We start from the raw sequence: 72,089 nt of genomic DNA, 5'->3' as shown, positions 1-72,089 counted from the left end.
TAGGGTTTAATTTGTGTGTCAACATAATTTTCACATCACCCTACACTAGTTATATGTGCGAAGATTGATGTAAACATTGATAGGAGCATATTTATGCCACTTAGTTAGCTTGTTCTTGTGCATTTACGTTGTTAGTTCGTAGTTATTTTAGTATTTTAAGCTATTTTCGTGTGTTTGTAGGTCCAATGGTTTAAAGTGGCAAAGAAGTGTATTTTGGAGCCTTTTGGAGCAGTTTTGGGCATCAAATGGATTGCACATGCTTGGAGCTAAGAAGATGGACGAAATTGAAGATCAAATGAGCTTAGGATTGAATGAAGATGTGAAGAATTGGATTCAAGACAAATGAAGAATGAAGAGTTCAAAATTGGAAGCCAAGGTTTCTAAAGTTGGAAGTTTCTATTCTTGGAGGTTTCCATTTGTGAAGGTTTCCATCTTTGGCTCTACACTTTCCTAATCCTAAGTCACATATGTTCCAACCACAAAAGGGGTTCCTAAATCATTTAGGACACTTAATTATATGATTTTAGGAGACCTAGACCTATCCCTAATCCTTGCCGCACATGGGATCCTCTCCTTTCCTATTTTCTGATTTTAATTCACATTCCCCTTTTGTTTCTTCCATCCTTGCTGCACCCTACCTCATCTCCTTACCTATTTTCTGACCCAAAATTACATTCCCCTTTGTTCTAAAGCCTTGCCACACAAGGGGAGAGGTTCTTACCTATTTTGTGACCCAAAACACATTCCTAAAATCTGCCCTAAAATCTTTGCCGAATTTCCCTTCTTTTTCTCTTTAATTCCTGCACTTACCTTCCCTTTTTCCTTCAAATTTCTGACCTCTATTCACTTTCCTTTTCTCTGCCACAATTATTTACCTCTTTTCCTTCAAATCTGCCATATATTTTCCTCTCCTAAATTCATTAATTTCTGTTAGGTTTTCTTGGGGATTTGGAAAGCTAAATCCTTCCCTAAAACTACTTCAAATTCGTAGCCCTTCCTGGCCCTATAAATAAAGACCCTTGCAGCAGCTTTTGGGAATTCCACCCTTCACCATAACTAACTTATATCCATCCACCACCACATATCACCACAAAAACCATCACCCATCCTTTGTGCCGCAGAAAAGAAGAAGGAAGGAGACCCTTGGACGTGCTTGCCATTCAAGACATTGGATTGTTGGAGCGTTTCTAGGTGTTTTCATTCTTTGTTTTCAATATCTAAATTTATGTATCTTTGTTTTGCGAGTATGAGGAACTAAACCCCTCTTGGCTAGGGGGAATTTCGAAACCATGATTATATTTGCAATATGAATTGATTACCTTCAGTTGTGATTTCATAAGTTGTGAATTCAATTTGTTTAACTGCTTGATTGATAACTTATTCGTGTATGTTGATTAAGGAGGCCTACTTAGTTTGCATGCATGAATATGATGCTAGAGTATAAGGGAGTTTCACCTAATAGTTACAAACTTATATTCACAAGTAGTGGAGGTCGCTTATAAACGATCGCGTTAAATGAATTCTTGGCACTAGTTTCATGCTCATCATAGTAACGAATGCCTCGTCAATACTTATAGTTTTCATGATGCTTAATGATCTTTGATTGTATCTTTATTGTGCTTTTCACGTAAAGGACTTTTGAAGAATGCTTTGAATTGTTGTATGCGCTTTCCCATCCAATTCATTAACTTAAGGAGAACTTGAAGGTTAATTTAAGCGGACCTAATTAACCTGGAGTGTTGAGTTTCATGATTTATCGAAAGAACAACTGAAAATTGGTTTATGTGCAAGTGTGTCACATGTGGGGAAGGACCTTCTAGCTAATCCATCATCCATCCATTCATCTTAATTTCGTCCAAAATCTGTTTAGTTTTAAGTTTCTGTTTTGTTTTGCTTATTTTCGTCCAAAAACCCAATCCCTTTACTTTGAAGTGTTAGATTAGTTAAAATCTGTTTTAGTTTGTGTTTTTAAGTGTCTTGAGTCAAGTTAAAACCAATTTTCGTCCAAATTTACTCTAGGTGGCAGATTTGAGTCAATTTCATTGTTTTGTGCTGTTTTGAGTCTTTTAAGTTTGATTTGAGTCTTGTGAGTCTTGTTAAGTGTTTTTAAGTTTATTTTTGTGTTTCTAAGTTAGTTTAGAGGTTTTAGCAAGCCCTCCTAATCCCCGGTCCAGAACGATCCCTACTTGCATCTTTACTACAATTTGACAACAAGAGGGTTTAATTTGTGTGCTTATCAATTTACGCATCAAACATGAAAACGAACACTCACATATATGTGTTACAAAGAAAGCAATTTCTGGAGTTATTAAGCATGTTTAGATATGATCTCATGAATGGAATGCTACTACTTAGATGCGGAACCAGTGACACCATATGCTCATACCAAATTCAAACTCCACAAATTGAAACACATAACACTCAAGATAGAAGTCAAGGGTTGTAAAGGGGCTTGGGGTAATGGTTAACAAAGGAAAGATAGGGATAACAAACGTTCTTAAAGCAATAGCAAGCAAAGTAATGAAATCGAAATTTAGAATTCACTTTAGAATGTAGAAATCAACTTTTAACACAAATGGAAGATTTAAGCAACACTTGGGGCCGAATTCAATGTTTTGGACCCTTTCTTCAACAAACAACACTTTAGAACTCTTTTTCATACATTTTCACAATTTTTTTTTTCTTTTTTTCGACCCGTGCCTTAATAAGGACTTTGGCACACACACACACACAAGAATTACTTCCCCCACACTTGTTTTCTGCAATACATTAATCAAAAGGAATTCATTTTGAGTCATACTTTACTATGCTTCAAGAACAAGGGTATGGATGGTCCTAATCTAGGCTAGGTGAGGATAGTGTGGGTTAACAAAGAACGTAGGCTAAACAAGGCTCAACGGGGTTAAGCTTAAACATATAATGAATGGGATAGGCTTTTTGGCTCTTGGATCACTAAACAACTTCATCTTGAATATGTGTTATGCAAATCAATAACATGCTTTGAATGAAATAGGCATGAGTTCTATCATTTGGAACTAAATGATGAAACGCCTTCTAAGTAGCAACCAAGCAAAGAATAATGAGATCATGCAACGACTTTAGAAAACAATGATGCACAGTTTATTAACTCTCCAAATAAACGTTTAGGCTCAAGTCTCACAAGGTTGTAGCGAACATTTGAGTTCCTTCTTTCAAGCATGTTACAAAACTGATTTTTCCTTTATGATTGCATGTGAATTCATAAATTATAACCACAACCAAGCATACATCAAAGAGTAAATCAAATTTTCATCCATGTTTATAACTCTCTTTAACAGTCATGTAATTAAAAACCAAATCCTCATCATTGTGTTGGAAGGTACCCTAAGACACAAATAAACACACAAAAACAACTCTTTTTGGGTTTATTTTTTTTTTTTCAAAACAATTTTTCAAATTTTTATGAGATTTTCGGATTTTTATGTCAAAACACACTAAAACACTCCAAAACAGCTTAAAAACACTTAAAAACAGTAAGTAACAACACTAGAAGTAATGGGTGATGAACTCCTATGAATTTTATGCAAAACAACTTGGTTACCCGCCCATACTTAAATCAAACATTGTCCTCAATGTTTTAAGCATAAACTCACACAAAAACAAGCAAACAAACAATTAACAAATAAACATGACAAATATGGCAAAGTAAAAACCAGACAGAGTAGAGTTTAAGAACGCAAATATGGTTTTGGAGATAGATGATCTTGTTGACTTTCCACAGCTTTGATCTCGAACTGGTTTGGAATTCTGAGCGAGAGTTGCACAGTCTGCATTCTTCTCTGCTTGTTTCTTCTGCATGGCAGGTAGTCACGAGGTAGAGGTGGTGGTCTGTTTCTTTCTTCAATCTTTCCAAGTGCCCACCTCTTGCTTTCTTTCTCCTTGTCCCTAGTTGAGGATGAATCAGCACGTTGTCTTCACATGCTTCGAGGTATCATTTTCACTTCCCTTATCTGTTCCCCAGGCAGATGTGGTAGACGAAGATGAAGCATAAGATGATGAAGATGAGTACTCGAGAGCAAGGCTAGGTAAGCAATTAGGAAAGGGTTCCAGGTAGTTGGTTCCAGATCGGAAGATTGATACCAAGTGCTGGCTGATTGCTCTCGATGTGAAAATTATGTTGACACACAAATTAAACCCTCTTGTTGATAATTGTAGTATGGATAAGTAGGGATCGTTCTAGGCCGAGGATTAGGAGGGATTGCTAAATCACTTCAAAACTGATTCAAATACGTAAAAACAAGTTTAAAACACTAAACTAGACTCAAAGAATGCAAAACTATACTTTAAAACACTAAAACAAACCAAAAGACTCAAAACAGCAAATAAACACTCAAAACTGTCTTAAAAACACTTTCTGGGCAGTTTTGAACACTAAGGAAGAAATTGGACGAAAATTGGTTTTAACTTGACTCAAGACACTTAAAAACACAAACTAAATTGATTTCTAACTAATATGACTCAACAAAGTAAAGGGGGATTGATTTTGGACGAATTTAAAAACAAAACAAAACTTTGTAAACTAGAACAGATTTTAAAACGAATTTGGTTTAAATGAATGGATGGTAAGCTAGCTAAGGGGTTCATCTCCACACATGTTATACTTGCATTCAAAACGATTTCCAATTGCTTTTCAATAACCCATGAATTCTCAACGCCCCAAGTTAATTAGGTCCGCTTAAATTAACCTTCAGATTTTCCTAACGTTATTGAATTGGATGATTGCATGATAGGAGCATATTTATGCGCCTTAGTTAGCTAGTTCTTATGCATTTCCATGGTGTTTTCTTAGTTAAAGTAGCATTTTAAGCTAGTTTTATGTGTTTTCAGGTTTTAAGGCCAAAGGATGCAAGAAGATGCATTTTGGAGCTTTTTGGAGCAAAATTGGGCTTGGAATGATTATCACATAAGTGGAGCCAAGGTTTGGACGAATTTGAAGACTTGAAGATGATGATTCCTACTTGAACAAGGTTTCCTAGTTGAAGTAGGAAAGTGCTTACATGAAGAAGGATTCCTAATCGACGAAGGATTCCTAATCGACGAAGGATTCCTAATCAACGAAGAATTCCTAATTGAAGATGGATTCCTAATCACATGAGGATTCCTAGAAGAACAAGGATTCCTCCTCCAACAAGGATTCCTACTTGAAGTAGGAAAGTTAAGCCAAGGTTTCCTACTTTGGTTTGATTTTTCCTAATTGTCCCTAAAAGTTCCAGCAATTATGAAGACTTTCTAAGCATTCTAGGACACAAAACAAAAGCCTAGAACCCTTTTGAACCCTTGCCGCACCCCCCTTTGCATTTCCTCTTCCTTATTTCCTGTTTTTATGCTTTAAAACACCTTCCTTTTGTGTTTTAAACCCTAGCCGAATTTCCCTTGCCCTTTCCTTTAATTTTCTGATTTATTTCCTAATTCTAGAATCCTTAGACTTAATTTCTGATTTCCTAATCAACCTAGGGTTTGAATTTCTGTTTCCCTTTAAATAAACCTCTTGTTGCAGCCACAAAACATTCCACACACACCCATTCAGTCCCATTCACGCCAGAAACATCACCACTCTCTCTGCCGCACCTATCCTTCACCATTCACCATATTTTCTGACTAAAAACCACCCTAGCCGTCCCATACACCTATCCCAGCCATAAACCCATCATTCTACACCATTCATAACCCCCAAAACTCACCCATTCGTGTGCAGCAGCAAGGAGAAAGAAGGAAGGACTCTTGGATGCTTAAGCTTCATCGTTGGTGCATTCTAGGTGTAATTCGTTTTATGATTTCAATGTTTAATTTCTTTTCCTTTCGTTTTGCTACGAACATGAGTGGCTAAACCCCTATTGGTTAGGGGTAATTTCGAAGCCATGACTATGTATGCAAGTTGATTTGATAAATTCCAGTTATGAGTTCTTGAATCGTGAATGCAATTGGCTTAACTGTGCGAGTAATAACTTATTTGTGTTTATTAATTAGGGGTCGACACTTAATTGGCTTGCATGAATATGTTGCTAGAATATAAGGTTGTTTCACATAATCGTCACACACTTATATTCATATGTAGTGAAGGTCGCTAGTCACGATCGCGTTAAGTCCAATTCCTAGCATGAGTGACATGATGTCATAGTTGCAAGTGCTTTGTCAATGCTTATAGTTTTCATTGAACGTAATGATCTTTGATTGTGTCTTTATTATGATGTCATGTAGGGAACTTTTGAGGAATGCTTTGGGTTGTCGAATGATGTCATCCAATCCAATAACACAAGGAAAACTTGAGAATTAACTAGTGATGTCACGGTTAATTTGGGGCATTGTCATTCATAATTCAACGAAGGAATAACTGGAAATTGAGTCGTTTGCATACTTGTCATGTGTGGAGAAAGAGCCCCTAACTAGTCCATCATCCATTTAAAACCCCAAAAACGTTTTCAAAATCTGTTTTACTTTGCAATCTGTTTTATCAAATTTATTTTCGTCCAAATCAAATCCTCATTTACTTTGAAGTCTTAATTTAGTTAGAAAGTGTTTTGGTTTATGTTTTTAAGTATTTTGAGTCAAGTTTTCACCCAATTTCGTCCAAATTAGTGTAGGTGCTCAAAACTGCCCAGAAAGTGGTTTTTAGGCAGTTTTGAGTCTTCCAGTTGCTGTTTTGAGTTTTTGTTTTGTTTTAGTGTTTTAAACTTTAGTTTTTCATTCTTTGAGTCCAAATTAGTGTTTTAAACTTTGTTTTTAAGTTTTTAAATCAGTTTTCAAGTGTTTAGCAATCCCTCCTAATCCCCGGTCTAGAACGATCCCTACTTACATACTTTGCTACAATTGTCAAAAGAGGGTTTAATTTGTGTGCTTAATATATTTCGCATCATTGCATACGACAACCCAAAGCATTCCCCACAAGTCCCCTACATGATTGCATAATAGAGATACAAGAAAGAATCATTAAGTTCTATGAAAACCATTGATAGGAGCATATTTATGCGCCTTAGTTAGCTAGTTCTTATGCATTTTCGTTATGTTTTCTTCGTTAAAGTAGTCTTTTGAGCTACTTTCATGTGTTTTCAGGCTTAAAGGGCATATGACATAAAAGGATGCAATTTGGAGCCTTTTGGAGCAAAATGGAGCTTAGATTGGAAAGTACATGCTTGGAGCACAAGGAATGGACGAGTTTGAAGGTCAAAGGAGCTTAAGAAATGAAGAAATGAAAGTGAAGAACAAAGAATTCAGAATTAGAAACCAAAGTTTCTAAAGTTGGAAGTTTCTATTCTTGGAGGTTTCCATTTGTGAGAGTTTCTATTCTTGGCTTTGGGCCTCTAGATGACCCATCCTTACCTTCTTGGACAATGCCGCACCAAAGGCCCAATCCCTTTCAGATTTGGACCCTTTGCCGCACCTAAACCCTAGCCCACTAAACCAGCCGAACCCTAGGCCTTTTCCCATACAAAATCTGATTGTTTTAACCTATTTTCTGTTGGATTTGGGTTTCTAGAAACCCTAATCTGATTGCTAGGGTTTTTAAGTGCCTATATATACTCCTTTAAAGCTTTTGGCCGAAACTACCACCTCCCATATCATCCATTCACTCCAGAAATTTACCCTAAGCCCTTTGCCGCAACCACCAACATCATTCTCCCTAGTTCTAAGTTCTTGCCGCAGCCTTCCACCCCCAAACTCCCATATTTCAGACTTCTACAACCCTAGCCGCACCTTTCCACCACCATCACCACCTCGTGCAGCCACCATTGAAGGAGAAAGAAGTAGTGCCGTGCAGTCCAAAGGAGGGAGAAACCTTGCACATGCAATCTGCCATTAGTGGAGTGTTTGGAGTTCTTTCTTCTCTTGTTTCTATTTTCATGTTTAATTTAACTTGCTTTTCAATTATGTTAAACATGTGGAACTAATTTCTTTTTAGTTAGAGGCGAATTTGAAGCCATGGACATATGTTGGTTATGATTTGATTTACTCCAGTTATGAATTCAAGAACTTTAGATGTGGTTTACTTTTCTGTTTTGATTAAGAACTTGTTTATGTATGTGGGTTGAGGGTCGACACTTAATTTGCATGCCTAAACTTGATGCTAGGATATAAGGGAATTTCACCTAATCGTTATGAACTTATATTCATGAGTAGTAAAGATCGCTAGTCACGATTGTGTTTAAGTAAACCCTAGGTTGGATTAACATGCGTATTCCATAGTTATGAATGCCTAGTCGATGTTTATGATTTCCGTTGAACTTAATGATCTTTGTTGAATGTCTCTATCATGCGTATTCCATAGTTAGGGGCTTTGATGAGGAATAATTTGGTTGTAATGCGTATCCCATTCAATCTAATGAATCTAGGGAAATCTGAAAGTTAATTTAAGCGAACCTAATTAACTTGAAGCATTGTCATTCATTGTTTGTTGAAGTCATAACTGGGAATCAAATTATATGCATATGTTCATGTGTGGATAAGGAACCCTCTAACTAGTTTCTCATCATTCTATTTCATCACAATCTGTTTTGCTTTAAGTTTGTTTTCAAAGTTTAAGTTTTAAAGTTTTAAGTTCGTCAAAATCAATCCCCCATTTATTTTAAAGTGTTAGATTAGTTAGAAATCAATTTAGTTTGTGTTTTTAAGTGTCTTGAGTCAAGTTTTAGTCCAATTTCGTCCAAATTAGTGTAGGTACTCAAAACTGCCCAGAAAGTGGTTTTAAGGCAGTTTTGAGTCTTTTAGTTGCTGTTTTGAGTTTTTGGTTGATTTAAGTGTTTTAAACTCTAGTTTTGCATTAATTGAGTCTAGTTTAGTGTTCTACATTATGTTTTTATGTTCTTGAGTCAGTTTCACATTGATTAGCATCCCTAGTTAATCCCCGGTTTAGAACGATCCCTATTTGCTCATATACTACAATTGTCATCCATAGGGTTTAATTTGTGTGTCAAGTCAATTTTCACATCAAATTTTGGCGCCGTTGCCGGGGATTAGCAAAATTGCTAATCCCTTGTGTTTTTGCCGTGTGTTTTAGTATAATTTACTTAGTTTTCTGATTTTGTTTTGTTTTCTTGGTTTAGGTACTAGTGCATGACGCGGAGTTCTCAAACTGTGCATGCAAATATCTTGGACTTTAACGACGATTTTGAACGTGATTTGAGAAGACAGAGGAGGCATCCCGAACCTAATGAACCTAGTTCAAGTTCAGAGGCCGAATCTGAGATTGAAGAAGTGGAAGAAGAAGTTATGGCAGCAGACAATCGGACCATTAAAGAGCTTTCGGCCTCGGAGTTGACCAATGCCGCACCATTATGCATTCAATACCCCGCGGCTGCCCAAGGCAAGACCGATGAATTCGAGTTGAAGTCAAGCTTGTTGCACCACATTCCAAAATACCATGGGCTTTTCATGGAAGATCCCAACAAGCATCTCAAGGAGTTCGAGGTTGTTTGTTCGAGCATGACACCCATAAATGTTGACGGGAACATTCTGATGATGAAGGCTTTTCCATTCTCACTTGTGGAAAAGGCGAAGGATTGGCTTTACAAGTTAGCACCCGGAACGGTTACATCTTGGGATAGTATGAAAAGAGCTTTCTTGGAGAAGTTTTTCCCAACTTCAAGAGTCATTCTCTTGAGGAAACGGATTAGTGGCATCCAACAAAATCAAGGTGAATCGTTTCCTTCTTATTATGAACGTTTTAAATCACTTGTTGCTTCTTGTCCACAACATCAAATGAAGGAGGAGCTGCTCATTCAATACTTCTACGAAGGACTCCTTCCCATGGAACGCCAAATGCTTGATGCCTCGGCGGGAGGTGCGTTGGTGGATAAAACTCCGGGGGCTGCAAAAGTTCTCATTGCCAACAGAGCACATAATGCACAACAATACGAAGGTGTTGGACAAAGAGACCCCCCACGGCCACAAGTGAATGAGGTAAGTTCTATGCCCGAAATTCAATCCCAATTAGCTAACCTTACCTCTATTGTTTCTCAGTTGGCCGAGGGAATAAAGATTCATGGACCAAGTGTGTGTGGCGTGTGCTCTATGCAAGGACATGCCAACGATCAATGCCCTAAATTGATTGAGAATGGGGGTTGGGAATCTGCCAATGCCGTGGGTTTTGGGAACCAAAATCCACCCCGCCATGATCCATACTCTAATTCCTACAATCCGGGGTGGAGAGACCATCCAAATTTCAAATGGCGGGATCCTCAACAACCCCAATAACAAGGAGGATTTAGGCAGCAACCACCGGGCTTTTATACAAAGCCATTCGTCCCCAATCAAAACCAAGTGCAATCTGCCCCACCAACCTCAGGTACGTCTTTGGATAATGATCAAGTTGTTAAGTTACTTACTACTTTAACGCAGGAAGTACAAACTCAAAATAAGGAGAGACAAATCCAAGACAAACGGGTGGATAATTTGGAGAAGCAAATGGGTCAAATTGCCGAGTTTATGGGGCAAATTAGAGAGCAAGGCAGATTGCCTAGTTCAACCGTTGTGAACCCGAAGGGAGGATTTGAAACCGCTAAGGCCATCATGTTGAGAAGTGGTAAACAGGTTGGAGCGGACTCAAATACATCCAAATCAAGTCAAGACGAGGAGGACAAGTTGCTGAAAGAGGAAGCACAGGGAGCAAAGCCCACGGCCAAGGATGACCAAACCTTGCCGCCACCACCTAGTCCTCCTAAACCGTCCTCAACCACCAAGGTAAGTTCCAATTCGACTTTTTCTAGTTCTATTCCACTAAATGTGCCCTTTCCTGGCAGGTTTAGGCAATCAAATAAGGAAGAAGCTGAGAAGGACATTCTAGAGACTTTTCGGAAAGTTCAAGTCAATATCCCGCTCCTTGATGCGATTAAGCAAGTCCCGAGGTATGCTAAGTTTTTAAAAGAACTTTGTACAACAAGGAGAAGGATTTCGAACAAAGAGGTAGTTCAAGTAAGTGAAAATGTCTCTGCTGTGTTACAAAGGAAATTACCCCCTAAATGCAAAGATCCGGGTAGTTTTACAATTCCGTGCGTTATTGGTAATACTAAGTTTGAACACTGCATGTTAGACTTAGGGGCTTCGATTAATGTTATGCCATACTCGATTTATGCATCTATGAACTTAGGTGAGCTTAAAAATGATGGTGTGATAATTCAATTGGCCGATCGTTCTAATGCATACCCAAAGGGTCTTTTGGAAGATGTGTTGGTGTAGGTTGGTAACTTGATTTTTCCAGCGGATTTCTACGTGCTTGACATGGAGGATTTACCCCATTCCACCCCATTGCCGATTCTATTAGGGAGGCCCTTCATGAAAACAGCCCGCACCAAGATAGATGTGTTTAAAGGAACTTTAACGATGGAATTTGATGGGGAAGTCATTGATTTTAATCTTTCTGAAAGTATTAAATTTCCTAAGGACGATCATTCTTGCTTTTCTATTGATATAATTGATGATTTGGCGCATGATTTTCTTGATTGTTTGGAGAGGGATACACTTGAAACGACAATTGCACAAGGAATTGGGCAAACATCTGGTTTTGCCGTGCCTAGAAGTGAGGAGGAGGCCGAGATAGTGGCTGCCCTTGAGTCACTACCTCAACACCATGGTAAGCCTTCTAACCTAATTTCAATTCCAGTTTCCACTAATAAGTTGTTACCCTCAGTGATTCAGGCACCCGTACTTGAGCTTAAACCGTTGCCCGATCATTTAAAGTACATCTTTCTGGGAGACAACGAGACATTGCCCGTCATTGTCTCCTCATCACTCACGGCCCTAGAGGAGGAGAAGTTGATCCGAGTGTTGAAAGAGCACAAGACGGCCATTGGGTGGACTTTGGCCGATATTAGGGGAATTAGCCCGACTACGTGCATGCATCGCATACTTCTAGAGGAGGGGGCTAAACCAACTCGAGAGGCTCAGCGCCGTCTCAACCCTCCAATGATGAAAGTTGTGAAAAAGGAGATTATCAAACTTCTTGATTGTGGAGTGATTTATCCGATCTCTGATAGTCGTTGGGTGTCACCGGTGCAATGTGTTCCAAAGAAGTCCGGAGTGACCGTGGTGAAAAATGCCGAGAATGAGCTTGTGCCAACCCGCATCCAAACAGGTTGGCGAGTGTGCATTGATTATAGGAAGCTCAACGCCACCACAAGGAAGGACCACTTCCCTTTGCCGTTCATTGATCAAATGCTTGAAAGGTTAGCCGGTCATTCTTTTTATTGTTTCCTTGATGGTTATTCTGGATATAATCAGATTGTCATAGCGCCGGATGACCAAGAAAAGACAACTTTCACATGCCCCTTTGGTACCTTTGCTTATCGTCGCATGCCTTTTGGGTTATACAATGCTCCGGCCACATTTCAAAGGTGTATGGTAAGTATCTTTTCAGATTTTGTGGAAAAGATTATTGAGGTATTTATGGATGATTTCAGTGTGTTTGGTGATTCATTTGATGGATGTTTGGAAAATCTCACAATAATTCTGAAACGATGTGTAGAAACTAACCTTGTGCTTAATTGGGAAAAATGTCACTTTATGGTTAGACAAGGCATAGTTCTAGGGCATATTGTTTCAGAAAGAGGAATTGAAGTGGATAAATCGAAAATAGATCTTGTACGCTACTTACCCTCTCCTACTTCGGTTCGAGAGGTTCGTTCGTTTCTTGGTCATGCAGGATTTTATAGGCGATTTATCAAGGACTTCTCCAAGATCTCAAACCCTCTTTGCCGTCTCCTCCAGAAAGATGTGGCATTTGACTTCAACGAGGAGTGTGAGAAGGCGTTCAATCACCTCAAGGACATGCTAACTTCGGCCCCTATCATAGTTCCACCGGATTGGAGCCTTCCTTTTGAGCTTATGTACGATGCTTCCGATTATGCATTAGGAGCTGTTTTGGGGCAAAGGAAGGACAAGAGGCCGCATGTTATCTATTATGCCTCTCGGACTTTAAATGATGCACAATTGAATTATTCTACCACTGAAAAAGAACTTCTTGCTGTTGTATTTGCTTTAGATAAATTCCGTTCTTATTTGCTTGGTACTAAAGTTATTATTTATACTGACCATGCAGCATTGAAGTACTTGTTCACCAAGAAGGAGGCCAAACCATGACTCATTCGTTGGATGCTTCTTCTCCAAGAGTTCGATATCGAAATCCGGGACAAGAAGGGAAGTGAAAACGTGGTGGCTGACCACTTGAGCCGTATGGTGCATGAGGAGGATGCCGTGCCTATCATAGAGACATTCCCAGATGAGCAACTGATGTCCGTCAAGGTAAGTGAACCGTGGTATGCTGATTTGGTGAATTATTTGGTGTCTAAACATGTTCCTAGTGAATTACTTAAACACCAAGGTGATAAATTGAAGAAAGAGGCACGGTTTTATGTGTGGGATGACCCGTACTTATGGAAATATTGCCCTGACCAAGTTATACGTAGGTGTGTGCACGATTCTGAGTTTAATGCTATTCTAACCTTTTGTCACACTTATGCTTGTGGGGGACACTTTGGCACTCAAAGAACAGCACTGAAGGTGTTAGAATGTGGTTTCTATTGGCCTACCATCTTTAGGGATGCTAGAACATTTTGCATGTCTTGTGATAGATGCCAAAGAACGGGCAATATTGGTCCTAAGCAACAAATGCCGCAAACCCCCATTTTTAGTGTTGAAATCTTTGATGTTTGGGGTATTGATTTTATGGGTCCCTTTCCTTCGTCACATGGGTTTCTTTATATATTGCTTGCTGTGGATTATGTGTCGAAATGGGTGGAAGCAAAAGCCACCCGAACTAATGATTCTCGAGTGGTTGCAGATTTTGTGAAAACTAACATTTTTGCAAGGTTTGGAATGCCACGAGTGCTAATCAGTGATGGGGGTTCCCATTTTTGTAATCGAACCATCGAGGCGTTGCTTAAGAAATACAATGTCACGCATAAGGTGGCCACACCTTATCACCCTCAAACGAGCGGGCAAGCCGAGGTTTCGAATAGGGAAATCAAGCAGATTCTTTAGAAGACCGTGGGGCCTACAAGGAAGGATTGGAGTTTGCGCTTAAACGATGCATTGTGGGCATATCGCACTGCCTACAAAACACCCATTGGGATGTCACCTTTTCGGCTCATCTATGGGAAGCCATGCCATCTTCCCGTCGAGTTAGAGCATCGTGCACATTGGGCCGTCAAAACGTTCAATATGGACCTTGATGCCGCAGGTCTACATAGGAAGCTTCAATTGTGTGAGCTTGATGAAATCCGAAATGAAGCATATGAGAATGCCCGGATCTACAAGGAGAAAACGAAGGCATTCCATGACAAGATGATTCGTGCCAAGACGTTCTCTATTGGGCAGAAAGTGTTGTTGTTCAATTCTCGCCTTCGGTTGTTTCCGGGTAAGTTGCGTTCCAAATGGGTTGGTCCTTTTATTGTCACTAATGTTTTCCCTCATGGTGCAGTGCAAATCAAAAGTGCAAGGACGCAACAAGAATTCAAAGTGAATGGGCATCGATTGAAGCCTTATTACGAGATGTTTGAGGAACATGTCGTGGAGGAGGTACCCCTCCATGCCGTGGCACCTAGTCAAGCTTAAACGGAGGTACCGTCCGGCTGGAAGACGTTAAAGCAAGCGCTTCGTGGGAGGCAACCCATGCATTTGACAAAGGAAGACCTAGACAGCATTCCAATTCCAGATTTGCGTTCCTAAACCCTTCTCTTTGTTGCTTATTTAGTTTCTGCCATGTTTAGTTTGTTAGTGTTTGTTTGTTTGTTTATGTGTTTTTGTGTTAGTTTATGCTTTGAAACATTGAGGACAATGTTTGCTTTAAGTGCGGGGGGGTAACCAAAGTGTTTTGATGCAAATTCGTAGGGTTTTCTCACTCATACTTCCCAATGTTGTTTCTTGCTGTTTTTAGGTGTTTTTAGGCTGTTTTGGTGTGTTTTAGTGTGTGTTGATATAAAAATCCGAAAATCCCATAAAAAATTGAAAAAATTGTTTTAAAAAACCCAAAAAGAGTTGTTTTTGTGTGTTTGTTTGTGTCTTAGGGTACCTTCCAACACAATGATGAGGATTCGGTTTTTAATTGCATGACTGTTAAAGAGAGTTATAAACATGGATGAAAGTTTGATTTACTCTTCGTTTATGCTTGGTTGTGGTTATAACTTATGAATTCACATGTAATCATAAAGAAAAAAAATTAGTTTTTGTAACATGCTTGAAGGAAGGAACTCAAACTAACGCTACATCCCTGAGAGACTTGAGCCTAAACTTTATTTGGAGAGTTATTAATCTGTGCATTCTTGTTTTCTAAAGTCGTTGCATGATCTCATTATTCTTTGCTTGGTTGTTACTTAGAATGCGTTTCATCACTTTAGTTCCAAATGCTAGAACTCATGCCAATTTCATTCAAAACATGTTATTGATTTGCATAACACATATTCAGAATGAAGTTGTGTAGTAATTACCACCATAGCCAAAAAGCCTTCTTTCCATACATTTGTTTTGTAGGTTTAACCCCGTTGAGCCTTATTTAGCCTATATTGTTTGTTAACCCACGTTATCCTTACCTAGCCTAGATTAGGACCATCCATACCCTTGTTCTTAAAGCATAGTAAGCATGACTTAAAATGAATTCCTTTTGATCAAGGGTGTGCAGAAAACAAGTGTGGGGGAATTTGAGCCTTGTGTATTGTGTGCCAAAGTCTTAAATGAGGCATGGGTTAGAAAAGAAAAAGAGAAAAAAAAAAAATTCGTAAAAAAAAAAAAAGAAGAAAAAAAAAAGAAAAAAAAGTTGTGAAAAGTGTGAAAAAGAGTTGAAAAAAAAACATGAAAAGGAGCTCTAAGGTGTTGGTTGTTGAAGAAAGGGTCTAAAACATTGAATTTGACCCTAAGTGTTGCATGAATTTCCCCTTTGAGTTTAAAAGTTGATTTTTGCATTCAAAAGTGAATTCTAAGTGTCAATTTCATTGCTTTGCTTACTATTGTTTTAAGAACGTTTGTTTACCCTTCACCTTTCTTTGTTAGCCAATACCCCAAGCCCCATTACAACCCTTAACTTCTATCTTGAGTGTTGTGTATTTCAATTTGTGGAGTTTGGGATTGGTATGAGCATATGGTGTCACTGGTTCTCGCGTCTAAGTAGTAGCATTCCTTTCATGAGATCATATACATGCTTATTAAATTCAGAAAAAGCTTTCCTTGTTATAACATATGTGAGCATTCGTTTTTATATTTACATCAATCTTCTCACATATAACTAGTATAGAGTGTGTAGTCAGAAAATCTGTGTGAAAATTGAGTGCATATCTAGTGAGGAATTGAGCAAATTCTCTAAGGCATGTTACTAATTTCAAAATCATGTTTTAATTGGTTAAATGTGAACTAGTACGTGGTGACTATAATTAAGTATGTGCTTAAGTGTAAAGATGGCTAAAATCTGTGGGAATGATGATTTTTAATTTGTCATGTTCATTGGAAGTCCCTGAGGCGATCGTTGGAAGGTTTAGGTTATGTTTCGTTTGTTTTGTTTCGTTTTGTTTTTCTTTTGTTTCTTTGTTTTGCTCGAGGACTAGCAAAAGCTAAGTGTGGGGGAATTTGATAGGAGCATATTTATGCGCCTTAGTTAGCTAGTTCTTATGCATTTTCGTTATGTTTTCTTCGTTAAAGTAGTCTTTTGAGCTACTTTCATGTGTTTTCAGGCTTAAAGGGCATATGACATAAAAGGATGCAATTTGGAGCCTTTTGGAGCAAAATGGAGCTTAGATTGGAAAGTACATGCTTGGAGCACAAGGAATGAACGAGTTTGAAGGTCAAAGGAGCTTAAGAAATGAAGAAATGAAAGTGAAGAACAAAGAATTCAGAATTAGAAACCAAAGTTTCTAAAGTTGGAAGTTTCTATTCTTGGCTTTGGGCTTCTAGATGACCCATCCTTACCTTCTTGGACAATGCCGCACCAAAGGCCCAATCCCTTTCAGATTTGGACCCTTTGCCGCACCTAAACCCTAGCCCACTAAACCAGCCGAACCCTAGGCCTTTTCCCATACAAAATCTGATTGTTTTAACCTATTTTCTGTTGGATTTGGGTTTCTAGAAACCCTAATCTGATTGCTAGGGTTTTTAAGTGCCTATATATACTCCTTTAAAGCTTTTGGCCGAAACTACCACCTCCCATATCATCCATTCACTCCAGAAATTTACCCTAAGCCCTTTGCCGCAACCACCAACATCATTCTCCCTAGTTCTAAGTTCTTGCCGCAGCCTTCCACCCCCAAACTCCCATATTTCAGACTTCTACAACCCTAGCCGCACCTTTCCACCACCATCACCACCTCGTGCAGCCACCATTGAAGGAGAAAGAAGTAGTGCCGTGCAGTCCAAAGGAGGGAGAAACCTTGCACATGCAATCTGCCATTAGTGGAGTGTTTGGAGTTCTTTCTTCTCTTGTTTCTGTTTTCATGTTTAATTTAACTTGCTTTTCAATTATGTTAAACATGTGGAACTAATTTCTTTTTAGTTAGAGGCGAATTTGAAGCCATGGACATATGTTGGTTATGATTTGATTTACTCCAGTTATGAATTCAAGAACTTTAGATGTGGTTTACTTTTCTGTTTTGATTAAGAACTTGTTTATGTATGTGGGTTGAGGGTCGACACTTAATTTGCATGCCTAAACTTGATGCTAGGATATAAGGGAATTTCACCTAATCGTTATGAACTTATATTCATGAGTAGTAAAGATCGCTAGTCACGATTGTGTTTAAGTAAACCCTAGGTTGGATTAACATGCGTATTCCATAGTTATGAATGCCTAGTCGATGTTTATGATTTCCGTTGAACTTAATGATCTTTGTTGAATGTCTCTATCATGCGTATTCCATAGTTAGGGGCTTTGATGAGGAATAATTTGGTTGTAATGCGTATCCCATTCAATCCAATGAATCTAGGGAAATCTGAAAGTTAATTTAAGCGAACCTAATTAACTTGAAGCATTGTCATTCATTGTTTGTTGAAGTCATAACTGGGAATCAAATTATATGCATATGTTCATGTGTGGATAAGGAACCCTCTAACTAGTTTCTCATCATTCTATTTCATCACAATCTGTTTTGCTTTAAGTTTGTTTTCAAAGTTTAAGTTTTAAAGTTTTAAGTTCGTCAAAATCAATCCCCCATTTATTTTAAAGTGTTAGATTAGTTAGAAATCAATTTAGTTTGTGTTTTTAAGTGTCTTGAGTCAAGTTTTAGTCCAATTTCGTCCAAATTAGTGTAGGTACTCAAAACTGCCCAGAAAGTGGTTTTAAGGCAGTTTTGAGTCTTTTAGTTGCTGTTTTGAGTTTTTGGTTGATTTAAGTGTTTTAAACTCTAGTTTTGCATTAATTGAGTCTAGTTTAGTGTTCTACATTATGTTTTTATGTTCTTGAGTCAGTTTCACATTGATTAGCATCCCTAGTTAATCCCCGGTTTAGAACGATCCCTATTTGCTCATATACTACAATTGTCATCCATAGGGTTTAATTTGTGTGTCAAGTCAATTTTCACATCAACTATAAGCATTGACGAAGCACTTGTTACTATGATTGCATGAAACTTATGCCAAGAATTTACTTAACGCGATTGAGATCATCAACCTTTACTACTTGTGAATATAAGTCCATAACGATTAGGTGAAATTTCCTTATATCCTAGCATTCAACTTATGCATGATAATTAAGCGTGCACTCTCAACCAACACACACAAATCAATGTAATTCACATAGATAAGTAAATTGAATTCACAACTTATGAAACGCAATTAGAAGTAATCAAATCATATCGCAAGCATAAACATGTATTTCGAATCCCCCCCTAGCCAAGGGGGGGTTTAGTTCCTCATACACACAAAACAAAGAGAATTGAATTTAAACATTGAAATCAAAGGAAAAGAAACACCTAGAAATTCTAGCGACGCGAACTTGAATTGCATGAACTTCCAAGCTTCCTCCTCCTCCTCCTTGGTGCGGCAAAGGGTCTAGGGACAGGTTTAGGGCCTTAGGTGTATGGATGAATGGTTATGGAAGGATGTAGTAGTGTTTAGGGGAAGGGGATGGTGCGGCAAGAACTTAAAACTAGGGAGAAGGGTGTTGTGGATGCGGCAGAAAGCAAAGATGACTTTCTGATGTGAATTGTGAATTGTGATGAGTGGTGGTTCGGCCAAAGGGTGAAAAACAAGTATATATAGGCCCCAAAAACCCTAGCAAATCAGATTAGGACTTGTATAATTAAATCCCATCAGGAAAAGGCTTAAAACAATCAGAAATTGAATGGAAAGAGGCCTCCTAGGTGCGGCAGGTAAGGGATAAGGTGATAAGGCTTCTAGAAAGCCTTGCAAGGCAAGGAACTAGGGTATCTAGAAGCTAGGGTGCGGCACCAATGTAGGGATTAGGGATAGGGCTTCTAGAAAGCCCCAAAACTGATAGGAAATGTAGGAACTCACGGCAAGGAAGAGAACTCTCTAGAAACTTCTCATTTGTGTCCTACAACACTTAGGAGTCCTTCTAGAATTAGGAAAACATGTCTCAATCCTCCCTTGACTTGGAATTCTTCTCCTTCTTCATCTTGGAAACCTTTTCCTTCTTGGACTTGGAAAACTTCTTTGTTGCTGAAACTTGATGCCATTTGGATTTAACTTTCCTACTCCAAGTAGGAAACCTTGTTTGAGTAGGAATCCTCATTCTTCTAGGAATCCATCTTTAACTAGGACTCCTCCACTGATTAGGAGTCCTTCTTCAATTTGAACTCCTTCGTAGATTAGGACTCTTTCTATTAGGAATCCTCAAATCTTCAAATCTTCATTCTCGTCCATTCCCTTGGCTCCATTTTGCTCCAAAAGGCACCAAATTGCATCATTTTAATGTAATATGCCCTTAAAACCTGAAAACACGTAAACTAGCTTAAAAGACTACTTTAACTAAGGAAAAACACTATAAATGCACAAGAACAAGCTAAACTAAGGCGCATAAATATGCTCCTATCAAATTCCCCCACACTTAGCTTTTTTGCTAGTCCTCGAGCAAAACAAAACGAAACAAAGTAAACAAACGACGCAAAACGAGTAAAACACAACCTAAACCTTCCAACAATCGCCTCAGGGATTTCCAATGCACATGACATGTTAAAAATCATCATTCCCACATATTTTAGCCCTCTTTACGCTTAAGCACATACTTAATCATAGTCACTACTCATTAGTTCACAAATAACCAATTAAAACGATGTTTTGAATGTAGTAACATGCCTTAGAGAATTTCCTCAATTCCTTACTAGATATGCACTCAATTTTCACACAGATTTTCTGACTACACACCCTATACTAGTTATATGTGAGAAGATTGATGTAAATATGAAAACGAACGCTCACATATATGTATAACAAAGAAAGCACTTTTTGGAGTTAATAAACATGTTTATCAATATGATCTCATGAATGGAATGCTATTACTTAGATGCGAGAACCAGTGACACCATATGCTCATACCAATTTTAAACTCCACAAATTGAAACACACAACACTCAAGATTAAAGTCAAGGGTTGTAACGGGGCTTGGGGTATTGGATAACAAAGAAGGGGAAAGGATAAACAAACGTTCTTAAAACAATAGTAAGCAAAGCAATGAAATTGACACTTAGAATTCACTTTAGCGTGCAGAAAACAACTTTAAACACAAAGGGGAATATGCATGCATACTTAGGATCAAATGCAACTTTTTGGACCCTTTCTTCAACAACCAACACTTAGAGCTCATTTTTATGCTCTTCCAACTCCTTTTCATACTTTTCACAACTTTTTCTTTTTTTCTTTCTATTTTGCACGAATTTTTCTTTTCTCTTTTTTTTTTCTAACCCGTGCCCTTCTATTTCTTTTGGCACACAAAAGTTCCCTCCCCCACACTTATGTTTCTGCAATACCACGATCAAAGGAATTCATCATGAGTCATGCTTAACTACGTTCTAAGAACAAGGGTATGGATAATCCTAATCTAGGCTAGGTAAGGATAATGTGGGTTAACAAACAACATAGGCTAAACAAGGCTCAACGGGGTAAAAACCTACAAAACAAATGAACATGGGAATCACGGCATTTTGGCTATGGTGGTGGTCACTACACAACTTTATCTTGAATATGTGTTATGCAATTCAATAACATGTTTTGAATGACATTGGCATGAGTTCTAGTGTTTGGAACTAAATGATGAAACGCCTTCTAAGTAGTAACCAAGCAAAGAATAATGAGATCATGCAACGACTTTAGAAAACAAGAATGCACAGATTTTAACTCTCCAAATAAACATTTAGGCTCAAGTCTCACAAGGTTGTAGCGTTTGTTTGAGTTCCTTCCTTCAAGCATGTTACACAAACTAATTTTTTTCTTTATGATTACATGTGAATTCATAAGTTATAACCACAACCAAGCATAAACCAAAGAGTAAATCAAACTTTCATCCATGTTTACAACTCTCTTTAACAGTCATGCAATTAAAAACCGAATCCTCATTATTGTGTTGGAAGGTACCCTAAGACACAAACAAACACACAAAACAACTTTAAATGACTCTTTTTGGGGTTTTCAAAACATTTTTTCAAATTTTTATGGGATTTTCGAATTTTTATGTCAAAATACACTAAAACACACCAAAACAGTCTAAAACACCTAAAAACAGCAAGGAACAACATTTGAAATTATGGGTGATAAAACCCTACGAATTTGTATCAAAACACTTTGGTTACCCCCCCCACACTTAAATCAAACATTGTCCTCAATGTTTCAAGCATAAACTAACACAAATAACCAACAAACAAAGAAAACAGCAACTAAACAATCTAACATGGCAGAACCGAAATAACAACAAAGAGAAGGGTTTAGGAACGCAAATCTGGAATTGGAGTGCTCTCTAGGTCCTCCTTTGTCGAATGCATGGGTTGCCTCCCAAGTAGCGCTTGCTTTAACGTCGTACAGCCGGACGAAACGCCTCATCACTCCAGATTAGGGCCCACGGCACCCAAGGAGATGTCCTCCACGGGTTGCTCCACAAAGTTTTCATAATAGGGCTTCAACCGATGCCTGTTCACCTTGAATTCTTGTCCTGTTTTCAAGCTTTGGATTTGGACTGCACCATGAACAAAAACATTAGTAATAACAAACGGTCCAATCCACTTAGAACGTAACTTACCGGGAAACAAACGTAAACGGGAATTGAACAATAGCACTTTCTGCCCAATTGAGAAGGATTTCCCACAGATCATGTGATAGGAGCATATTTATGCGCCTTAGTTTAGCTTGTTCTTGTGCAGTTATAGTGTTTTTCCTGAGTTAAAGTAGTCTTTTAAGCTAGTTTTATGTGTTTTCAGGTTTTAAGGGCAAAGTATGCAAAAGGGTGCATTTTGGAGCCTGTTGGAGCAAATTAGAGCTTGGAATGAAGATCATATGCTTGGAGCCATGAGGATGGACGAAATTGAAGATTTGAAGATGATATTTCCTACTTGAACAAGGTTTCCTAGTTGAAGTAGGAAAGTCCCTAATTGAAGATGGAATCCTAGTTGAATTAGGATTCCTAGTTGAAATAGGTTTCCTAGTGAAATTGGGATTCCTAGAAGATGAAGTTCCCTACTCAAACAAGGTTTCCTACTTGAAGTAGGAAAGTTAAATCCAAATGGCATCAAGTTTCAGCAACAAAGAAGTTTTCCAAGTCCAAGAAGGAAAAGGAATCCAAGATGAAGAAGGATTGACAAAGACAAACTTTCCTAATCCTAATGTACAAAGGTTTCAGCTGCAAAGAGGAGTCCTAAACACTTTAGGACACCTTATCCCTTTACAATCAGCCTTATCCCTTAGTGCCGCACCTATTCCCTTCTAGAAATCTGATTTCCTTGCCTTGCAAGGCTTTCTAGAAGCCTTATCCACCTTATCTCTTACCTACCGCACCTAGGAGGCCTTTTCCTTTGCAAAATCTGATTGTTTAAACCTATTTCCTTGTGGATTTGGGTTATCCAAGTCCATATCTGATTACCCTAGGGTTTTAAGTGCCTATATATACTCATATTAACCCCTAGATCAGATCACCACCTCTGACATTCATAAATCACGCCAGAAATCTGCCCTAGCCTTTGCCGCACCCTTCCACCACCATTCTCCCAAATTTCTGCCTAAAAACAACCCTAGCCGCACCACCCATCAACCCTAAAGCCTTCCATACCATTCCCCATCCATTCTACACCACAAATAACCCCAAAAACCTGTCTAAAGTTCTCTGCCGCAGCAAGGAGGAAGGAGGATTCTTGGATGCACTTGCTGCCACGTTGGAGCATTCTAGGTGTTTTCTTTCCTTTGACTTTAATGTCTAAATTTATGTATCTTTGTTTTGTGCGCATGAGGAACTAAACCCCCCCTTGGCTAGGGGGGGATTCAAAACCATGTTTATGCTTGCTATATGATTTGATTACTTCTAATTGCGTTTCATAAGTTGTGAATTCAATTTGCTTATCTATAAGAATTAAAACTGATTTGTGTATGTTAGTTGAGGGTTGACACTTAATTTGCATGCATGAATTTGATGCTAGAGTATAAGGGAATTTCACCTAATCGTTATGAACTTATATTCACAAGTAGTAAAGGTTGATGATCTCAATCGCGTTAAGTAAATTCTTGGCATAAGTTTCATGCAATCATAGTAACAAGTGCTTCGTCAATGCTTATGATTTTCATAGAACTTAATGATTCTTGCTTGTATCTCTATTATGCAATCATGTAGGGGACTTGTGGGGAATGCTTTGGGTTGTCGTATGCAATCATCCAATTCAATAACATTAGGAAAATATGAAGGTTAATTTAAGCGGACCTAATTAACTTGGGGCGTTGGGAATTCGTGGTTTATTGAAAAGCAATTGGAAATCGTTTTATATGCAAGTGTGACATGTGTGGAGATGAACCCCTTAGCTAGCCTTCCATCCATCCATTTAAACCAAATTCGTTTTAGAGTCTTTTTAATTTACAAAGTTTTGTTTTGTTTTCAAAATTCGTCCAAAATCAATCCCCCTTTAGTTTCAAGTGTCAAATTAGTTAGAAATCCATTTAGTTTGTGTTTTTAGTTGTCTTGAGTCAAGTTAAAATCAATTTTCGTCCAAATTCTTCCCTAGTGTCCAAAACTGCCCAGAAAGTGGTTTTAAGGCAGTTTTGAGTGTTTATTTGCTGTTTTGAGTCTTTTGGTTTGTTTTAGTGTTTTAAAGTTTAGTTTTACATTCTTTGAGTCTAGTTAGTGTTTTAAACTTGTTTTTTTTTACGTTTTTGAGTCAATTCCAAGTGATTTTGCAATCCCTCCTAATCCCCGGCCTAGAACGATCCCTACTTACATACTTGCTACAATTGATAAAAAGAGGGTTTAATTTGCGTGTTGAATTATTTCACATCAAATTTTGGCGCCGTTGCCGGGGATTAGCAACTTTGCTAATCCCTTGGATTGTTATTTTCGTTTTTCTTATTAGATCAGATTCTTATGTTATTTTGTTTCTTGTTTTAGGTACTTGTTTATGACTCGGAGTTCTAATCCGGTTCACGAACATATTTTAGACTTTGACGACGATTTTGAGCGTGAGTTGAGACGAAAGAGGAAGAACCTGGAACCTAGTGAATCAAGTGCAAGTTCCGAGTCCGTTTCTGAATTTGAAGAGGAAGTGGAAGACATGGTAGTGGACAACCGAACGATCAAGGAGCTTTCCGCTTCGGGATTGGATAATGCCGCACCTCTATGTATCCAATACCCTAGGGCGGCTCCGGACAAAACTGCCGAGTTCGAATTGAAGTCAAGCTTGTTACATCACATTCCGAAGTACCATGGGATGTCCATGGAAGATCCGAACAAGCACTTGAAGGAGTTTGAAGTCGTTTGCTCAAGCATGACTCCGGTGAACGTGGATGAGAGCATCTTGAAGATGAAGGCCTTTCCCTTTTCTCTCCTAGAGAAGGCGAAAGATTGGTTGTACGAATTGGCTCCTGGAACTTGATAGGAGCATATTTATGCGCCTTAGTTTAGCTTGTTCTTGTACATTTATAGTGTTTTTGCTTAGTAAAGTAGTCTTTTAAGCTAGTTTTATGTGTTTTCAGGTTCTAAGGGCAAAGTATGCAAAAAGATGCATTTTGGAGCCTTTTGGAGCAAAGTTGAGCTTGGAATGGACATCATATGCTTGGAGCCAAGAGGATGGACGAAATTGAAGATTTGAAGATGATGTTTCCTACTTGAACAAGGTTTCCTAGTCGAAGTAGGAAAGTGCCTAAGTGAAGATGGAATCCTAGTTGAATTAGGATTCCTAGTCAAAATGGGTTTCCTAGTTGAATTAGGATTCCTTGAAGATGAAGATTCCTACTCAAACAAGGTTTCCTACTTGAAGTAGGAAAGTTAAATCCAAATGGCATCAAGTTGCAGCTACAAAGAAGATTTCCAAGTCCAAGAAGGAGAAGGAATCCAGAATGAAGAAGGAATGACAAAGACAAGGTTTCCTAATCCTAATAAGCAAAGTTTCCAAATGCAATGAGGAGTCCTTATCCATTTAGGATACCTTATCCTTGTTCTAGAAACCTTATCCATCCTTGCCGTGAGTTTTCCTTGCATTAGAGGGTTTCTAGAAGCCCTAATCTGCCCTATCCTTTAAGTGCCGCACCTATCCCTTCTAGAAACCTGATTTCCTTGCCTTGCAAGGCCATCTAGAAGCCTTATCCACCTTATCCCTATCCAGCCGCACCTAGGAACCCTTTTCCCTTGCAAAATCTGATTGTTAGACCTATTTCCTTGTGGATTTGGGTTATCCAAGTCCATATCTGATTACCCTAGGGTTTTAAGTGCCTATATATACTCCTATTAACCCCTAAATCAGATCACCACTCACCACAATTCAGAATTCACTCCAGAAATTCGTCCAAACTCTCTCCACATCTTTGCCGCACCATTCCCTTCCCCTAAACACTACTACATACATCCATAACCATGCATCCATACACCTAAGGTCCTAAACTAGTCCCTAGACCCTTTGCCGCACCAAGGAGGAGGAGAAGGAAGCTCGGAAGTTCATGCAATTCAAGTTCGCGTCGCTGGAATTTCTAGGTGTTTCTTTTCCTTTGATTTCAATGTTTAAATTCAATTCTCTTTGTTTTGTGCATATGAGGAACTAAACCCCCCTTGGCTAGGGGGGGATTCGAAATACATGTTTATGCTTGCGTTATGATTTGATTACTTCTAATTGCGTTTCATAAGTTGTGAATTCAAGTTACTTATCTATGTGGATTACATTGATTTGTGTGTGTTGGTTGAGAGTGCACGGTTAATTATCATGCATAAATTGAATGCTAGGATATAAGGAAATTTCACCTAATCGTTATGGAATTATATTCACAAGTAGTAAAGGTTGATGATCTCAATCGCGTTAAGTAAATTCTTGGCATAAGTTTCATGCAATCATAGTAACAAGTGCTTCGTCAATGCTTATGGTTTTCATAGAACTTAATGATTCTTGCTTGTATCTCTATTATGCAATCATGTAGGGGACTTGTGGGGAATGTTTTGGGTTGTCGTATGCAATCATCCAATTCAATAACGTTAGGAAAATCTGAAGGTTAATTTAAGCGAACCTAATTAACTTGGGGCATTGAGAATTCATGGTTTATTGAAAAGCAATTGGAAATCGTTTTGTACGCAAGTATAACATGTGTGGAGATGAACCCCTTAGCTAGCCTTCCATTCACCCATTTAAATCAAATTCGTTTTTACAATCTGTTCTAATTTACAAAGTTTGTTTTGTTTTTAAATTCGTCCAAAACCAATCCCCCTTTGTTTTAAAGTGTCAAATTAGTTAGTAAGTGTTTTACTTTGTGTTTTTAAGTGTTTTGATTCAAGTTAAAACCCAAATTCGTCCAATTTGGTGCTTAGTGTCCAAAACTGCCCAGATTGTGTTTTTAAGGCAGTTTTGAGTGTTTTGGTGCTGTTTTGAGTCTTTTGGTTTGTTTTGGTGTTTTAAAGTTTAGTTTTGCATTCTTTGAGTCTAGTTTAGTGTTTTAAACTTGTTTTTACATATTTGAGTCAGTTTTCAAGTGATTTTGCAATCCCTCCTAATCCCCGGTTTAGAACGATCCCTACTTACATACTTTGCTACAATTGATAAAAAGAGGGTTAATTTGAGTGTCAACATAATTCTCACATCAAATTTTGGCGCCGTTGCCGGGGATTAGCAACTTTGCTAATCCCTTGGATTGTTATTTTCGTTTTTCTTATTAGATCAGATTCTTATGTTATTTTGTTTCTTGTTTTAGGTACTTGTTTATGACTTGGAGTTCTAATCCGGTTCAAGAACATATTTTAGACTTTGACGACGATTTTGAGCGTGAGTTGAGACGAAAGAGGAAGAACCCGGAACCTAGTGAATCAAGTTCAAGTTCCGAGTCCGTTTCTGAAATTGAAGAGGAAGTGGAAGACATGGCAGCGGACAACCGAACGATCAAGGAGCTTTCCGCTTCGGGATTGGATAATGCCGCACCTCTATGTATCCAGTACCCTAGGGCGGCTCAGGACAAAACTGCCGAGTTCGAATTAAAGTCAAGCTTGTTACATCACATTCCGAAGTACCATGGGCTGTCCATGGAAGATCCAAACAAGCACTTGAAGGAGTTTGAAGTCGTTTGCTCAAGCATGACTCCGGTAAACGTGGACGGGAGTATATTGAAGATGAAGGCTTTCCCCTTTTCTCTTATGGAAAAGGCGAAGGATTGGTTATATGAATTAGCTCCCGGAACGGTCACATCTTGGGAGAGCATGAAACGGGCTTTCTTAGAGAAGTTTTTTCCGACCTCTCCAGTCATTCTCCTACGAAAAAGGATAAGTGGAATTCAACAAGAAGAAGGTGAGTCTTTTCCTACATATTATGAACGTTTTAAATCTCTTGTTGCTTCTTGTCCACAGCATCAAATGAAAGAGGAGCTTCTTCTGCAATACTTCTACGAGGGACTTCTACCAATCGAACGACAAATGCTAGATGCCTCGGCGGGAGGAGCTTTGGTAGACAAGACCCCCACGGCAGCAAAGACTTTGATTGCCAATCGAGCGTTGAACGCTCAACAATACGAAGGTGTTGGACAAAGAGGCACCATACGGCAACACCAAGTGAATGAGGTAAGTGCCATAACCGAACTTCAAAATCAAATGGCTAACCTTACGACTTTGCTTTCTCAGGTTGTGGAAGGGCCAAAAGTTCAAAATGTAAGTGCGTGTGGCGTATGTTCCATGCAAGGACACCCTACGGACAAGTGCCCACAACTGATTGAGAACGGAGGGTGGGAGACCCTGAATGCCGTGGGTTTTGGGCAGCAATACCAACAAAGGAATGATCCCTTCTCTAACACATACAATCCCGGTTGGCGTGATCATCCAAATTTCAAATGGCGAGAATCCCAACAAAGCCAACATCAAAGCACATTTAGGCAACAACCCCCGGGTTTCTATCAAAAGCCATTTGCACCAACTCAACCCCAAGCACAACCCACCCAAAAATCAGGTTCGTCTATTGATAATGATCAAATTTTTAATTTACTAACTTCTATGGCGCAGGGAATGCAAAATAGGGACAAAAAGGTGGACGAGTTGGAGAAACAAGTAGGACAAATTGCCGAGTTCATGGGGCAGTTTCGAGAGCAAGGAAGATTGCCTAGCTCAACCATTGCAAATCCGAAAGGAGGCTTTGAATCTGCCAAGGCAATCATGTTAAGAAGTGGGAAACAAGTAGGAACAGCCCCACCACCATCCAAATCAGCCCCAAACAAGGTGGAGGAAGTGATAATTGAAGAGGAGGAACAAGGGTTGGCCACGGCAAGGAAAGATGTTCCTTTGCCGCAAGTCCCCATGGTTCCTAAGCCATCCAATCTGCCAAATAAAGGTACAATTGTGTCCAATTCCATTCCTACTAATGATTTTCCTTTGAATGTCCCCTTTCCTAGGTTCAAGCAAATAAAGAAAGAAGAAGCTGAAAAGGACATTCTAGAGACGTTCCGGAAAGTGCAAGTCAATATACCTCTCCTTGACGCAATTAAGCAAGTACCTAGGTACGCCAAGTTTTTGAAGGAACTTTGTACAACAAGAAAGAGAATTTCAAACAAAGAGGTTGTCCAGGTAAGTGAGAATGTTTCCGCTGTTTTGCAAAGAAAATTACCTCCTAAATGCAAAGATCCGGGAAGTTTTACAATTCCATGTGTTATAGGCAATACTAAATTTGAACATGCTATGTTAGATCTAGGAGCTTCAATTAATGTCATGCCATACTCAATATATGCATCCATGAACTTAGGAGAGCTTAAAAACGATGGTGTTATAATTCAATTAGCCGATCGTTCTAATGCATATCCGAAAGGAGTTTTGGAAGATGTGTTGGTGCAGGTGGATAACTTGATATTTCCAGCGGATTTCTACGTTTTAGAGATGGAGGACTCACCAAATGTCACCCCATTGCCGATTCTACTTGGGAGGCCTTTCATGAAAACAGCACGCACCAAGATCGATGTGTTCAAAGGGACGTTGACAATGGAATTTGATGGGGAGATTATTAACTTTAACATTTCTGAAGCTATGAAATTTCCTAAAGATGATCATTCTTGTTTTTCTATTGATATATTGGATGAATTGGCACAGGATTATCTTGATATGTTAGAAGACGATCCACTCGAAACGACAATTGCACAAGGACTTGGCACAGAACCCAACATGGCCGTACCAAAGGATGAACATGCCGAGCTTGTGGCTGCCTTGGAATCATTGCCAAAACATCATGGTAAGCCGTCTAACCCCATTCCAATTCCCGTTTCCACTAATACGTTGTTACCTTCTGTGATTCAGGCCCCCGTTCTTGAGCTTAAACCGTTGCCGGATCATTTAAAGTATGCATTCTTGGGAGAGGGAGAGACGTTGCCCATCATTGTATCTTCATCACTCACGGCATTAGAGGAAGAAAAGTTGATTCGAGTGTTGAAAGAGCACAAAACAGCCATTGGATGGACATTGGCCGATATTAAGGGAATTAGCCCTACAACATGCATGCATCGCATATTTCTCGAGGAGGGGGCTAAACCAACTCGAGAGGCTCAACGCCGGCTCAACCCTCCGATGATGGAAGTCGTGAAAAAGGAGATTATAAAGCTTCTCGACTGTGGAGTGATCTATCCAATCTCGGATAGCCGTTGGGTCTCACCGGTTCAAGTTGTCCCAAAGAAGTCCGGAGTCACTGTGGTGAAGAATGCCGAGGATGAGCTTGTGCCAACCCGTATTCAAACAGGTTGGAGAGTATGCATTGACTATAGAAAGCTCAACAACACCACAAGGAATGACCACTTTCCACTACCATTCATCGATCAAATGCTAGAAAGGTTAGCCGGTCATTCTTTTTATTGTTTTCTTGACGGTTATTCGGGATATAATCAAATTGTCATAGCTCCGGAAGACCAAGAAAAGACCACATTCACGTGCCCATTTGGTACTTTTGCTTACCGCCGCATGCCATTCGGTTTATGCAATGCACCGGCCACGTTCCAACGATGCATGGTAAGTATTTTTTCAGATTTTATTGAGAAGATTATTGAGGTATTCATGGATGATTTTAGTGTCTTTGGCGATTCGTTTGATGGTTGTTTGGAAAATCTCACATTAATCTTAAAACGATGCATGGAAACTAACCTTGTTTTAAATTGGGAAAAGTGTCACTTTATGGTAAAACAAGGCATAGTTTTAGGGCATATTGTTTCTGCAAGGGGAATTGAGGTTGATAAATCGAAAATAGATCTTGAACGCTACTTACCCTCTCCAACTTCGGTTAGAGAGGTTCGTTCGTTTTTGGGACATGCAGGATTTTATAGGCGATTCATCAAGGACTTTTCAAAAATTTCCACACCCCTATGCCGACTTCTCCAAAAGGATGTGACTTTTGACTTCAACGAGGAATGTGAAAAGGCGTTCAAACACCTCAAAGAGATGCTAACTTCGGCCCCCATCATTCGGCCACCAGATTGGAGCATTCCCTTCGAGCTTATGTGCGATGCATCCGATTACGCTCTAGGCGCTGTTTTGGGACAAAGAAAGGACAAACAGCCACACGTCATATATTATGCCTCTCGGACCTTGAACGATGCTCAATTGAACTACTCCACAACGGAAAAAGAACTCCTTGCCGTTGTTTTTGCTTTAGATAAGTTTCGTTCTTATTTACTTGGTACTAAAGTAATAATTTACACGGATCATGCAGCATTGAAGTACTTGCTCACGAAGAAGGAGGCTAAACCAAGGCTTATTCGATGGATGCTTCTTCTCCAAGAGTTCGATATCGAAATCCGAGACAAGAAAGGAAGTGAGAACGTTGTGGCTGATCACTTGAGCCGTTTGGTGCATGAAGAAGATGTCATACCTATTCCAGAGACATTCCCGGATGAGCAATTGATGTCCATAAAGGTTAGTGAGCCTTGGTATGCCGATTTAGTGAACTTTTTAGTGTCAAAACGTTTTCCAAGTGAGTTCACTAGGCACCAACGTGATAAACTTAGGCATGATGCACGGTTTTTTGTGTGGGATGATCCGTACTTATGGAAATTTTGCCCCGATCAGATTATACGTCGTTGTGTGCATGATTCTGAATGTCATTCAATTTTGAGTTTTTGTCAAACTTATGCATGTGGAGGGCACTTTGGCACACAACGCACAGCCCTCAAGGTGTTACAATGTGGATTCTATTGGCCGAGTATTTTTAAAGATGCTAAAACTTTTTGCTTAACATGTGATAAATGCCAACGAATGGGTGGTATAAGTGCTAGGGACCAAATGCCGCAGGTTTCTATCCTAAATGTTGAAATTTTTGATGTTTGGGGTATTGATTTTATGGGTCCCTTCCCTTCATCGTATGGTTTCATGTATATTTTGCTTGCGGTTGATTATGTGTCGAAATGGGTGGAAGCCAAGGCCACCCGGACTAATGATTCTAAAGTGGTTGCAGATTTTTTTAGAACTAACATTTTTGCAAGGTTTGGAATGCCACGGGTGATCATTAGTGATGGAGGGTCACATTTTTGCAATCGGACCATTGAAGCGTTATTGAGGAAATACAGTGTCACCCATAAGGTTTCTACACCTTACCATCCTCAAACGAATGGCCAAGCCGAGGTTTCCAACCGAGAGATCAAGCAAATACTTGAGAAGACCGTTGGGCCAACACGGAAGGATTGGAGCTTACGGTTAGATGATGCACTTTGGGCGTATCGTACGGCGTACAAAACCCCCATTGGGATGTCCCCCTTCCGACTTGTCTATGGCAAAGCGTGCCATCTTCCCGTTGAATTGGAGCACAAAGCACTTTGGGCCATCAAGAAGTTTAACATGAACCTCGATGAAGCGGGACGTCAAAGGAGATTGCAATTGAATGAGCTTGATGAGATACGGCACGAGGCATACGATAATGCAAGCATTTACAAGCAAAAGACCAAAGCTTTCCATGACAACATGATCCGTGGGAAATCATTCTCAATTGGGCAGAAAGTGCTATTGTTCAATTCCCGTTTACGTTTGTTTCCCGGTAAGTTACGTTCTAAGTGGATTGGACCGTTTGTTATTACTAATGTTTTTGTTCATGGTGCAGTCCAAATCCAAAGCTTGAAAACGGGACACGAATTCAAGGTGAACGGGCATCGTTTGAAGCCCTATTATGACACCTTTGTGGAGCATGCCGTGGATGACATACCCTTGGATGCCGTGGGCCCTAGTAAGGAGTGAATGAGGTATTCGTCCGGCTGTACGACGTTAAAGTAAGCGCTACTTGGGAGGCAACCCATGCATTCAACAAAGGAGGACATAGAGAGCACTCCAATTCCAGATTTGCGTTCCTAAACTCTTCTCTTTGTTGTTACATTCGTTTCTGCTATGTTAGGTTGTTTAGATGTTGTTTTGTTTGTTTGTTTGTTATTTGTGTGAGTCTATGCTTGAAACATTGAGGACAATGTTTGATTTAAGTGTGGGGGGGTAACCAAAGTGTTTTGATGCAAATTCGTAGGGTTTATCACTCATAATTTCAAATGTTGTTTCTTGCTGTTTTTAAGCCTTTTTAAGATGTTTTGGTGTGTTTTAATGTGTTTTGAGTCAAAAATCCGAAAATCCCATAAAAATTTGAAAAATTTGTTTTAAAAAACCCAAAAAGAGTCGTTTTTGTGTGTTTGTTTGTGTCTTAGGGTACCTTCCAACACAAGGATGAGGATTCGGTTTTTAATTGCATGACTGTTAAAGAGAAAAATTAGTTTTTGTAACATGTTTGATTTACTCTTGGTTTATGCTTGGTTGTGGTTATAACTTATGAATTCACATGTGATCATAAAGAAAAAAATTAGTTTTTGTAACATGTTTGAAGGAAGGAACTCAAACTAACGTTACAACCTTGTGAGACTTGAGCCTAAACATTATTTGGAGAGTTAAAATCTGTGCATTCTTGTTTTCTAAAGTCGTTGCATGATCTCACTATTCTTTGCTTGGTTATTACTTAGAAGGCGTTTCATCACTTTAGTTCCAAATGCTAGAACTCATGCCAATTTCATTCAAAACATTTCATTGAATTGCATAACACGTATTCAAGATGAAGTTGTTAGTAGTTACCACCATAGCCAAAAAGCCTTCATTCCATACATTTGTTTTTGTAGGTTTTAGCCCCGTTGAGCCTTGTTTAGCCTATATTGTTTGTTAACCCACGTTATCCTTACCTAGCCTAGATTAGGACCATCCATACCCTTGTTCTTAAAGCATAGTAAGCATGACTTAAAATGAATTCCTTTTGATCAAGGGTGTGCAGAAAACAAGTGTGGGGGAAAGTGAGCCTTGTGTATTGTGTGTCAAAGTCTTAAATGAGGCATGGGGTAGAAAAGAAAAAGAAAAGAAAAAAAAAAAAAAAAAAAAAAAAAAAAAAAAAAATTTGTGAAAAGTGTGAAAAAGAGTTGAAAGAGCATGAAAATGAGCTCTAAGGTGTTGGTTGTTGAAGAATGGGTCCAAAACAGTGAATTTGACCCTAAGTGTTGCATGAATTTCCCCTTTGAGTTTAAAAGTTGATTTTTGCATTCAAAAGTGAATTCTAAGTGTCAATTTCATTGCTTTGCTTACTATTGTTTTAAGAACGTTTGTTTACCCTTCACCTTTCTTTGTTAGCCAATACCCCAAGCCCCATTATAACCCTTAACTTCTATCTTGAGTGTTGTGTATTTCAATTTGTGGAGTTTGGGATTGGTATGAGCATATGGTGTCACTGGTTCTCGTGTCTAAGTAGTAGCATTCCTTTCATGAGATCATATACATGCTTATTAAACTCAGAAAAAGCTTTCCTTGTTATAACATATGTGAGCATTCGTTTTCATATTTACATCAATCTTCTCACATATAACTAGTATAGGGTGTGTAGTCAGAAAATCTGTGTGAAAATTGAGTGCATATCTAGTGAGGAATTGAGCAAATTCTCTAAAGCATGTTACTACATTCAAAATCATGTTTTACTTGGTTAAATGCGAATTAGTACGTGGTGACTATGATTAAGTATGGGCTTAAGTGTAAAGATGGTTAAAATCTGTGGGAATGATGATTTTTAACATGTCATGTGCATTGGAAATCCCTGAGGCGATTGTTGGAAGGTTTAGGTTGTTTTACTTGTTTTATTTCGTTTTGGTCTTTTGTTTCGTTTCGTTTTGCTCGAGGACTAGCAAAAGCTAAGTGTGGGGGAATTTGATAGGAGCATATTTATGCGCCTTAGTTTAGCTTGTTCTTGTACATTTATAGTGTTTTTGCTTAGTAAAGTAGTCTTTTAAGCTAGTTTTATGTGTTTTCAGGTTCTAAGGGCAAAGTATGCAAAAAGATGCATTTTGGAGCCTTTTGGAGCAAAGTTGAGCTTGGAATGGACATCATATGCTTGGAGCCAAGAGGATGGACGAAATTGAAGATTTGAAGATGATGTTTCCTACTTGAACAAGGTTTCCTAGTCGAAGTAGGAAAGTGCCTAAGTGAAGATGGAATCCTAGTTGAATTAGGATTCCTAGTCAAAATGGGTTTCCTAGTTGAATTAGGATTCCTTGAAGATGAAGATTCCTACTCAAACAAGGTTTCCTACTTGAAGTAGGAAAGTTAAATCCAAATGGCATCAAGTTGCAGCTACAAAGAAGATTTCCAAGTCCAAGAAGGAGAAGGAATCCAGAATGAAGAAGGAATGACAAAGACAAGGTTTCCTAATCCTAATAAGCAAAGTTTCCAAATGCAATGAGGAGTCCTTATCCATTTAGGATACCTTATCCTTGTTCTAGAAACCTTATACATCCTTGCCGTGAGTTTTCCTTGCATTAGAGGGTTTCTAGAAGCCCTAATCTGCCCTATCCTTTAAGTGCCGCACCTATCCCTTCTAGAAACCTGATTTCCTTGCCTTGCAAGGCCATCTAGAAGCCTTATCCACCTTATCCCTATCCAGCCGCACCTAGGAACCCTTTTCCCTTGCAAAATCTGATTGTTAGACCTATTTCCTTGTGGATTTGGGTTATCCAAGTCCATATCTGATTACCCTAGGGTTTTAAGTGCCTATATATACTCCTATTAACCCCTAAATCAGATCACCACTCACCACAATTCAGAATTCACTCCAGAAATTCGTCCAAACTCTCTCCACATCTTTGCCGCACCATTCCCTTCCCCTAAACACTACTACATACATCCATAACCATGCATCCATACACCTAAGGTCCTAAACTAGTCCCTAGACCCTTTGCCGCACCAAGGAGGAGGAGAAGGAAGCTCGGAAGTTCATGCAATTCAAGTTCGCGTCGCTGGAATTTCTAGGTGTTTCTTTTCCTTTGATTTCAATGTTTAAATTCAATTCTCTTTGTTTTGTGCATATGAGGAACTAAACCCCCCTTGGCTAGGGGGGGATTCGAAATACATGTTTATGCTTGCGTTATGATTTGATTACTTCTAATTGCGTTTCATAAGTTGTGAATTCAAGTTACTTATCTATGTGGATTACATTGATTTGTGTGTGTTGGTTGAGAGTGCACGGTTAATTATCATGCATAAATTGAATGCTAGGATATAAGGAAATTTCACCTAATCGTTATGGAATTATATTCACAAGTAGTAAAGGTTGATGATCTCAATCGCGTTAAGTAAATTCTTGGCATAAGTTTCATGCAATCATAGTAACAAGTGCTTCGTCAATGCTTATGGTTTTCATAGAACTTAATGATTCTTGCTTGTATCTCTATTATGCAATCATGTAGGGGACTTGTGGGGAATGTTTTGGGTTGTCGTATGCAATCATCCAATTCAATAACGTTAGGAAAATCTGAAGGTTAATTTAAGCGAACCTAATTAACTTGGGGCATTGAGAATTCATGGTTTATTGAAAAGCAATTGGAAATCGTTTTGTACGCAAGTATAACATGTGTGGAGATGAACCCCTTAGCTAGCCTTCCATTCACCCATTTAAATCAAATTCGTTTTTACAATCTGTTCTAATTTACAAAGTTTGTTTTGTTTTTAAATTCGTCCAAAACCAATCCCCCTTTGTTTTAAAGTGTCAAATTAGTTAGTAAGTGTTTTACTTTGTGTTTTTAAGTGTTTTGATTCAAGTTAAAACCCAAATTCGTCCAATTTGGTGCTTAGTGTCCAAAACTGCCCAGATTGTGTTTTTAAGGCAGTTTTGAGTGTTTTGGTGCTGTTTTGAGTCTTTTGGTTTGTTTTGGTGTTTTAAAGTTTAGTTTTGCATTCTTTGAGTCTAGTTTAGTGTTTTAAACTTGTTTTTACATATTTGAGTCAGTTTTCAAGTGATTTTGCAATCCCTCCTAATCCCCGGTTTAGAACGATCCCTACTTACGTACTTTGCTACAATTGATAAAAAGAGGGTTAATTTGAGTGTCAACATAATTCTCACATCAGAACTGTCACATCATCGGAGAGCATGAAACGAGCTTTCTTGGAGAAGTTTTTTCCAACTTCTCGAGTTATTCTCCTACGAAAAAGGATAAGTGGAATTCAACAAGAAGAAGGTGAGTCTTTTCCTACATACTATGAACGTTTTAAATCTCTGGTTGCTTCTTGTGCACAGCATCAAATGAAAGAGGAGCTTCTTCTGCAATACTTCTACGAGGGACTTCTACCAATCGAACGACAAATGCTAGATGCCTCGGCGGGAGGAGCGTTGGTGGACAAGACCCCCACGGCAGCAAAGACTTTGATTGCCAATCGAGCGTTGAACGCTCAACAATACGAAGGTGTTGGACAAAGAGGCACCACACGGCAATACCAAGTGAATGAGGTAAGTGCCATAACCGAACTTCAAAATCAAATGGCTAACCTTACTACTTTGCTTTCTCAGGTTGTGGAAGGGCCAAAAGTTCAAAATGTAAGTGCGTGTGGCGTATGTTCCATGCAAGGACACCCTACGAACAAGTGCCCACAACTGATTGAGAACGGAGGGTGGGAAACCCTAAATGCCGTGGGTTTTGGGCAGCAATACCAACAAAGGAATGATCCCTTTTCTAACACTTACAATCCCGGTTGGAGAGATCATCCGAATTTCAAATGGCGAGAACCGCAACAAGGCCAACAACAAATTGCATTTAGGCAACAACCCCCGGGTTTTTATCAAAAGCCGTTGGCACCCACACAACCTTAAGCACAACCTACCCAAACCAATTCAGGTTCATCCATTGATAATGATCAGATTTTTCAATTACTAACTTCTATGGCGCAGGGTATGCAAAATAGAGACAAAAGGATGGATGAGTTGGAGAAGCAAGTAGGGCAGATTGCGGAGTTCATGGGCCAATTTCGAGAGCAAGGCAAGTTGCCAAGTTCAACTGTTGTCAATCCGAGGGGAGGAGTCGAAACTGCCAAGGCCATCATGCTAAGAAGCGGAAAAGAAGTAGGAACCGAGCCAAAACCATCCAAATCTGACCTCAAGGAGGACGAGAAGTTGCAAATAGAAGAGGAGGAGCAAGCAAAGGCCACGGCAAGGGTAGAAACACCCTTGCCGCATAATACGAAATATATTAAGCACACAAATTAAACCCTCTTTTGACAATTGTAGCAAAGTATGTAAGTAGGGATCTGATGTGAAAATTAACTTGACACACAAATTAAACCCTATGGATGACAATTGTAGTATATGAGCAAATAGGGATCGTTCTAACCGGGGATTAACTAGGGATGCTAATCAATGTGAAACTGACTCAAGAACATAAAAACATAATGTAGAACACTAAACTAGACTCAATTAATGCAAAACTAGAGTTGAAAACACTTAAATCAACCAAAATACTCAAAACAGCAACTAAAAGACTCAAAACTGCCTTAAAACCACTTTCTGGGCAGTTTTGAGTACCTAACACTAATTTGGACGAAATTGGACTAAAACTTGACTCAAGACACTTAAAAACACAACTAAATTGATTTCTAACTAATCTAACACTTTAAAATAAATGGGGGATTGATTTTGACGAACTTAAAACTTTAAAACTTAAACTTTGAAAACAAACTTAAAGCAAAACAGATTGTGATGAAATAGAATGATGAGAAACTAGTTAGAGGGTTCCTTATCTGCACATGAACATATGCATACAACTTGATCTCCAATTACTCTTTCAACAAACCATGAATGACAATGCCCCAAATTAACTAGATTGCACCAATTAATTCTCAGATTTCCCTAGATTCATTGAATTGAATGGAATACGCATTACAACCAAATTATTCTTATCAAGGACCCTAACTATGGAATACGCATGATAGAGACACATATCAAAGATCATTAAGTTCAATGGAAATCATAAGCATTGACGAGGCATTCATAACTATGGGATACGCATGTTACTCTTGCCTAGGATTTACTTAACACAATCGTGACTAGCGACTTTCACTACTTATGAATATAAGTTAATAACGATTAGGTGAAATTCCCTTATACCCTAGCATCAAGTTTAAGCATGCAAATTAAGTGTCGACCCTCAACCCACATACATAAACAAGTTATCAATCAAATAGATAAGTAAATCACATTCACAATTCCTGAAATCATAATTGGAAGAAATCAAATCATATAAAACATATGTCCATGGCTTCAAATTCACCTCTAACTAAAAAGAAATTAGTTCCACATGTCTAACATACTGAACAACAATTTAAATTAAACATGAAAACAGAAACAAAGAAAGAAAGAACTCCAAACACTCCACTAATGGCAGATTGCATGTGCAAGGCTTCTCCTTCCTTTGGACTGCACGGCACTCCTTCTTTCTCCTCCTTTAGTGGCTGCACAAGGTGGATGAATGGTTATGGAAGGATGTAGGAATGGTTTGGGGAAGAGGATGGTGCGGCAAGGTTGAATTTGGGCAGAAAGTTGGGAGTTTGGGGATGGAAGGCTGCGGCAAGGTGGGAAATAGGGTTTTGGACGAATTTCTGAATATGGAGAGGGTGGTCTTCGGCCAAGGGAGGTAAAACACATATATATAGGCAGCCAAACCCTAAAGAAATCAGGTTAGACAAATGGGCTAGGGTTTAGGTGCGGCTAGGGTTAGGAAATCCACCAAAAACTAGGGTTTCTAGAACATTAGGTGCGGCATGGGCTTAGGGTAAGTAATCAGATTTTCTTCATGTGAACAAGGCCTAGGTGCGGCTGATTAAGTGGGCTAGGGTTAGGGTTAGGTGCGGCATAGGTCCAAGAGGCAAAGATGGGTCATCCAAAAGCCCAAAGCCAAGAATAGAAACTCTCGAAAATGGAAACCTCCAAGAATAGAAACTTCCAACTTTAGAAACTTTAGTTGCCAATTCCAACTTCTTTGTTCTTTACTTTCATTTCTTCATTTCTTAAGCTCCCTCGACCTTCAAACTCGTCCATTCCTTGTTCCAAGCATGTACTTTTCAATCCAAGCTCACTTTTGCTCTAAAATGCTCCATTTTGCCATCTTAAAACCACTTTCTGGGCAGTTTTGAGCACCTACACTAATTTGGACGAAATTGGGTGAAAACTTGACTCAAAATACTTAAAAACATAAACCAAAACACTTTCTAACTAAATTAAGACTTCAAAGTAAATGAGGATTTGATTTGGACGAAAATAAATTTGATAAAACAGATTGCAAAGTAAAACAGATTTTGAAAACGTTTTTGGGGTTTTAAATGGATGATGGACTAGTTAGGGGCTCTTTCTCTACACATGACAAGTATGCAAACGACTCAATTTCCAGTTATTCCTTCGTTGAATTATGAATGACAATGCCCCAAATTAACCGTCACATCACTAGTTAATTCTCAAGTTTTCCTTGTGTTATTGGATTGGATGACATCATTCGACAACCCAAAGCATTCCTCAAAAGTTCCCTACATGACATCATAATAAAGATACAATCAAAGATCATTACGTTCAATGAAAACTATAAGCATTGACAAAGCACTTGCAACTATGACATCATGTCACTCAAGCTAGGAATTGAACTTAACGTGATCGTGACTAGCGACCTTCACTACATATGAATATAAGTGTGTGACGATTATGTGAAACAACCTTATATTCTAGCAACATATTCATGCAAGCCAATTAAGTGTCGACCCCTAATTAACAAACACAAATAAGTTATTACTTGCACAGTTAAGCCAATTGCATTCACGATTCAAGAACTCATAACTAGAATTTATCAAATCAACTTGCATACATAGTCATGGCTTCGAAATTACCCCTAACCAATAGGGGTTTAGCCACTCATGTTCGTAGCAAAACGAAAGGAAAAGAAATTAAACATTGAAATCATAAAACGAATTACACCTAGAATGCACCAACGATGAAGCTTAAGCATCCAAGAGTCCTTCCTTCTTTCTCCTTGCTGCTGCACACGAATGGGTGAGTTTTGGGGGTTATGAATGGTGTAGAATGATGGGTTTATGGCTGGGATAGGTGTATGGGACGGCTAGGGTGGTTTTTGGTCAGAAAATATGGTGAATGGTGAAGGATAGGTGCGGCAGAGAGAGTGGTGATGTTTCTGGCGTGAATGGGACTGAATGGGGTTGTGTGGAATGTTTTGTGGCTGCAACAAGAGGTTTATTTAAAGGGAAACAGAAATTCAAACCCTAGATTGATTAGGAAATCAGAAATTAAGTCTAAGGATTCTAGAATTAGGAAATAAATCAGAAAATTAAAGGAAAGGGCAAGGGAAATTCGGCTAGGGTTTAAAACACAAAAGGAAGGTGTTTTAAAGCATAAAAACAGGAAATAAGGAAGAGGAAATGCAAAGGGGGGGTGCGGCAAGGGTTCAAAAGGGTTCTAGGCTTTTGTTTTGTGTCCTAGAATGCTTAGAAAGTCTTCATAATTGCTGGAACTTTTAGGGACAATTAGGAAAAATCAAACCAAAGTAGGAAACCTTGGCTTAACTTTCCTACTTCAAGTAGGAATCCTTGTTGGAGGAGGAATCCTTGTTCTTCTAGTGATGCGTAAAATAACTAAACACACAAATTAAACCCTATTTGTGACAATTGTAGTAATGATGTAAGTAGGGATCGTTCTAACCGGGGATTAACTCGGGGTGCTAATCTAATACAAATCGACTTAGAAACACAAAAACTAAACTTAAAGACTCTAATTAGACTACTAAGATTCAAAACAGATTTGAAACACTCAAATCTGCCCAAAACTGACTAAAACAAGTTAATTGACTCAAACAGCAACTAAGACAAGATTTGGACGAATTTGACAAAACTTATGACTCAAAATACTTAAAAACACCAAAGAGGACAGATTATGAAGACTCAAACTTAACAAAATATGGGGGAATTGTGTTTGGACGAATTTGAACTAAATGCACAGATTGTAAATTAAAACAGATTGTAAGACAAAATTGTGATGAATCAATGGATGATGGAATGGCTAAGGGGTTCTTCTCCACACATGAAATATATGCAATGTAAATCAATTTCCAGTTATCAATTTAATAAGTTGTGAACCTCGACACTCCAAGTTAATTAGGTCCGCTTAAATTAACCTTCAGATTTCCCTAGAATCATTGAATTGGATGAATATGCATCGCAAACAAATTATTCCTAACAAGTTCTCTATATGAACAGCATGATAAAGATACAAGTTAGAATCATTACGTTCTTTGGAAATCATAAGCATCGACAAGGCATTTGTAACTATGAAAGGCATGATACTCTTGCCAGGAATCTACTTAACACGATCGTGACTAGCGACCTTCACTACTTGCGAATATAAATTCATAACGATTAGGTGAAACAAACTTATATCCTAGCACCAAATTCAAGCATGCAAATTAAGCGTGCACTCTCAATCAACATACAAGAATAAGTTCTAAATCAAACGGTTAAGCAAATTGTATTCACGACTTATGCAACGATAACTGAAAGTAATCAACTTATTTCACATATATAATCATGGTTTTGAATACACCCTTAGCCAAAACGAATTTAGCCAATCATACTCAAAGCAAAACAAAGATTACATGAATTAGACATTGAAATATAAGATAGAATACACCTAAAATTGTTCAACAACTCAGAATGAAGAGCCAAACAATTGAGTGAATCTGTCCCCTTTCCTTGCTTGCGGCAGATTGGATGTTGGTGGTTTCTTGGGTAATTGAATGATGTAGAATGGATGGAAGACGTATGGAAGTGTTTAGGGTTGATGGGTGGTGCGGCTAGGGTGGTTTTGGGTCAGAAAATATGGTGAATGGTGAAGGAATGGGGCTGTTGAAGGTGGTGTTCAGTTTCTGGCGTGAATGGGTGAGTTTCTGGATGAATGGGGAGGGTTGTGATTCGGCCAAGGGAGGTAAAACATATATATATAGGCAGCCAAACCCTATAGAAATCAGATTAGACAAATGGGCTAGGGTTTAGGTGCGGCTAGGGTTAGGAAATCCACCAAAAACTAGGGTTTCTGGAACATTAGGTGCGGCATGGGCTTAGGGTAAGTAATCAGATTTTTTTCATGTGAACAAGGCCTAGGTGCGGCTGATTAAGTGGGCTAGGGTTAGGGTTAGGTGCGGCATAGGTCCAAGAGGCAAAGATGGGTCATCCAAAAGCCCAAAGCCGAGAATAGAAACTCTCGAAATTGGAAACCTCCAAGAATAGAAACTTCCAACTTTAGAAACTTTGGTTGCCAATTCCGATTTAGGAACGATCAACCCAAAATGGAAACTTTTAGGCTTAGCTTTCCTACTTCAAGTAGGAAACCTCAAATCTTCAATTCTTCAATTTCATCCCAACCTTGTGTTCCAAGCATGTTCTTTTCATTCCAAGCTCACTTTTTGCTCCAAAAGCTCCAAATTGCATCATTTCATGTAATATGTCCTTTAAACCTGAAAACACATGAAAGTAGCTTAAAAGACTACTTTAACGAAGAAAACATAACAAAGATGCATAAGAACTAGCTAACTAAGGCGCATAAATATGCTCCTATCATCTAGGAATCCTCATGTGATTAGGAATCCATCTTCAATTAGGAATCCTTCGTCGATTAGGAATCCTCCTTCATGTAAGCACTTTCCTACTTCAACTAGGAAACCTTGTTCAAGTAGGAATCATCATCTTCAAGTCTTCAAATTCGTCCAAACCTTGGCTCCAATTATGTGATAATCATTGATAGGAGCATATTTATGCGCCTTAGTTTAACTCGTTCTTGTGCATTTATAGTGTTTTTGCTTAGTAAAGTAGTCTTTTAAGCTAGTTTTATGTGTTTTCAGGTTCTAAGGGTAAAATATGAAAAAGGATGCATTTTGGAGCTTTTTGGAGCAAAGTTGAGCTTGGAATGGATGTCATATGCTTGGAGCCAAGAGGATGGACGAAATTGAAGATTTGAAGATGATGTTTCCTACTTGAACAAGGTTTCCTAGTCGAAGTAGGAAAGCGCCTAAGTGAAGATGGAATCCTAGTTGAATTAGGATTCCTAGTCAAAATGGGTTTCCTAGTTGAATTAGGATTCCTTGAAAGATGAAGATTCCTACTCAAACAAGGTTTCCTACTTGAAGTAGGAAAGTTAAATCCAAATGGCATCAAGTTGCAGCTACAAAGAAGATTTCCAAGTCCAAGAAGGAAAAGGAATCCAGAATGAGGAAGGAATGACAAAGACAAGGTTTCCTAATCCTAATAGGCAAAGTTTCCAAGTGCAATGAGGAGTCCTTATCCATTTAGGATACCTTATCCTTGTTCTAGAAACCTTATCCATCCTTGCCGTGAGTTTTCCTTGCATTAGAAGGTTTCTAGAAGCCCTAATCCACCTTATCCACACCTTTGCCGCACCATTCCCTTCCCCTAAACACTACTACATCCATCCATAACCATGCATCCATACACCTAAGGTCCTAAACTAGTCCCTAGACCCTTTGCCGCACCAAGGAGGAGGAGAAGGAAGCTCGGAAGTTCATGCAATTCAAGTTCGCGTCGCTGGAATTTCTAGGTGTTTCTTTTCCTTTGATTTCAATGTTTAAATTCAATTCTCTTTGTTTTGTGCATATGAGGAACTAAACCCCCCTTGGCTAGGGGGGGATTCGAAATACATGTTTATGCTTGCGTTATGATTTGATTACTTCTAATTGCGTTTCATAAGTTGTGAATTCAATTTACTTATCTATGTGGATTACATTGATTTGTGTGTGTTGGTTGAGAGTGCACGCTTAATTATCATGCATAAATTGAATGCTAGGATATAAGGAAATTTCACCTAATCGTTATGGAATTATATTCACAAGTAGTAAAGGTTGATGATCTCAATCGCGTTAAGTAAATTCTTGGCATAAGTTTCATGCAATCATAGTAACAAGTGCTTCGTCAATGCTTATGGTTTTCATAGAACTTAATGATTCTTGCTTGTATCTCTATTATGCAATCATGTAGGGGACTTGTGGGGAAAGTTTTGGGTTGTCGTATGCAATCATCCAATTCAATAACGTTAGGAAAATCTGAAGGTTAATTTAAGCGGACCTAATTAACTTGGGGCATTGAGAATTCATGGTTTATTGAAAAGCAATTGGAAATCGTTTTGTATGCAAGTATAACATGTCTGGAGATGAACCCCTTAGCTAGCCTTCCATTCACCCATTTAAATCAAATTCGTTTTTACAATCTGTTCTAATTTACAAAGTTTGTTTTGTTTTTAAATTCGTCCAAAACCAATCCCCCTTTGTTTTAAAGTATCAAATTAGTTAGTAAGTGTTTTACTTTGTGTTTTTAAGTGTTTTGATTCAAGTTAAAACCCAAATTCGTCCAATTTGGTGCTTAGTGTCCAAAACTGCCCAGATTGTGTTTTTAAGGCAGTTTTGAGTGTTTTGGTGCTGTTTTGAGTCTTTTGGTTTGTTTTGGTGTTTTAAAGTTTAGTTTTGCATTCTTTGAGTCTAGTTTAGTGTTTTAAACTTGTTTTTACATATTTGAGTCAGTTTTCAAGTGATTTTGCAATCCCTCCTAATCCCCTGTTTAGAACGATCCCTACTTACATACTTTGCTACAATTGATAAAAAGAGGGTTAATTTGAGTGTCAACATAATTTTCACATCAAATTTTGGCGCCGTTGCCGGGGATTAGCAATTTTGCTAATCCCTTGGATTGTTATTTTCGTTTTTCTTATTAGATCAGATTCTTCTGTTATTTTGTTTCTTGTTTTAGTACTTGTTTATGACTCGGAGTTCTAGTGAATCAAGTGAATCAAGTGCATCAAGTGCAAGTTCAAGTTCCGAGTCGTGAGTTGAGACGAAAGAGGAAGAACCCGGAACCTAGTGAATCAAGTGCAAGTTCCGAGTCCGTTTCTGAAGTTGAAGAGGAAGTGGAAGACATGGTAGTGGACAATCGAACGATCAAGGAGCTTTCCGCTTCAGGATTGGATAATGCCGCACCTCTATGTATCCAGTACCCTAGGGCGGCTCAGGACAAAACTGCCGAGTTCGAATTAAAGTCAAGCTTGTTACATCACATTCCGAAGTACCATGGGCTGTCCATGGAAGATCCAAACAAGCACTTGAAGGAGTTTGAAGTCGTTTGCTCAAGCATGACTCCGGTAAACGTGAACGGGAGTATATTGAAGATGAAGGCTTTCCCCTTTTCTCTTATGGAAAAGGCGAACGATTGGTTATATGAATTAGCTCCCGGAACGGTCACATCTTGGGAGAGCATGAAACGGGCTTTCTTAGAGAAGTTTTTTCCGACCTCTCGAGTCATTCTCCTATGAAAAAGGATAAGTGGAATTCAACAAGAAGAAGGTGAGTCTTTTCCTACATATTATGAACGTTTTAAATCTCTTGTTGCTTCTTGTCCACAGCATCAAATGAAAGAGGAGCTTCTTCTGCAATACTTCTACGAGGGACTTCTACCAATCGAACGACAAATGCTAGATGCCTCGGCGGGAGGAGCATTGGTAGACAAGACCCCCACGGCAGCAAAGACTTTGATTGCCAATCGAGCGTTGAACGCTCAACAATACGAAGGTGTTGGACAAAGAGGCACCACACAGCAACACCAAGTGAATGAGGTAAGTGCCATAACCGAACTTCAAAATCAAATGGCTAACCTTACTACTTTGCTTTCTCAGGTTGTGGAAGGGCCAAAAGTTCAAAATGTAAGTGCGTGTGGCGTATGTTCCATGCAAGGACACCCTACGGACAAGTGCCCACAACTGATTGAGAACGGAGGGTGGGAGACCCTAAATGCCGTGGGTTTTGGGCAGCAATACCAACAAAGGAATGATCCCTTTTCTAACACCTACAATCCCGGTTGGCGTGATCATCCAAATTTCAAATGGCGAGAATCCCAACAAGGCCAACAACAAAGCACATTTAGGCAACAACCCCCGGGTTTCTATCAAAAGCCATTTGCACCAACTCAACCCCAAGCACAACCCACCCAAAAATCAGGTTCGTCTATTGATAATGATCAAATTTTTAATTTACTAACTTCTATGGCGCAGGGAATGCAAAATAGGGACAAAAAGGTGGACGAGTTGGAGAAACAAGTAGGGCAAATTGCCGAGTTCATGGGGCAGTTTCGAGAGCACGACAGGTTGCCTAGCTTAACCATTGCAAATCCGAAAGGCGGCTTTGAATCCGCCAAGGCAATCATGTTAAGAAGTGGGAAACAAGTAGGAACAACCCCACCACCATCCAAATGAGCCCCAAACCAGGTGGAGGAAGTGATAATTGAAGAGGAGGAACAAGGGTTGGCCACGGCAAGGAAAGATGTTCCTTTGCCGCAAGTCCCCATGGCTCCCAAGCCATCCAATCTGCCAAATAAAGGTACAATTGTGTCCAATTCCATTCCTACTAATGATTTTCCTTTGAATGTCCCCTTCCCTAGTAGGTTCAAGCAAACAAAGAAAGAAGAAGCTGAAAAGGACATTCTAGAGACGTTCCGGAAAGTGCAAGTCAATATACCTCTCCTTGACGCAATTAAGCAAGTACCTAGGTACGCCAAGTTTTTGAAGGAACTATGTACAACAAGAAAGAGAATTTCAAACAAAGAGGTTGTCCAAGTAAGTGAGAATGTTTCCGCTGTTTTGCAAAGAAAATTACCTCCTAAATGCAAAGATCCGGGAAGTTTTACAATTCCATGTGTTATAGGCAATACTAAATTTGAACATGCTATGTTAGATCTAGGAGCTTCAATTAATGTCATGCCATACTCAATATATGCATCCATGAACTTAGGAGAGCTTAAAAACGATGGTGTTATAATTCAATTAGCCGATCGTTCTAATGCATATCCGAAAGGAGTTTTGGAAGATGTGTTGGTGCAGGTGGATAACTTGATATTTCCAGTGGATTTCTACGTTTTAGAGATGGAGGACTCACCAAATGTCACCCCATTGCCGATTCTACTTGGGAGGCCTTTCATGAAAACAGCACGCACCAAGATCGATGTGTTCAAAGGGACGTTGACAATGGAATTTGATGGGGAGATTATTAACTTTAACATTTCTGAAGCTATGAAATTTCCTAAAGATGATCATTCTTGTTTTTCTATTGATATATTGGATGAATTGGCGCAGGATTATCTTGATATGTTGGAGGACGATCCACTCGAAACGACAATTGCACAAGGATTTGGCACAGAACCCAACATGGCCGTACCAAAGGATGAACATGCCGAGCTTGTGGCTGCCTTGGAATCATTGCCTAAACATCATGGTAAGCTTTCTAACCCAATTCCAATTCCCGTTTCCACTAATACGTTGTTACCTTCTGTGATTCAGGCCCCCGTTCTTGAGCTTAAACCGTTGCCGGACCATTTAAAGTATGCATTCTTGGGAGAGGAAGAGGCATTGCCCATCATTGTCTCTTCATCACTCACGGCATTGGAGGAAGAAAAGTTGATTCGGGTGTTGAAAGAGCACAAAACAGCCATCGGATGGACATTGGCCGATATTAAGGGAATTAGCCCTACAACATGCATGCATCGCATATTTCTAGAGGAGGGGGCTAAACCAACTCGAGAGGCTCAACGCCGGCTCAACCCTCCGATGATGGAGGTCGTGAAAAAGGAGATTATAAAGCTTCTCGACTGTGGAGTGATCTATCCAATCTCGGATAGCCGTTGGGTCTCACCGGTTCAAGTTGTCCCAAAGAAGCCCGGAGTCACTGTGGTGAAAAATGCCGAGGATGAGCTTGTGCCAACCCGTATTCAAACAGGTTGGAGAGTATGCATTGACTATAGGAAGCCCAACAACACCACAAGGAAGGACCACTTTCCACTACCATTCATCGATCAAATGCTAGAAAGGTTAGCCGGTCATTCTTTTTATTGTTTTCTTGACGGTTATTCGGGATATAATCAAATTGTCATAGCTCCGGAAGACCAAGAAAAGACCACCTTCACGTGCCCATTTGGTACTTTTGCTTACCGCCGCATGCAATTCGGTTTATGCAATGCACCGGCCACGTTCCAAAGATGCATGGTAAGTATCTTTTCCAATTTTATTGAGAAGATTATTGAGGTATTCATGGATGATTTTAGTGTCTTTGGCGATTCGTTTGATGGTTGCTTAGCAAATCTCACATTAATCTTAAAACGATGCATGGAAACTAACCTTGTTTTAAATTGGGAAAAGTGTCACTTTATGGTAAAACAAGGCATAGTTTTAGGGCATATTGTTTCTGCAAGGGGAATTGAGGTTGATAAATCGAAAATAGATCTTGTACGCTACTTACCCTCTCCGACTTCGGTTAGAGAGGTTCGTTCGTTTTTGGGACATGCAGGATTTTATAGGCGATTCATCAAGGACTTTTCAAAGATTTCCACACCCCTATGCCAACTTCTCCAAAAGGATGTGACCTTCGACTTCAACGAGGAATGTGAAAAGGCATTCAAACACCTCAAAGAGATGCTAACTTCGGCCCCCATCATTCGGCCACCAGATTGGAGCATTCCCTTCGAGCTTATGTGCGATGCATCCGATTATGCTCTAGGCGCTGTTTTGGGACAAAGGAAGGACAAACAGCCACACGTCATATATTATGCCTCTCGGACCTTGAACGATGCTCAATTGAACTACTCCACAACGGAAAAAGAACTCCTTGCCGTTGTTTTTGCTTTAGATAAGTTTCGTTCTTATTTACTTGGTACTAAAGTAATAATTTACACTGATCATGCAGCATTGAAGTACTTGCTCACGAAGAAGGAGGCTAAACCAAGGCTTATTCGATGGATGCTTCTTCTCCAAGAGTTCGATATCGAAATCCGAGACAAGAAAGGAAGTGAGAACGTTGTGGCTGATCACTTGAGCCGTTTGGTGCATGAAGAAGATGTCATACCTATTCCAGAGACATTCCCGGATGAGCAATTGATGTCCCTAAAGGTTAGTGCACCTTGGTATGCCGATATTGTTAATTTTTTGGTGTCAAAACGTATTCCAAGTGAGTTCACTAGGCACCAACGTGATAAACTTAGGCATGATGCACGGTTTTTTGTGTGGGATGATCCGTACTTATGGAAATTTTGCCCCGATCAGATTATACGTCGTTGTGTGCATGATTCTGAATGTCATTCAATTTTGAGTTTTTGTCACACATATGCATGTGGAGGGCACTTTGGCACACAACGCACAGCCCTCAAGGTGTTACAATGTGGATTCTATTGGCCTAGTATTTTTAAAGATGCTAAAACTTTTTGCTTAACGTGTGATAAATGCCAACGAATGGGTGGTATTAGTGCAAGGGACCAAATGCCGCAGGTTTCTATCCTAAATGTTGAAATTTTTGATGTTTGGGGTATTGATTTTATGCGTCTCTTCCCTTCATCGTATGGTTTCATGTATATTTTGCTTGCGGTTGATTATGTGTCGAAATGGGTGGAAGCCAAGGCCACCCGGACTAATGATTCTAAAGTGGTTGCAGATTTTATTAGAACTAACATTTTTGCAAGGTTTGGAATGCCACGAGTGATCATTAGTGATGAAGGGTCACATTTTTGCAATCGGACCATTGAAGCGTTATTGAGGAAATACAGTGTCACCCATGAGGTTTCTACACCTTACCATCCTCAAACGAATGGCCAAGCCGAGGTTTCCAACCGAGAGATCAAGCAAATACTTGAGAAGACAGTTGGGCCAACAAGGAAGGATTGGAGCTTACGATTAGATGATGCACTTTGGGCGTATCGTACGGCGTACAAAACCCCCATTGGGATGTCCCCCTTCCGCCTTGTCTATGGCAAGGCGTGCCATCTTCCCGTTGAATTGGAGCACAAAGCACTTTGGGCCATCAAGAAGTTTAACATGGACCTCGATGAAGCGGGAAGTCAAAGGAGATTGCAATTGAATGAGCTTGATGAGATACGGCACGAGGCATACGATAATGCAAGCATTTACAAGCAAAAGACCAAAGCTTTCCATGACAACATGATCTGTGGGAAATCATTCTCAATTGGGCAGAAAGTGCTATTATTCAATTCCCGTTTACGTTTGTTTCCCGGTAAGTTACGTTCTAAGTGGATTGGACCGTTTGTTATTACTAATGTTTTTGTTCATGGTGCAGTCCAAATCCAAAGCTTGAAAACGGGACAGGAATTCAAGGTGAACGGGCATCGTTTGAAGCCCTATTATGACACCTTTGTGGAGCATGCCGTGGATGACATACCCTTGGATGCCGTGGACCCTAGTAAGGAGTGAATGAGGTCTTCGTCCGGCTGTACGACGTTAAAGCAAGCGCTACTTGGGAGGCAACCCATGCATTCAACAAAGGAGGACATAGAGAGCACTCCAATTCCAGATTTGCGTTCCTAAACTCTTCTCTTTGTTGTTCAATTCGTTTATGCTATGTTAGGTTGTTTAGATGTTGTTTTGTTTGTTTGTTTGTTATTTGTGTGAGTCTATGCTTGAAACATTGAGGACAATGTTTGATTTAAGTGTGGGGGGGTAACCAAAGTGTTTTGATGCAAATTCGTAGGGTTTTGTCACCCATAATTTCAAATGTTGTTTCTTGCTGTTTTTAAGCCTTTTTAAGCTGTTTTGGTGTGTTTTAATGTGTTTTGAGTCAAAAATCCGAAAATCCCATAAAAATTTGAAAAATTTGTTTTAAAAAACCCAAAAAGAGTCGTTTTTGTGTGTTTGTTTGTGTCTTAGGGTACCTTCCAACACAATGATGAGGATTCGGTTTGTAATTGCATGACGGTTAAAGAGAGTTATAAACATGGATAAAAGTTTGATTTACTCTTTGGTTTATGCTTGGTTGTGGTTATAAGTTATGAATTCACATGTAATCATAAAGTAAAAATCCGTTTTTGTAACATGCTTGAAGGAAGTAACTCAAACTAACGCTACAACCTTGTGAGACTTGAGCCTAAACGTTTATTTGGAGAGTTAAAATCTGTGCATTCTTTGTTTTCTAAAGTCGTTGCATGATCTCATTATTCTTTGCTTGGTTGCTACTTAGAAGGCGTTTCATCACTTAGAACCAAACACTAGAACTCATGCCCATTTCATTCAAAACATGTCATTGATTTGCATAACACATATTCAAGATTAAGTTGTGTAGTGTCCACCATAGCCCAAAAGCCGTATATCCCTATTCCATTATGTTTTGTAGGTTTTAACCCCGTTGAGCCTTGTTTAGCCTATGTTCTTTGTTAACCACATTATCCTCACCTAGCCTAGATTAGGACCATCCACACCCTTGTTCTTAAAACGTAGTAAAGCATAACGCAAGATGAATTCCTTTTGATCAATGTGTGCGGGAAACAAGTGTGGGGGAAGGATTAATGATATAGGGATGTGCCAAAGTCTTGAATGAGGCACGGCAAAGAAGAGAAAAAAATGAGAAAAGAAAGAAAAAAAAAAAAAAAAATCGTGAAAAATAGAAAGAAAAAAGAAAAATGTGAAAAACATGCAAAATAGTTGATGAGCATGTGAAAAAGAGTTCCAAAGTGTTGTTTGTTGAAGAAAGGGTCCAAAGAGTTGCATTCGGCCCTAATTGATTGTTTGAGTCTTCCCTTCTGTTTTGAATTTGATTTCGGATGCTTGATGCGAAATAGATAAGCACACAAATTAAACCCTCTTTTTGTCAAATTGTAGCAAAGATGTAAGTAGGGATCGTTCTAAACCGGGGATTAGGAGGGATTGCTAAACACTTGAAAACTGACTCAATGATGTAAAAACAAAGTTAAAACACTAAACTAGACTCAAAGAATGTAAAATTAAAAGTTAAAACACCAAAACAAGGCAAAGGAACCAAAACAGCAAATATACACTCAAAACTGCCTTAGAAGCACAATCTGGGCAGTTTTGAGTACTAACACAAATTTGGACGAATTTATGTTATAACTTGACTCAAAACACTAGAAAACATAAACTAACACACTTTCTAACTAATCTAAGACTCTAAAATAAAGGGGGATTTTGTTTTGACGAAAATTAAAATAAAGAAAACAGATTGGAAATAGGGCAGATTGTAAAAACGATTTTTGTGAAATAGATGGGTAGAAGGCTAGTTAGAGGCTCTTTCTCCACACATGACAAGTATGCAAACGACTCAATTTCCAGTTATTCCTTCGTTGAATTATGAATGACAATGCCCCAAATTAACCGTGACATCACTAGTTAATTCTCAAGTTTTCCTTGTGTTATTGGATTGGATGACATCATTCGACAACCCAAAGCATTCCTCAAAAGTTCCCTACATGACATCATAATAAAGATACAATCAAAGATCATTACGTTCAATGAAAACTATAAGCATTGACAAAGCACTTGCAACTATGACATCATGTCACTCATGTTAGGAATTGAACTTAACGCGATCGTGACTAGCGACCTTCACTACATATGAATATAAGTGTGTGACGATTATGTGAAACAACCCTATATTCTAGCAACATATTCATGCAAGCCAATTAAGTGTCGACCCCTAATTAACAAACACAAATAAGTTATTACTCGCACAGTTAAGCCAATTGCATTCACGATTCAAGAACTCATAACTGGAATTTATTAAATCAACTTGCATACATAGTCATGGCTTCGAAATTACCCCTAACCAATAGGGGTTTAGCCACTCATGTTCGTAGCAAAACGAAAGGAAAAGAAATTAAACATTGAAAGCATAAAACGAATTACACCTAGAATGCACCAACGATGAAGCTTAAGCATCCAAGAGTCCTTCCTTCTTTCTCCTTGCTGCTGCACACGAATGGGTGAGTTTTGGGGGTTATGAATGGTGTAGAACGATGGGTTTATGACTGGGATAGGTGTATGGGACGGCTAGGGTGGTTTTTGGTCAGAAAATTTGGTGAATGGTGAAGGATAGGTGCGGCAGAGAGAGTGGTGATGTTTCTGGCGTGAATGGGACTGAATGGGCAGATTCTTGGGTATTTGAATGATGTAGAATGGATGGAGGATGTATGGAAGTGTTTAGGGTTGATGGGTGGTGCGGCTAGGGTGGTTTTGTGGCAGAAATTTGGGTGAATGGTGAAGGAATGGGGCTGTTGAAGATGGAGAATGGTTTCTGGCGTGAAGGATTATTCTCTGGATGAATGGCTCTTTTTGTGGCTGCACAAACATGTTTATTTAAAGGGATTAGGAAATTAAAAACCCTAGGCTAATTAGGTAATCAGAAATTAAGTCTAAGGATTCTAGAATTAGGAAATAAATCAGAAAATTAAAGGAAAGGGCAAGGGAAATTCGGCTAGGGTTTAAAACACAAAAGGAAGGTGTTTTAAAGCATAAAAACAGGAAATAAGGAAGAGGAAATGCAAAGGGGGGTGCGGCAAGGGTTCAAAAGGGTTCTAGGCTTTTGTTTTGTGTCCTAGAATGCTTAGAAAGTCTTCATAATTGCTGGAACTTTTAGGGACAATTAGGAAAAATCAAACCAAAGTAGGAAACCTTGGCTTAACTTTCCTACTTCAAGTAGGAATCCTTGTTGGAGGAGGAATCCTTGTTCTTCTAGGAATCCTCATGTGATTAGGAATCCATCTTCAATTAGGAATCCTCTTGTGATTAGGAATCCATCTTCAATTAGGAATCCTTCGTCGATTAGGAATCCTTCCTCGATTAGGAATCCTCCTTCATGTAAGCACTTTCCTACTTCAACTAGGAAACCTTGTTCAAGTAGGAATCATCATCTTCAAGTCTTCAAATTCGTCCAAACCTTGGCTCCAATTATGTGATAATCATTCCAAGCCCAATTTTGCTCCAAAAAGCTCCAAAATGCATCTTCTTGCATCCTTTGGCCTTAAAACCTGAAAACACATAAAACTAGCTTAAAAGACTACTTTAACTAAGAAAACACCATGGAAATGCATAAGAACTAGCTAACTAAGGCGCATAAATATGCTCCTATCAATGCTAAAGAGAATTCTAAGTTTCGATTTCCATACTTTGCCTACTATTGTTTTAAAGAACGTTTGTTTTCCATATCCGTTTTTGTTAGCCAATACCTTGAGCCCCGTTACAACCCTTGACTTTAATCTTGAGTGTTGTGTGTTTCAATTTGTGGAGTTTGAAATTGGTTTGAGCATATGGTGTCATTGATTCTCGCATCTAAGTAGTAGCATTCCATTCATGAGATCATATTTATAAACATGTTATTAACTCCGGAAATTGCTTTCTTTGTTATACATATATGTGAGCATTCGTTTTTATTTTTACATCAATCTTCTCACATATAACTAGTGTAGGGTGTGTAGTTAGACAATCTGAGTGAAAATAGAGTGCATATCTAGTAAGGAATTGAGGGATTCTCTAAGGCATGTTACTACATTCAAAACATTGTTTTAAGGGAACTTTAACGAAAAGCACCCGGTACTGTTCACTTTAACGAAAAACCACATTTTTACACTAAAAAGTCAATCCTGGTACTATTCACTTTACCCTTTATTTTGTCCTTATCATTAAAACTCAAAGTTTTCAAGCCCTTTTCATTAGTTTTCCTTTGTTTTAATTGGTTAAATGTGAACTAGTAAGTAGTGACTATGATTAAGTATGGGCTTGAGTGTAAAGATGGCTAAAATCTGTGGGAATGATGATTTTTAACATGTCATGTGCATTGGAAATCTCTGAGGCGATTGTTGGAAGGTTTAGGTTGTTTTACTTGTTTTATTTCGTTTTGTTCTTTTGTTTCGTTTCGTTTTGCTCGAGGACTAGCAAAAGCTAAGTGTGGGGGAATTTGATAGGAGCATATTTATGCGCCTTAGTTTAGCTCGTTCTTGTGCATTTATAGTGTTTTTGCTTAGTAAAGTAGTCTTTTAAGCTAGTTTTATGTGTTTTCAGGTTCTAAGGGCAAAATATGAAAAAGGATGCATTTTGGAGCTTTTTGGAGCAAAGTTGAGCTTGGAATGGATGTCATATGCTTGGAGCCAAGAGGATGGACGAAATTGAAGATTTGAAGATGATGTTTCCTACTTGAACAAGGTTTCCTAGTCGAAGTAGGAAAGCGCCTAAGTGAAGATGGAATCCTAGTTGAATTAGGATTCCTAGTCAAAATGGGTTTCCTAGTTGAATTAGGATTCCTTGAAAGATGAAGATTCCTACTCAAACAAGGTTTCCTACTTGAAGTAGGAAAGTTAAATCCAAATGGCATCAAGTTGCAGCTACAAAGAAGATTTCCAAGTCCAAGAAGGAAAAGGAATCCAGAATGAAGAAGGAATGACAAAGACAAGGTTTCCTAATCCTAATAGGCAAAGTTTCCAAGTGCAATGAGGAGTCCTTATCCATTTAGGATACCTTATCCTTGTTCTAGAAACCTTATCCATCCTTGCCGTGAGTTTTCCTTGCATTAGAAGGTTTCTAGAAGCCCTAATCCACCTTATCCACACCTTTGCCGCACCATTCCCTTCCCCTAAACACTACTACATCCATCCATAACCATGCATCCATACACCTAAGGTCCTAAACTAGTCCCTAGACCCTTTGCCGCACCAAGGAGGAAGTTCATGCAATTCAAGTTCGCGTCGCTGGAATTTCTAGGTGTTTCTTTTCCTTTGATTTCAATGTTTAAATTCAATTCTCTTTGTTTTGTGCATATGAGGAACTAAACCCCCCTTGGCTAGGGGGGGATTCGAAATACATGTTTATGCTTGCGTTATGATTTGATTATTTCTAATTGCGTTTCATAAGTTATGAATTCAATTTACTTATCTATGTGGATTACATTGATTTGTGTGTGTTGGTTGAGAGTGCACGCTTAATTATCATGCATAAATTGAATGCTAGGATATAAGGAAATTTCACCTAATCGTTATGGAATTATATTCACAAGTAGTAAAGGTTGATGATCTCAATCGCGTTAAGTAAATTCTTGGCATAAGTTTCATGCAATCATAGTAACAAGTGCTTCGTCAATGCTTATGGTTTTCATAGAACTTAATGATTCTTGCTTGTATCTCTATTATGCAATCATGTAGGGGACTTGTGGGGAATGTTTTGGGTTGTCGTATGCAATCATCCAATTCAATAACGTTAGGAAAATCTGAAGGTTAATTTAAGCGGACCTAATTAACTTGGGGCATTGAGAATTCATGGTTTATTGAAAAGCAATTGGAAATCGTTTTGTATGCAAGTATAACATGTGTGGAGATGAACCCCTTAGCTAGCCTTCCATTCACCCATTTAAATCAAATTCGTTTTTACAATCTGTTCTAATTTACAAAGTTTGTTTTGTTTTTAAATTCGTCCAAAACCAATCCCCCTTTGTTTTAAAGTATCAAATTAGTTAGTAAGTGTTTTACTTTGTGTTTTTAAGTGTTTTGATTCAAGTTAAAACCCAAATTTGTCCAATTTGGTGCTTAGTGTCCAAAACTGCCCAGATTGTGTTTTTAAGGCAGTTTTGAGTGTTTTGGTGCTGTTTTGAGTCTTTTGGTTTGTTTTGGTGTTTTAAAGTTTAGTTTTGCATTCTTTGAGTCTAGTTTAGTGTTTTAAACTTGTTTTTACATATTTGAGTCAGTTTTCAAGTGATTTTGCAATCCCTCCTAATCACCGGTTTAGAACGATCCCTACTTACATACTTTGCTACAATTGATAAAAAGAGGGTTAATTTGAGTGTCAACATAATTTTCACATCAATCATTCCAAGCCCAATTTTGCTCCAAAAAGCTCCAAAATGCATCTTCTTGCATCATTTGGCCTTAAAACCTGAAAACACATAAAACTAGCTTAAAAGACTACTTTAACTAAGAAAACACCATGGAAATGCATAAGAACTAGCTAACTAAGGCGCATAAATATGCTCCTATCAAATTCTCCCACACTTAGCTTTTGCTAGTCCTCGAGCAAAACAAACAAAAGAAAGGAAACAAAACGAAACAAACTAACCAAAACAAAACCTAAACCTTCCAACGTTTGCCTCAGGGATTTCCAATGCACATGACATGTTAAAGATTGTTATCCCCACAGATTTGTGATAGGAGCATATTTATGCCACTTAGTTAGCTTGTTCTTGTGCATTTACGTTGTTAGTTCGTAGTTATTTTAGTATTTTAAGCTATTTTCGTGTGTTTGTAGGTCCAATGGTTTAAAGTGGCAAAGAAGTGTATTTTGGAGCCTTTTGGAGCAGTTTTGGGCATCAAATGGATTGCACATGTTTGGAGCTAAGAAGATGGACGAAATTGAAGATCAAATGAGCTTAGGATTGAATGAAGATGTGAAGAATTGGATTCAAGACAAATGAAGAATGATGAGTTCAAAATTGGAAGCCAAAGTTTCTAAAGTTGGAAGTTTCTATTCTTGGAGGTTTCCATTTGTGAAGGTTTCCATCTTTGGCTCTACACTTTCCTAATCCTAAGTCACATATGTTCCAGCCACAAAAGGGGTTCCTAAATCATTTAGGACACTTAAGTATATGATTTTAGGAGACCTAGACCTATCCCTAATCCTTGCCGCACATGGGATCCTCTCCTTTCCTATTTTCTGATTGTAATTCACATTCCCCTTTTGTTTCTTCCATCCTTGCTGCACCCTACCTCATCTCCTTACCTATTTTCTGACCCAAAATTACATTCCCCTTTGTTCTAAAGCCTTGCCACACAAGGGGAGAGGTTCTTACCTATTTTGTGACCCAAAACACATTCCTAAAATCTGCCCTAAAATCTTTGCCGAATTTCCCTTCTTTTTCTCTTTAGTTCCTGCACTTACCTTCCCTTTTTCCTTCAAATTTCTGACCTCTATTCACTTTCCTTTTCTCTGCCACAATTATTTACCTCTTTTCCTTCAAATCTGCCATATATTTTCCTCTCCTAAATTCATTAATTTCTGTTAGGTTTTCTGGGGGATTTGGAAAGCTAAATCCTTCCCTAAAACTACTTCAAATTCGTAGCCCTTCCTTGCCCTATAAATAAAGACCCTTGCAGCAGCTTTTGGGAGTTCCACCCTTCACCATAACTAACCTATATCCATCCACCACCACAAATCACCACAAAAACCATCACCCATCCTTTGTGCCGCAGAAAAGAAGAAGGAAGGAGACCCTTGGACGTGCTTGCCATTCAAGACATTGGATTGTTGGAGCGTTTCTAGGTGTTTTCATTCTTTGTTTTCAATATCTAAATTTATGTATCTTTGTTTTGCGAGTATGAGGAACTAAATCCCTCTTGGCTAGGGGGAATTTCGAAACCATGATTATATTTGCAATATGAATTGATTACCTTCAGTTGTGATTTCATAAGTTGTGAATTCAATTTGTTTAACTGCTTGATTGATAACTTATTCGTGTATGTTGATTAAGGAGGCCTACTTAGTTTGCATGCATGAATATGATGCTAGAGTATAAGGGAGTTTCACCTAATAGTTACAAACTTATATTCACAAGTAGTGGAGGTCGCTTATAAACGATCGCGTTAAATGAATTCTTGGCACTAGTTTCATGCTCATCATAGTAACGAATGCCTCGTCAATACTTATAGTTTTCATGATGCTTAATGATCTTTGATTGTATCTTTATTGTGCTTTTCACGTAAAGGACTTTTGAAGAATGCTTTGAATTGTTGTATGCGCTTTCCCATCCAATTCATTAACTTAAGGAGAACTTGAAGGTTAATTTAAGCGGACCTAATTAACCTGGGGTGTTGAGTTTCATGATTTATCGAAAGAACAACTGAAAATTGGTTTATGTGCAAGTGTGTCATGTGGGGAAGGACCTTCTAGCTAATCCATCATCCATCCATTCATCTTAATTTCGTCCAAAATCTGTTTAGTTTTAAGTTTCTGTTTTGTTTTGCTTATTTTCGTCCAAAAACCCAATCCCCTTTACTTTGAAGTGTTAGATTAGTTAAAATCTGTTTTGGTTTGTGTTTTTAAGTGTCTTGAGTCAAGTTAAAACCAATTTTCGTCCAAATTTACTCTAGGTGGCAGATTTGAGTCAATTTCATTGTTTTGTGCTGTTTTGAGTCTTTTAAGTTTGATTTGAGTCTTGTGAGTCTTGTTAAGTGTTTTTAAGTTTATTTTTGTGTTTCTAAGTCAGTTTAGAGGTTTTAGCAAGCCCTCCTAATCCCCGGTCCAGAACGATCCCTACTTGCATCTTTACTACAATTTGACAACAAGAGGGTTTAATTTGTGTGTTAGTTTATAACGCATCAATTTGAGTCATCTTTACACAAGCACATACTTAATTAAAGCCACCACTTACTAGTTCACAAGTAATCAATTAAAACAATGCTTTGAATGTAGTAACATGCCTTAGAGAATTCCCTCAATTCCTTACAAGATATACACTCTATTTTCACTCAGATTTTCTAACTCCACACCCTACACTAGTCATATGTGAGAAGATTGATGTAGATATGAAAACGAATGCTCACATATATGTTTCACAAAGAACGCAATTTCTAGAGTTAAGAAGCATGTTTAGATATGATCTCATGAATGGAATGCTACTACTTAGATGCGAGAACCAGTGACACCATATGCTCATACCAAATTCAAACTCCACAAATTGAAACACCTAACACTCAAGATAGAAGTTAAGGGTTGTAATGGGGCTTGGGGTGTTGGTTAACAAGGAAAGGATAGGGAAAACAAACGTTCTTCAAGCAATAGTAAGTAAAGCAATGAAATTGAGACTTAGAATTCACTTAGATTGCAGAAATTAACTTTAAAACACAAGGGGAAGACTTAAACAACTCCTTAGGGCCGAATTCATTGTTTTGGACCCTTACTTCAACAAACAATACTTTGGAACTCTTTTTCTCAACTTTTCAACTCTTTTTTCAAACTTTTCATATTTTTTTCTTCAATTTTTCTTTTTCCACGAAATTTTTTTTTCTTTTCTTTTCTTTGCCGTGCCTATGGCACACAATTCCTCATGAAAAACACTTCCCCCACACTTATTTTCTGCCAACATAAATCAAAAGGAATTCAATTTGAATCATGCTTTACTATGCTTCAAGAACAAGGGTATGGATAGTCCTAATCTAGGCTAGGTGAGGGTAATGTGGGTTAACAAAGAAAAGGCTAAACAAGGCTCAACGGGGTTAAACTTAAACATATAATGGAGTAGGGCACACGGCTTTTTGGCTAAGGTGGTGGTCACTACACAACTTCATCTTGAATATGTGTTATGCAATTTAATGACATGCTTTGAATGAAATGGGCATGAGTTGCATTTGGAACTAAATGATGAAACGCCTTCTAAGTAGCAACCAAGCAAGGAATAATGAGATCATGCAACGACTTAGAAAACAAAAGAATGCACAGATTTTAACTCTCCAAAAAAACGTTTAGGCTCAAGTCTCACAAGGTTGTAGTGTTAATTTGAGTTTCTTCCTTCAAGCATGTTACAAAAACTGATTTTTCCTTTATCATTGCATGTGAATTCATAAGTTATAACCACAACCAAGCATAAACAAAGAGTAAATCAAACTATCATCCATGTTAATCACTTTCTTTAACAGTCATGCAATTAAAAACCAAATCCTCATCATTGTGTTGGAAGGTACCTGATGCGAAATATATAAGCACACAAATTAAACCCTCTTTTGTCAAATTGTAGTAGAGATGTAAGTAGGGATCGTTCTAGACCGGGGATTAGGAGGGATTGCTAAACACTTGGAAACTGACTTAAAAACTCAAAAACAAAGTTTAAACCACTAAACTAGACTCAAAGAATGCAAAACTAAAGGTTAAAACACTTAAACAAACCTAAAACTCAAAACAGCAACCTAATGACTCAAAACTGCCTAAAAACCACTTTCTGGGCAGTTTTGAGAACCTAACAAGAACTTGGACGAATTTGAGTGAAAACTTGAATCAAAACACTTAGAAACACAAATCAAAACACTTTCTAACTAATCTAAGACTTCAAAATAAAGGGGGATTTGTTTTGGACGAAAATTGAAAACAAAACAGAAACTTAAAACTAAACAGATTGTAAAACGTTTTTGGATGAAAAGGATGGATAAAAGGCTAGTTAGGAGGTTCTTCTCCACACATGTCACACTTGCAAACGAAACGATTTTCAGTTGTTCTTCCAATAAATTATAAATACTCAACGCCCCAAATTAACCGTGAATTGCACTAATTAACCCTCAGTTTCTCCACAAGTTATTAAGTTGGATGATTGCATACGACAACCCAAAACATTCCCTACAAGTTCCCTACATGAATTGCATAATAGAGATACAAGCAAGAATCATTAAGTTCTATGAAAAACATAAGCATTGACGAAGCATTCGTTACTATGAATTGCATGAAACTTATGCCAAGAATTCATTCAACGCGATCGTTTTCAAGCGACCTTCACTACTTGTGATTATAAGATTGTAACTATTAGGTGAAACTCCCTCATAATCTAGCATCATATTCATGCATGAAAACTAAGCGTGCACTCTCAATCAACATACACAAATAAGTTATCAATCAAATAGATGAACGAATTGAATCCACAACTTATGAAATAACAACTGAATGTAATCAAATCATATTGCAAGCATGTACATGGTTTCGAATCACCCCCTAACTAAGAGGGGTTTAGTTCCTCATACTCACAACACAAAGTTTATTGAATTGAAACATTGAAACATAAGAAAGATCACACCTAAAAATTCCAGCAATCTAAATTGCACAGCAGGAACATCTAAGAACCTTCCTCCTCTTCCTTGGTTGCGGCACAGGGGTTTGTGATGGTTTTTGGGGGTTATGGATGGTGTAGAATGGTGGAAAAGTGTGTAGGATAGGTGTATGGGACGGCTAGGGTGGTTTTGGGTCAGAAAATATGGTGAATGATGAAGGATAGGTGCTGTTGAAGATGGGGAATGGTTTCTGGCGTGAAGGATTAATTTCTGGATTATGGAGAGGGTTGTGTTCTGATCTAGGGGTTGTAATGAGTATATATAGGCATCCAAAACCCTAGGGTAATCAGATTAGGGTTTCTAGAAGCCCAAATCCACTAGAAATTAGGTTAAAACAATCAGATTTTTAGTGGGAATAAGGCCTAAGGTGCGGCTAGGGTTAGGGTTTAGAGATGGGCCTTCTAGAACGCCTTGCAAGGCAAGGAAATCAGATATTCTAGAGGCCTAGGTGCGGCTAGGGTTAGGGTCCACAAGGAATTAGGGTTTAGGTCATCTAAAAGCCCAAAGCCAAGAATAGAAACTCTCGAAAATGGAAACCTCCAAGAATAGAAACTTCCAACTTTAGAAACTTTGGTTTCCAAATCTGAATTCTTTGTTCTTCACTTGCATTTCTTCATTTCTTAAGCTCCTTTGACCTTCAAACTCGTCCATTCCTTGTGCTCCATTAGCATACACTCCATTCCAGCTCAATTTTGCTCTAAAATGCTCCATTTCGCACCTCTTTGCATACTTTGCCCTTAGAACCTGAAAACACATAAAACTAGCTTAAAAGACTACTTTACTAAGTAAAAACACTATAAATGCACAAGAACAAGCTAAACTAAGGCGCATAAATATGCTCCTATCAAATTCCCCCACACTTAGCTTTTGCTAGTCCTCGAGCAAAACAAAACAAAAACACAATCTAAACCTTCCAATAATTGCCTCAGGGATTTCCAATGCACATGACGTATTAAAGATTGTTATCCCCACAAATTTGAGTCATCTTTACACATAAGCACATACTTCATTAAAGCCACAACTTACTAGTTCACAAGTAATCAATTAAAACAATGCTTTGAATGTAGTAACATGCCTTAGAGAATTCCCTCAATTCCTTACAAGATATACACTCTATTTTCACTCAGATTTTCTAACTCCACACCCTACACTAGTCATATGTGAGAAGATTGATGTAGATATGAAAACGAATGCTCACATATATGTTTCACAAAGAACGCAATTTCTAGAGTTAAGAAGCATGTTTCGATATGATCTCATGAATGGAATGCTACTACTTAGATGCGAGAACCAGTGACACCATATGCTCATACCAAATTCAAACTCTACAAATTGAAATACACAACACTCAAGATAGAAGTTAAGGGTTGTAACGGGGCTTGGGGTTTTGGTTAACAAAGAAAGGGTAGGGTAAACAAACGTTCTTCAAGCAATAGTAAGCAAAGCAATGAAATTGAGACTTAGAATTCACTTAGAGTGCAGAAGTTAACTTTAACACACAAGGGGGAGAATTGAACAACTCCTTAGGGCCGAATTCATTGTTTTGGACCCTCACTTCAACAAACAATACTTTGGAACTCTTTTTCTCAACTTTTCAACTCTTTTTCATACTTTTCATATTTTTTTCTTCATTTTTTCTTTTTCCACGAATTTTTTTTCTTTTCTTTTCTTTTCTTTTCTTTGCCGTGCTTATGGCACACAAAATCTCCAAAAGAAATACTTCCCCCACACTTGTTTTCTGCCAACATAGATCAACAGGAATTCAATTCGAATCATGCTTTACTATGCTTTAAGAACAAGGGTATGGATGGTCCTAAACTAGGCTAGGTGAGGTTAATGTGGGTTAACAAAGAAAAGGCTAAACAAGGCTCAATGGGGTTAAAACTTACAAAACATAATGACATAGGGGATTCATGGCTTTTTGGCTAAGGTGGTGGTAACTACACAACTTCATCTTGAATATGTGTTATGCAAATCAATAACATGCTTTGAATGAAATGGGCATGAGTTCTAGCATTTGGAACTAAATGATGAAACGCCTTCTAAGTAGTAACCAAGCAAGGAAGAATGAGATCATGCAACGACTTTTAGAAAACAATAATGCACAGATTTTAACTCTCCAAATAAACGTTTAGGCTCAAGTCTCACAAAGTTGTAGCGTTTGTTTGAGTTCCTTCCTTCAAGCATGTTACAAAAACTAATTTTTTTCTTTATGATTACATGTGAATTCATAAGTTATAACCACAACCAAGCATAAACAAAGAGTAAATCAAACTTTTATCCATGTTTATAACTCTCTTTAACAGTCATGCAATTACAAACCGAATCCTCATCATTGTGTTGGAAGGTACCCTAAGACACAAACACACACACAAAAACAACTTAAAACAATTCTTTTTGGGTTTTCAAAACAATTTTTCAAATTTTTATGGGATTTTCGGATTTTTTTGTCAAAACACACTAAAACACTCTAAAACAGCTCAAAAACACTTAAAAACAGCAAGGAACAAGTCTCTAAGTAATGGGTGGTACAATCCCACGAATTTGCATCAAAAACACTTATTTACCCCCCCCACACTTAAATCAAACATTGTCCTCAATGTTTCAAGCATAAACTCACACAAACAGCAAGTTAAAAACAAAACTGGCAGATTAGAAACAAGCAACAAAGTGAAGGGTTTTAGAAACTCAAATCTGGTTGTTAGAGCAATTCCTAGGTCCCACGGCATGGATTTGATCTTTGAATGGACGATGATACTTGAAATGAACCGGCATTGGTTTAGATTCTAGTGTAGGTACCTGATTCATCAAAATCAGCAAGTTAGTATAAAATGTAATGGAAATTGGAGAAGATGACTTACTTGCTTTGTCCGACAAGAATTTAATGACAAACACCACTCCTTTGAAAGTTTCAGGGATATTGGACTTGGCCAGATTTACTATGATGGTTGTGACTTGTCCAATGTCATCAAATTCAACTTCTTTGGGCTTTGTTGTATCAATTTTGTCCTCTTTGGTGAAGTCTTGACATTCTTTAGCCACTACTTTCTCTTGAATCATTCTTCTTGGGAAACAAAGGCCTTTGACATATTCAACACGATCTAGAACTTGCTTTGTTGCACCAAGAATTGGAATATCCTTTTGCACCTTTGGAAGAGCTTCCACAATGTCTTTTTCACTCTCTTCTTGCTTGGGAATCAAAAACCTGCTAGGAAAAGGGACATTGGGAGGAATAACATTAGAATGAAATGAAATTGGGACGTCCTTACTTGTGGTGGGTGGGGTAGAAGGCTTAGGGGGTTGCGGCAAGGGTTGTTCTACCCTTGCCGTGTGTATGTCTTCTTCCTCCTCCTCAATCAGTAGCTCCTCATCCATTTCTAGGCAATGTTTGGACGTTTTTAGGTCAGCTCCAACCTCCATAGCACTTCCCAAAGTGATAGCATCATGGATTTCAAAATCTTCCTTCGAATTTTCAATAGTTGAGTTGGATACTTCACTTTGCTCTTCAATTTGTGCCATGAACTCCATAATCTGCCCAATATGCTTCTCCAATTCACCCGTCTTTTTGGTTTGAATTGACATCTCTTTGTTTCGATTTTCTACTTCCTGGTACAAAGAGGTGAGTAACTTATTAAACATATCATTATCCAAAGACGTACCTGAATTGAATTGGGCAAATTGTTGTGATGGATGTGATAGTTCATATGGCCAATGATAGAACTCCTCTTCTTGCTGCCAATATCCACCTTGTTGAGCCTCCTTGGCTTGATTTTGTGAGCCCTGCAACAAAGAATTTAATTCATTAAGAATTTGATTATAATCTATTGACGAACCTAAATTTGATTGAGCATATTGTATATGAGGTTGTGGTGGCTGCATAGGTCTTGAATAGAACTCTTCATATGGCTGCCAATATGCTTTGTGTTGAACTTGTTGAGCTTCCCACCACATAGAGTTTGAATGATCAATCCAACCGCTTTGTGGATATAGATTGGCTTGGTATCCTTGCCTATAAGACGCACCAAATGTAGGGACACTTTGCATTGTGGTCCTTTCGGCAATCTGTGACAATTGAGAAGTAAGATTTGCTAATTGAGCTTGAATGCTAGCAAAATCCATGTCTTACTTCTCTAGTACCTAAAATCAAAGAAAGAGAACTAAATCAAATATCAAAAGTAACACAAAACAAGGAAAACAAAATTAAGTCAGAAACTAAAACAGAAACAAACTAAACAAAAAGAAAAGAACCAAGGGATTAGCAAAGTTGCTAATTCCCGGCAACGGCGCCAAAAATTTGATGCGAAATATATAAGCACACAAATTAAACCCTCTTTTGTCAAATTGTAGTAGAGATGTAAGTAGGGATCGTTCTAGACCGGGGATTAGGAGGGATTGCTAAACACTTGGAAACTGACTTAAAAACTCAAAAACAAAGTTTAAACCACTAAACTAGACTCAAAGAATGCAAAACTAAAGGTTAAAACACTTAAACAAACCTAAAACTCAAAACAGCAACCTAATGACTCAAAACTGCCTAAAAACCACTTTCTGGGCAGTTTTGAGAACCTAACAAGAACTTGGACGAATTTGAGTGAAAACTTGAATCAAAACACTTAGAAACACAAATCAAAACACTTTCTAACTAATCTAAGACTTCAAAATAAAGGGGGATTTGTTTTGGACGAAAATTGAAAACAAAACAGAAACTTAAAACTAAACAGATTGTAAAACGTTTTTGGATGAAAAGGATGGATAAAAGGCTAGTTAGGAGGTTCTTCTCCACACATGTCACACTTGCAAACGAAACGATTTTCAGTTGTTCTTCCAATAAATTATAAATACTCAACGCCCCAAATTAACCGTGAATTGCACTAATTAACCCTCAGTTTCTCCACAAGTTATTAAGTTGGATGATTGCATACGACAACCCAAAACATTCCCTACAAGTTCCCTACATGAATTGCATAATAGAGATACAAGCAAGAATCATTAAGTTCTATGAAAAACATAAGCATTGACGAAGCATTCGTTACTATGAATTGCATGAAACTTATGCCAAGAATTCATTCAACGCGATCGTTTTCAAGCGACCTTCACTACTTGTGATTATAAGATTGTAACTATTAGGTGAAACTCCCTCATAATCTAGCATCATATTCATGCATGAAAACTAAGCGTGCACTCTCAATCAACATACACAAATAAGTTATCAATCAAATAGATGAACGAATTGAATCCACAACTTATGAAATAACAACTGAATGTAATCAAATCATATTGCAAGCATGTACATGGTTTCGAATCACCCCCTAACTAAGAGGGGTTTAGTTCCTCATACTCACAACACAAAGTTTATTGAATTGAAACATTGAAACATAAGAAAGATCACACCTAAAAATTCCAGCAATCTAAATTGCACAGCAGGAACATCTAAGAACCTTCCTCCTCTTCCTTGGTTGCGGCACAGGGGTTTGTGATGGTTTTTGGGGGTTATGGATGGTGTAGAATGGTGGAAAAGTGTGTAGGATAGGTGTATGGGACGGCTAGGGTGGTTTTGGGTCAGAAAATATGGTGAATGATGAAGGATAGGTGCTGTTGAAGATGGGGAATGGTTTCTGGCGTGAAGGATTAATTTCTGGATTATGGAGAGGGTTGTGTTCTGATCTAGGGGTTGTAATGAGTATATGTAGGCATCCAAAACCCTAGGGTAATCAGATTAGGGTTTCTAGAAGCCCAAATCCACTAGAAATTAGGTTAAAACAATCAGATTTTTAGTGGGAATAAGGCCTAAGGTGCGGCTAGGGTTAGGGTTTAGAGATGGGCCTTCTAGAACGCCTTGCAAGGCAAGGAAATCAGATATTCTAGAGGCCTAGGTGCGGCTAGGGTTAGGGTCCACAAGGAATTAGGGTTTAGGTCATCTAAAAGCCCAAAGCCAAGAATAGAAACTCTCGAAAATGGAAACCTCCAAGAATAGAAACTTCCAACCTTAGAAACTTTGGTTTCCAAATCTGAATTCTTTGTTCTTCACTTGCATTTCTTCATTTCTTAAGCTCCTTTGACCTTCAAACTCGTCCATTCCTTGTGCTCCATTAGCATACACTCCATTCCAGCTCAATTTTGCTCTAAAATGCTCCATTTCGCACCTCTTTGCATACTTTGCCCTTAGAACCTGAAAACACATAAAACTAGCTTAAAAGACTACTTTACTAAGTAAAAACACTATAAATGCACAAGAACAAGCTAAACTAAGGCGCATAAATATGCTCCTATCAGTACCCTAAGACACAAACAAACACACAAAAACAACTCTTTTTGGGTTTTTGATGTGAAAATTAACTTGACATACAAATTAAACCCTATGGATGACAATTGTAGTATATGAGCAAATAGGGATCGTTCTAACCGGGGATTAACTAGGGATGCTAATCAATGTAAAACTGACTCAAGAACATAAAAATATAATGTAGAACACTAAACTAGACTCAATTAATGCAAAACTAGGGTTTAAAACACCTAAACAAACTAAAAACTCAAAACAGCAACTAGAAGGCTCAAAACTGCCTAAAAACCACTTTCTGGGCAGTTTTGAGCACCTACACTACTTTGGACGAATTTGGACTATGACTTGACTCAAAACACTTAGAAACACAACTAAATGGATTTCTAACTAATCTAACACTTTAAAATAGATGGGGGAATGATTTTGACGAAATTAAAACTTTAAAAACAAATGTAAAGCAAAACAGATTGTGATTAAATAGAATGGTGAGAAGCTAGTTAGAGGGTTCCTTATCCACACATGAACATATGTATACAACTCAATCTCCAATTACTCTTTCAACAAATCATGAATGACAATGCCCCAAATTAACTAGATTGCACCAATTAATTCTCAGATTTCCCTAGATTCATTGAATTGAATGGAATACGCATTACAACCAAATTATTCTTATCAAGGACCCTAACTATGGAATACGCATGATAGAGACACATATCAAAGATCATTAAGTTCAATGGACATCATAAGCATTGACGAGGCATTCATAACTATGGGATACGCATGTTACTCTTGCCTAGGATTTACTTAACACAATCGTGACTAGCGACTTTCACTACTTATGAATATAAGTTAATAACGATTAGGTGAAATTCCCTTATACCCTAGCATCAAGTTTAAGCATGCAAATTAAGTGTCGACCCTCAACCCACATACATAAACAAGTTATCAATCAAATAGATAAGTAAATCACATTCACAATTTCTGAAATCATAATTGGAAGAAATCAAATCATATAAAACATATGTCCATGGCTTCAAATTCACCTCTAACTAAAAAGAAATTAGTTCCACATGTCTAACATAATTGAACAACAATTTAAATTAAACATGAAAACAGAAACAAAGAAAGAAAGAACTCCAAACACTCCACTAATGGCAGATTGCATGTGCAAGGCTTCTCCTTCCTTTGGACTGCACGGCACTCCTTCTTTCTCCTCCTTTAGTGGCTGCACAAGGTGGATGAATGGTTATGGAAGGATGTAGGAATGGTTTGGGGAAGAGGATGGTGCGGCAAGGTTGAATTTGGGCAGAAAGTTGGGAGTTTGGGGATGGAAGGCTGCGGCAAGGTGGGAAATAGGGTTTTGGACGAATTTCTGAATATGGAGAGGGTGGTATTCGGCCAAGGGAGGTAAAACACATATATATAGGCAGCCAAACCCTAAAGAAATCAGGTTAGACAAATGGGCTAGGGTTTAGGTGCGGCTAGGGTTAAGAAATCCACCAAAAACTAGGGTTTCTAGAACATTAGGTGCGGCATGGGCTTAGGGTAAGTAATCAGATTTTTTTCATGTGAACAAGGCCTAGGTGCGGCTGATTAAGTGGGCTAGGGTTAGGGTTAGGTGCGGCATAGGTCCAAGAGGCAAAGATGGGTCATCCAAAAGCCCAAAGCCAAGAATAGAAACTCTCGAAAATGGAAACCTCCAAGAATAGAAACTTCCAACTTTAGAAACTTTAGTTGCCAATTCCGACTTCTTTGTTCTTTACTTTCATTTCTTCATTTCTTAAGCTCCCTCAACCTTCAAACTCGTCCATTCCTTGTGCTCCATAAGCATACACTCCATTCCAGCTCAATTTTGCTCTCAAATGCTCCAAATGGCATCATTTTATGTAATATGCTCTTAAAACCTGAAAACACATGAAACTAACTTAAAAGACTACTTTAAACTAAGAAAACATAACTAAAATGCATAAGAACTAGCTAACTAAGGCGTATAAATATGCTCCTATCAGTTTTTAAAACAAATTTTTCAAATTTTTATGTGATTTTCGGATTTTTACTTCAAAACACCCTAAAACACACCAAAACAGCTTAAAAACACTTAAAAACAGCAAGGAACAAGTCTATAAGTAAAGGTGATAAAATCCCACGAATTTGCATCAAAAACACTTATTTACCCCCCCCACACTTAAATCAAACATTGTCCTCAATGTTTCAAGCATAAACTCACACAAAACACAAAGAAACACACAAACAGCAAGTTAAAAACAAAACTGGCAGATTAGAAACAAGCAACACAGTGAAGGGTTTTAGAAACTCAAATCTGGTTGTTAGAGCAATTCCTAGGTCCCACGGCATTGTCCTCAATCTTCCTTATTTGAATGCTTCTCTTTAAGCTCCCCTAGGTCCCACGGCATGGATTTGATCTTTGAATGGACGATGATACTTGAAATGAACCGGCATTGGTTTAGATTCTAGTGTAGGTACCTGATTCATCAAAATCAGCAAGTTAGTATAAAATGTAATGGAAATTGGAGAAGATGACTTACTTGCTTTGTCCGACAAGAACTCAATGACAAACACCACTCCTTTGAAAGTTTCAGGGATATTGGACTTGGCCAGATTTACTATGATGGTTGTGACTTGTCCAATGTCATCAAATTCAACTTCTTTGGGCTTTGTTGTTTCAAATTTGTCCTCTTTGATGAAGTCTTGACATTCTTTAGCCACCACTTTCTCTTGAATCATTCTTCTTGGGAAACAAAGGCCTTTGAAATATTCAACACGATCTAGAACTTGCTTTGTTGCACCAAGAATTGGAATATCCTTTTGCACCTTTGGAAGAGCTTCCACAATGTCTTTTTCACTCTCTTCTTGCTTGGGAATCAAAAACCTGCTAGGAAAAGGGACATTGGGAGGAATAACATTAGAATGAAATGAAATTGGGACGTCCTTACTTGTGGTGGGTGGGTTAGAAGGCTTAGGGGGTTGCGGCAAGGGTTGTTCTACCCTTGCCGTGTGTATGTCTTCTTCCTCCTCCTCAATCAGCAGCTCCTCATCCACTTCTAGGCAATGTTTGGACGTTTTTAGGTCAGCTCCAACCTCCATAGCACTTCCCAAAGTGATAGCATCCTGGATTTCAAAATCTTCCTTCGAATTTTCAATAGTTAAGTTGGAAACTTGACTTTGCTCTTGAATTTGTGCCATTAACTCCATAATCTGCCCAATATGCTTCTCCAATTCACC

At 38.5% G+C, this 72,089-nt stretch overlaps 1 long non-coding RNA gene across 1 annotated transcript; it reads left to right on the top strand.

Moving 5' to 3' along the window:
• The first annotated feature begins 39,320 nt into the window (after positions 1-39,320).
• On the top strand, positions 39,321-43,191 carry LOC126607356 (uncharacterized). Its single transcript, XR_007617564.1, has 3 exons — positions 39,321-39,645; positions 42,990-43,045; positions 43,081-43,191. It is a non-coding gene; the product is annotated as an uncharacterized LOC126607356 (long non-coding RNA).
• Positions 43,192-72,089: the final 28,898 nt, after the last annotated feature.

The sequence above is a fragment of the Malus sylvestris genome, chromosome 16, assembly GCF_916048215.2.
Source record: "Malus sylvestris chromosome 16, drMalSylv7.2, whole genome shotgun sequence".
Classification (NCBI taxonomy): domain Eukaryota; kingdom Viridiplantae; phylum Streptophyta; class Magnoliopsida; order Rosales; family Rosaceae; genus Malus; species Malus sylvestris.
This window is presented reverse-complemented; position numbering and strand designations above follow the sequence as displayed.